Source organism: Zeus faber (assembly GCF_960531495.2).
Source record: "Zeus faber genome assembly, chromosome: 6".
Taxonomy (NCBI): domain Eukaryota; kingdom Metazoa; phylum Chordata; class Actinopteri; order Zeiformes; family Zeidae; genus Zeus; species Zeus faber.
This window is the reverse complement of record NC_137201.1, coordinates 12,284,788-12,356,876: the sequence shown is the minus strand read 5'-3', so window position 1 is coordinate 12,356,876 and position 72,089 is coordinate 12,284,788. Positions and strand designations below refer to the sequence as shown.

Here is a 72,089-nt window from a genome sequence, read left to right as displayed (position 1 = left end):
GTTTCCTGATCCCGGGCTTACTGATCCCATGTTTCTTGATCCCATGTTTCCTGATCCCGTGCTTACTGATCCCGTGTTTTCTGATGCTTTGTTTCCTGATCCTGTGTTTCCTGATTCCGTGTTAATTGTCCTGGCTCTTCCAGTCCGTCCTGCTCCTGGTTGTCAGCCAGGAGCTTCCTCTGCCAGCCTGTCTGCCTGTTACTCCTGGGTTCACCTGAACCTGTACCATTCCCCAGTTTGTCGCAGAAACTCTGAAAACTTCTGTCTGCATCCCGAGTCGACATTTGGCTTCCGTTGCTCGTATACCTCGTGACAGCAATGAGGTATTCGGTGTATCGTGGGCCTTGCGTTGTTGACATTGTTAAAGATGAACTCAGTTTATACCACAATGTCCTTTGAGAGGCTGATCTCAGATGAAGTTCAGAACACCGGAGCATATTCAGTATTCAGTGTGACGATTGAATCACTGAAAAAAGACAAAGCACTTTGCACGGGTACTGTATCTTCCCATCTGATCTGCAGCATCTCTGTGGCAAAGCAGCGATCGTTGGAGGCGACTGTTCCCAGACGACATAATTAGATTCTCCATAAATCTGAAATATATAATGCTGTAATCCATAGATGACCACTTCAGGGCTATTGCTATTCTCTTATGCGTGCCGCCTGACAAGGATGTTATTGCAGTTGCAAAACGGATTAGATTAGTGCTTTAAACGTCATGGTTACGAAACAAAACAATTGATTTGTTTTGCTTAGTTTTTATTTATTTTTTATTTTTTTCTATCCACCGCAATCAGTTAAGCGGTGACAGCGGAAATTGAAGGTTTCCATCTTGCGATGGTCCTTTATCCACTCTGCACCCTCTCAATGACCTTCTACCTCTTCCGTGTCTGTGTTCTCATGCTAGCCGTGCCCCACGTTTGATCTCTCATTGATTAAATGTTTATCTTTTATCTTGTACTCTCCCCGTGCTTGCTACCTTCACTCCAAATGTGCGTCTCCCCCCGCAGAGGCTTGCTCAATTCCTTTGTACCCTTTCACCTATCCCGAGACGTCAAATCGGGGTTCAGAAAGTAAAACCCCACGGAGTCGACCGTGTGGATTAGGTAGTTAGTTCCAAAGTACTGCAAAATCAGCCGGATCAGCTCATGGCTGCAGCAGAAGCGCTGTCGGACTTTTAATTCTGTGTGTGAATTCCATCAAGATGTGCTGAAAGAGCGGAAGCTAATGAAGCGAGGGACGGTCGGTCCCTGCGGTGACCTTGACTTCCAAAAAAAAGCAGCTCAGCACCGACTAATTAAGGCCCTGTTCCTCCTCCCGCCTCTTCTCCTCTTCTGTCTACCTGTGACTATCCACCGATCACCTGGAAACGGCGAAACCCTTCGGACCGATTCCCACCTGGGGCGCTGTTTGCACTGTGCTCTGGCGGGTTATCTCCCAATTAGGGGCCTTTCTGTGTGGAGTTTGCATGTTCTCCCCATGCTCACATGGGTTTTCCGCAATCTAACATCAGTAAGGACCCCCCCCCCAAAAACATGCACACATCATCGCCTGACCAATGATGGACATTTGGAACCAGGTCTCCCGGTGTGTCATCAAATGCTGCCCACTGCTCCTGGCTGATCCCCCAGAGGAAGGACAAGCCTGGATGGGTCAAATGCAGAGGCCACATTTCATCAGCCACCATCCAAAGCGTGTCATGTGATCAGTGAAGTTATTTTTCTTCTAATAGGTCGAGCAGTTTTTCTGGGGAAACTCAAACAGCTCCACATCAAAGTGAAATTGGCCACATCCACATTCATCTCTTCAAATCTTCCATTGTAGTTTCTATGAAGCGTCACAAGATGGCGCCACAAGCTAGTGTTAGCATTTAGCATGTAGGCGACGTGAAGCGAGGGATGTGAAACCACTCTGAGAAGTGGTTGCCCGTGGAGACGGTCATTATTAACAGACAGCGGTCGTTGTTCATCAATAACTGACATTTGATTGCCGCTGTTGGCCAATCAGAGCGCTAGCTTTACGATAACTCCAAAGGATCATTGTGGAAATGCCATATCCTTCCCCCAGTTGGAGCGAGTTGAGCTGGAAAAAACTCTGTCAACGACGCTGCGACGACGTCCCCCGTGACCGAAACTCCATTAATTAGCTCGCTCCGAGGAGATCCCCGCTACGCTGCTTTTTAATGAGTTGAGCTCAGATCATTAATTTCCATGTGACAGGGAGCTTGGGTTGATCCGATGCATGGCTTGGCTCAGATTTTCGGTTTGGGGAAAATCACAAATACATCCGTCCTGAGGAGACGGATCAGCAGAAGTTTGCAGAGACTTCTGTGTTAGTCGGGCATGTTGGCAACAAAACAAGGGTCGTAAATCACGACTGTGTCCTAAAACTCTCTGCTCGTGCTATTTCTACGCCTCGCACACCGTTCCCTCGAGGAGACGAGGAGTAGGAAACCGACAGGGTTGAAATGGGATGGCTGATCTGATAGCGCCTTGATAAATTGATGAACTCAGCCAGTCTCAGATTTTCCCGCAGGTCCAAAAAGTAAAATTCCCGCTGTGTTTTTGCTCCGGCTGTGCACCGTTCCAGCTGATTCCACTCATCACTTGGACCTCGGGGTTGATGCTCATTAGAAAATCCACATGGTTGACTCAAAATCCTGGGAGGAATTTCTCTTTCTGAACCCAGATTTTCCACCTCTGCAGAGACCCATATCATTCTCATTGTCAGTCATGTTTGTTATACATGCACATTTAGAGCAATAGACAACCATGAAAGCAACTATGTGCAGTGAATACTGTGGTATTCATGAATATACTTATATTTCTGGTGGTGTACCTCCTTCTTTAAATTGCAGTATTTCTTTAAATGAGAGTGGGAGCACATGAAAGTAAATTCCCTCTGGTTGTGAACGCACTGGAAAAAACTCCATGTAGGATACGCTTGTACTGTGTACCCTGTACCCTTAAAGCTGCTGTCCAAGCCACTGCTCTTGTCTGCTGCAGAATGAGGACGGTGTTTAAAATGGGGAAGAACATCCAGAGAGGGAACAGCAGCAGTAACGTCTTTGGCATACTGTCCAAAATCGAGATCTAAAAAGGGCTTCAGGTTGGGAAGGATTAGCCCGCCCTTGGACTGTCCTTGTTTGTGCTCTGAAAAGGCTTGTGATTGTCCTTTTTAATCTCGAGAAACGAGAAAACGTATGATATAAAAAATGAGTCCAAAGGCCTGAGTGCTACAGCTGTGGTTTTCAGACCGATCGGCCATGATGGGGACCTCGGGGTGCGAGTGTAGGGGTGTGACTGAGAAGTAATATTATGCGGAGAAAGGCACAGTTAATGAATTCAAGTGAATTTCCAATACTTACAAATACTAAGAAAAAGGACCATGGATCATGTGTGTTTGGCCAGGGGTAGGAGTTTACCCTTTTCATGTGCCAGTTTGATGCAAAATTAGGAAATTCGTTCCAAAACCAGAAACTGGAATACTGCAAAACAAAAAGAGGTAAATACCGTAATTAATATGAAATAAAACGGCACAGTTTATGACAGTTTCACACAAATCTTTATTAAATACTGTATTTTAGAAGTTAGTATTTTCATATAGTAGGCAATTTAAATTTGATTTTGGTAATGGTGATTTCTGTGACAGAAAAAGTATTTTCTTTCGATTTGAAACTGCTTCCTTTATGTTTTGTTCCAGTTTGATTCAACAATCATAAACCGGTATACTGCAAAACAACAAATAAACAAGTAAACCATAAGCAGTTCATGTAAAAAGTTATTTATACCACATTTAATTTTACAAAATTATTAACATTATTTCAAACACAGTATATATATATAATATTTTATTTCATTATTTATTCATTTATTTTATTATTTCGAATTTTATTTTCAAAATTGAGTATTTCATATAAATACAATTTTAGTCATTTACAGGCCAAAAAAAAAAATTAAATCTAGAGATACTTCTTTTACAGCCATTTGCGGTTTCTATCTGAATACAAACATGAACAACTATCACCCCGACAGATGCAGAGAGAAATAGCAGAGAATTCGAAGAGGCCGGGGGAGCAGTGGATGTGGTAATTGCTGAAATAGACGGCAGTAATAGTGAGAATAAAATTCGCTGCATGGACCTGTTATCGTTCCCGATCCCTCAGCGATGGTTAAATTGCTGAGATTTGGTCTATGAAATGATGAACACTATGATGATCCATAGCTGTGCTGCCACCCAACCACAGCGAGGTAACAGCATAATTTTTGGGATCACGGGGGAGAGTGGGAACACCAGACAAACTTTGTGAAGTATCCAAGGTATTCAAAGTGTACTAGACCCTTAAGGACAACTCGGCCTCACGTGTCCTCTGGTATTTTTCGATGTGAGCGGAACTTTTAGGCTGGATCAGAGTTATTCAACCCGGAGGGATAATTTATAGTTACAATCAGCACGAGGACGTATCGGGTTCTTTTGTTCGGTTGTGGGCGAGGGCTGGCGTGGCCGCCGCGTGAACCTGCGCAATCGCTGCCTCGTGCATGGGCGGCCTCCGCTCCGCATCAATACCCCGTCAAGGCCATCTGTCTTTTCTGGGCGGACGCCAGCCAAAGCTCACAGAGGTGGAGCGCAGAACACAGGTTGGATAACAGGGGGTGGAGGAGCAGGAGGGTATCAGAAGGACAGACGGGGCTTCCGTGGTTACTGTTTGTTTTTCGGTCAAAACAGATGGCGGCTGTTTGAAAAGCCATTGAATTTGCGCGCCAATGTTGTTGAAATGATTCAGGAGAGACAGAGCGGTGGACGGAGGGGATAATGTGCGACGGAGGTATTGTATTGATGGTGTAAAAGATAACAAAACTGCTGTGGCGACAGTAACAAGTTATAACAAATACCAGAATCCCCCCTGCACTTGGGCTTGAATGCGAAAAAGTTCTACATCAGACATTGTTCTGTTTCCTTTGTTCGCCATAGTCGTAGAGGATGCTCGTGTGTTGTATTTGTGTGTGTGTGTGTGTGTGTGTGGGGGTTTCGTTCTCGTTCCCCGCCAGAGACCAAAGATCCACGTCCAAAAAGGCCAAACCCCCCTCCCCCCGCTCCCTCGCTGCAGGGCTGAGTTTGCATGTGTCGGCAGAATTTCTCAGACGACGGCTGTCAGCAGCAGCCTCTCTGGAGGGCGACCCCACCCTCTTCTAATCCCCTCCACCGCCGCCGCCACCAACAACACCACCCACCCATCCCTCACCCACCACCCCCCCTTCTCCACCCTCCACCTTCGCTGGAATATTGCAAACTCTCGGTTGCTCTCGTTTGATGGATTGAACTCTTCTCTCGGGCTGAGACAAGCAAGGTCGAAGAGATCTGCAACTTCTTGGTGTGTGTGTGTGTGTGTGTGTGTGTGTATGTGTGTGTGTGTGTGTGTGTGTGTGTGTGTGTGTGTGTGTGTGTGTGTGAGAGAGCGAGAGAGAGAGTGTGTTAGTGGTAGAAAGTAATAGTACTCTATCGCTCTTTTTTGTAAAATCTCTCTCTCTCTCTCTCTCTCTCTCTCTCTCTCTCTCTCTCTCTCTCTCTCTCTCTCTATCTATACATCTCTCTCTATATATATGTCTCTCTCTCTATCTCTCTATCTATCTCTCTCTATCGCTCTCTCTCTATCCATCTATTTATCCATCTAGCCATCCGTCCATCTATCAATCCATCCATCTCTCTATCTATCTATCTGAATGACGTAAATGATCAGTTCTTTAAACTCCCCAGAAGCACTCACAACCTTCAGCACAATTCCATCAAACCAGCAACGCCCAACCAGGTTCAGCCTTGCTGAATAATATGAAACTGTGGAAGGCTTTCTGCAGCACGTTCTGTCTTGTTTTTGTTTTGTTGAGCTGTTTCTGTTTTGGGCTGGAAGGACGGGGTCATCACAAACAGATTAACAAGCACTAACCCTGATTAATAAAGCAGAGGTGCCGCGCCGAGCTAAATCAAGTCAACAAGACTAAGTGTGTGTGTGATTGAGTGTGTGTGTGTGTGTGTGTGTGTGTGTGTGTGTGTGTGTGTGTGTGTGTGTGTGTGTGTGTGTGTGTGTGTGTGTGTGTGTGTGTGTGTGTGTGTGTGGCTGGGTTTTTCTACGCTGTGGTGTTGGTTTTTGATTTGTTTGTGTGTGTGTGTGTGTGTGTGTGTGTGTGTGTGTGTGTGTGTGTCGATAGTTTGTCTACGGGTCTTTGAATGTAGGTGTGTGTTGTGTGGAAACCCTCCAACAATCAAGGATTTTTTTCAAGTAGCAAGGATCAGGACAGTGGTGCACAGAGAAGTCTTCCAAATCTTACTCTAATCCCCGCAGATGTGGTAAATTACCAGAGCTTTTAAGCGTTTCTGCCGCTCTTATCTGAGAGAGGTCAGGCCAAGGCGGTCAATTTTAGTGGATCCTCCCCCCTTGTTATCTGGTCATGACCTTGGCTCCAGTGTTGGGGGTAACGCCTCACTGTAATCACATTACATTTGTCTGTAATGTTACTGTTCCTAAATTCAGTAAAAACATTGCAGTTATGTGGTGGATGGGGTGGCTTGAGCAGCCGCATGTGATGCTCGTTGGTTGGGCTAACGCCCATCTGCTTTAAAAACCCCGTCCACACTCACTCTGCTTTCACACATTTCAGACAATGTCCAGATTATCAGGTCTGGACATTGTCCAAAGCTGCCCTTTCACCCATGCAGTACACAATGGGAGGTTGTCCGTGTCAGAAGTGTTTACACTACCTAGAAATACCCTGTTTGGTTTAGATGAGGGGCATAGTCTGGCAGAGCGTGCAGGAGGCAGGAAATGGTGCTGCAGAGTTTTACATCACACGCAAGATGGTGGACGAGGCTTCCGACTTATCTTTTTCTGGCGTTGATACACCATATATTTATATGGATGTAGTATAAACAAAAGATTGGAAAGGAATATATAGGAAAAGAGAACGTAGCAGCTACGCTCCATGCAAGAAGATCCGCACGAAGGAAAATAACTAGTGCATGATAGAGACATCATCCACACACGACACGCCCACTTGCTCGCTGTGACTGCTCTGTTCACACATACCACTCAATCGGACATTAGGCAGACTTTGTACAAGCTGGCTGGGTAAAGTCCAGGTAATGTCCAAATGATTTGGACATTTGCGTTCACACATACAGCTCATCTGGGTTATGTCCAGATAGTTTGAGAGTTGCAGTGCATGTGTGAAAGCAGCTTATATGACTTCTGTGTTGGGGTTTGAAACCGCGGGAAAAGTGCGTTATGCATTATGACTCTACATCGCTTCCTTGATGTTTGACTTGCTTTTTGTCTGGTCAAATTTATAAAAAAAAACCCAGATAAATTATACACTTGCTGTTCAAAATATCCGGTAATGCTCATACAAAACGTAGCTGCTCCACCTCCCTGATGGTGCGGATGAGACGGACCAACGATGCACCCGACACCCGCACCTTAGCCAGCGCGTGCCGGCCCTCACTTTCATTGTGGCATGGGTTTTTTTTGTTCACCCTCTGACTCACGCGTGCAAGCTCATCTGCCAGGCCAAGCACATCTGGTACCTACACCAGTAGCAGGGGGCCCTGTCCCGCTCTCTCCCCACGGCTCCCCAGAGGCTCGGAGCTGCGGGGAGAGAGGCTCCGTTGAGCCATGGAGTGAGTGCTCGCTGAAGCGGCGAGGACCGTGCAAGGGGCGCTGTAACCTTGGTGTACATTATAGGCTGAGGCTGAGGCTGTTATCGAAACGTGACCGGTAAGGTTCAAAGTTGTCCGCTAAAAGAAATTATTTTCGGACACCAGGCCGGGTTTTACGACAGTGGTGTAAAAGTGCAATTGCACTAAGAAACTGTAGGTGCGCCAAATCCCAAATTCCAAATGTTACATCGTGCTGCTTTAACGCTAATTTGTCTCTTTATTGGCCAACCCAACTGGGAGACAAAGATTAACTCAGCAGAAAATGAACACGCATCAATCCAAACATCACAGTTTCAGTACTTAATTCCCCAAAACACTTACAACATAAACAATCATATTCATAAACACTGAGCAATCATGCATAACACAGCATACAACATTTAGAACGTATTCTTCACAATAAAACTTAATAACATAACTCTCAAAGTCTGAAAGCAGTGCATGGTGGGAAACAGGAAGGCACAATGCTGAAAGTCCACCAACCGACTGGGTCCCGCAGCAGCAAGACTTACTTTACTTACAATAGTTCCACAGGGAGTAATTAGGTCAAGTAATTCATAAAGTAATAAAGTAATTAAAGTAATGAGTAATGTGTAATACATACATTTTATTGCGGACCCACGGAGATGCACGGATTCTAGCCAACACGTTATACATTTCGATTAAATTTGACTTCGAATTTTTAGGTTTTTGTGCAGTGACTATAAAAATTTTAAATTTTTTTCTTAAGAATTTTTTGTTCTCACTGAATCTCAATATTACAATGTGGAAAAGATGATGGTCAATGTAATATATTTTAATCTACCACAAAGTTAATTTTTTCAGTGCGGGCCGAACGCCGGGGACTTTTGGGTGCAGTGCCCCGGGGCTGTCCATGGTCTTATACTATGTGCTTCAATGCCAGCACCAGCATGTCATGACAAGTGTGTCTCTTGTGTGTGTGTGTGTGTGTGTGTGTGTGTGTGTGGGGATGGGGTTTTTACCTGTGTGTCAGGAGCAAGAGGTATACAGTCACACAGATCCTGGGCCCAATTACCTAGACCCAAGACCGGTGTGGCTGCTCAAACCACACCACCCCCACACCACAAAGGGACACAGTTCCCTGTCTTTCTCAATGGCGAAGAGAAGGACCACTAAAATCATGTCATACTCAGTGCATCATTTATTGATAGTGAATGTATAAGACAAGAAAATAAATTCAAGTAACAGTGGCCACAAACAGTGAAGCAACAAACGTATTGGTGGCCACAAATTCTATTAGGTTGCTGAGCAGTGGATGTCTGGCTCTACTGAGGTGATGGATTGGATGTCCTTGTCAAAGTTCTGTGAACGAGGGAAAACCGCAGGCAAGGCTTGTTTATACAGGATCAAATTGGTTTGTATTTAATTAACGTCACCTCAATAAAAGAGAAACAAACTTGACGCATTATCTTGAGCATGGCGCAGAATGCATATACTGTATATACTTTTATTTAAAATTGGATTCATACTACCTTCATATTCCCATTATCCCATTCTCCATATTTCCCAAATACTTTCTCAATGTATATAGTTAGTTTACTTGCCTGCAGTTGAGTCTTTGGAGCCTGCAAATGTGCATTTGACTGCATACTGCGCACAGTGGTGGCGGAAAATCCATGTTCAGAAGGTAAGAATCCACTCCGGGATTTTGACCGTGTAGATTTGTTAGTTACCATTAACCCAGAGGTCCAAGTGAAGAGTGGAATCAGCTTGATCAGTGGAAGACTAGAGCTAAACCATGGGCAGGAATTTGTAATCTCTGACACTGGAATTGTCCGACCTCTGCCCTATGCCTGTACATGTATAATGTTGAATTGAATGAGTCTTGAGCAACCTAATAATGGAGCATTCGAGTGGAGCGGAGCAACAGAGAAAGACTAAAGAGAATTTGAATACTGTTATAAATTCCCTATGGTCATTTAATAAAAAAAAAAGCAAGAAAAACAATCAATGATGAGATTATGTTTATGTCAATAATAAACGAGCTAGGAAGTCAGACTGAACCCCGAAGAAGGAAAAACTATTCTCCAGACTTCCGTCATCTTCCATTTATATTCATATTCATAATTCACAGCTTGTTTCTCTCTCTCCATCTTTAGCGCTCCTCCCTACTGCCGGGGCTTCCCCGCCATTGATATATAATTAAACGCTCCAGCACCTACAGTATAGACACTGCACATTCTTGTTTTTTTTTTTTTATGGCTGCGGAGCGGAAATGTATTATTAAACGCTCGGCCCGGAAGCGAGGCTTTTCCATGAAAGCATAAAATAACCGAAGCGAGCACTTCACAGGCCAAGTGCATGGCCAAAGAACCCTCCGAATGATGTTATGTAATGGGCTGCGGATCTGATGTCTGTAATACATACCCTTACAGAGATCTGCCCTAAATAACCGTCTGGGTGCCGGGCAGCTGCAGAGAAACAAGACTGATCGTACTTGTTTTACCCCTGTTTGTAAGCCTTACTGTAATCTATTTTATTATATTGTCAATTTCTGACTTAACTGTTTTATTGTTTTATTATTAGGGCCAGACCCCTAATAAAGTACCGGACCCCATATTGTTTTGCGCGTATTTTTTCATTTTTAATCTTCTTGGCGTTTTTCGGTCTCATTAGAACTGGGACGTTTCAGGCGTCTTGTCGTTCGAGTTTGATCAATATCGATCTACATTTGGAGCAGAAATTATTATATCATAAATTCTATATATAATTATTCGATTTTTTTTCCAGAAGTAGTAGGACGTTGGCATGATTTGATTAGTTTCAGGAGTGGGCCGCTTTGTAACATCATCATCCGAAGTTGCATAAGCCCAAGCTCCGTCTCTCGAAACTCATTCACATCCAGCCACTTGAGCACTGTGGGCTGCACAGCCTTTGCTACACGTAGACAGACAACCTGAGCCGATGCTGCGTTTAAATTTAACTCGGAAAACTGTAACTCGTTCCACGTTTCACAAAACCCCAAAAACTGTAAACGGTCACAGAAGGCATATTCGCACAGCAGGAATTTCTTAGAACCTTTGGAGGAACCGGCCCTTTCTTTAGTGTCCGCATTGCATGATCCAGGAACGGTCGTAATTGTTAAACCACAGTTATTGAGGGACATTTAAACAAAACGACAAAAGACATTCAGTGATGTAAGTGCAAGGTGATTGGTCCGGACATAAGCCCACAGTGATTGGAAAGAACACATGAAATAGAAGATACTTAATTTAAAGTAAATGTGGCTTTATTTATACGCAATTTATTTCCAAAACCTTAAATCTACGTTAAAAAAAAAAACCAGTGTCGCTCCGCCCGACCGAGTGAAAGAAACTATGCACCGTTCACGGTAAACTCTGAAAATTTTAACTCGTGCTGCGCTTCACAAAACCTGGAAAACTGTGATATGTACCCAACATGACTAATCTGGACCCTGTGTATTGCTGCCTGCAGCTATATTTTTTATTTATTTTTACCTCTTTATGTAATAGTAAATTACTTTATTTTAAGCCCAGTCTCCAGCCAACAGAATAGATTGCAAAAGAATAAAGATAAAGATGTGCCAGTGCTCCTCTTCAATATCCAGCTGGATGTTGTGCTTTTACTTCACCTAACCCTCACCCTAACCTCCCTCATCAGGGCCAAGTTAAAAAAAACCTGCAACTGCAACTGCAGCTGGACAGTCAGCCAAAAATCATGAATTGAGGGACATTTGCATCTCATTGACAGACAGTTGCATCTCATATGTGGTGACACATATCATAACATGCATCAATAACAGTAACAGTTTGCAAAAGTTGTTTGGTTAAATAATAAAGCTTCCACAAACCTACATGTTACTGTGGGGTAGAGATAAGGGAATGCAATACAATGCAATAAAAAGTTGTCAAATAAATGTTTAATTTGACATTGTTACTTTAATCTACTGTTTAATGGTAGAGACCATGAGTTTTGCCATTCTTCCTCCAGTCCAAACATTATTAGTATAAATCACTCATCATATATTAAGTAAATGTCGTGGCGCAGGCGGTGCAGAGACGGAGCTAACAGTATGTCATGACAAGTGTGTCTCTTGTGTGTGTGGGGGGATGGGGATTTTACCTGCTGCTTGTTGATTAGTGTAATGAGCAACAGGTATACAGCCACACAGATCCTGGGCCCAATTACCTGGACAACGTCAACCCATCCCATTTTTGTGTGGATTTTCCTGCATCTTTCCCTTTTTTCCCCGCTGTCCTCTCGGTTTTTTATTTTCCCAGAATTCCATCCTTTAAAAACAAACAAAAATTAAATGACTGGCTGCGCCGTCGACCTCCGCTGTTACGTCTCCACTGGTGATGGAAGAAAAAGACTCACACACACACACACACACACACACACACACACCCCTAACACCGAGATCCCCGCTCCATTGCGCGATCCCCGATTCTCCAAAAAAAAACAACAATAACAGTGTTTTTTATTGTAGATGCATTCATTGTCAGAAAATAAAAAGCCCCGTAGTTCACAATGGAGGTAACTTTTATCAATAGTCACTCTCTTTCCTCATTTTTGGTATTGCTGAAAAGTGTGGAGTCCTGATTCAAGGCACCGTAGGGTGTTCTGAGCTGACGTGACATGCTGAAGGTCATCACTACCCAACTGACGTATGCAAACACATCTCCTCAGTCTTAAGGTTGGAGCTGGAAGCAAACAGTAGGGGTATACATACCATATATACGTGTACATTGGTTTGATTGAATTCACCGTTTTCTTTGCATTGTAGCTTAGATGTTTTTCCGAGAGATCAGCATTGATGTGAGGAGGTGCAGAGCTTATTAATTATGGACTGATTTTTCCAGCCGCTCGTGCCGTTGGCAGCTCTCCATGCTGTGTGCTGATACTGTGCATCTGTCTGTTTGGTTGATCTCCTGCAATTAACCAAAACAAAGAGATGTTGAATGGCGGACTCTTATTTTGCTTTGAATACGATATCCGTTTCACCACTACTTTATCCAAAAAGCTGTTTCGCAATCAGGGATCTATTCGTTTTAAAGTGTGAAGACCCCAAGCTTTGCCCTCATGGCAAAGGCAACTCCCAAATGATGTTTTAAGGAATCCACTTGTTTAAAGATCCAGCATGCAACATCTATTCTCAATCATGCACTCCTCGTAAAGCCTTCTTGATAGTTGTTTGATTTTTTTTCACTGTCTTGCGCTGATTGCACCACTCTGCAGTATCACCTTCTCCAGCTTAATCCCCCAGATGTTTCTGAAAGAGCCGCGTGAAGCCGCTCAATCAAAGGTCTCTTGAATCTTGAATCAATGCTGACATAATGAAGCAGGTGTGAAAGGCATCTTAATGCGAGAAAAAAGCCCTGACCGACATTTGGCATGTTCTCCTTGGCCCCAAAGGTCAGTTTGTCGTCCAAGATTGGACCTGGGTCTCTGCGCTGGTCCACTCTCTACTGTTTTTGGCGATTTGGTGAGAAGTGGCCGTGGCGATGGTTCTCTTCTCACGTCCGTCATTTTTAAGATAGACTTTTGAGCGCACAACTTGAGTCCTGCTTGTAAACCAGAAGGCCGTCCTGATTGGAAACAGCGATTGTGCCAAACGTCGAACGATTCCGATTTTGGAAATCGCAACAATTCTACGCTCTCGCTCCATAGAAAATGAATAGCTCAACGCTGTGATGGGTTTGGCATTCAGGCGGCATTGTAGTGCTTATGAACAAGGTCACGTAACTCACCTTGTTCCCAGGCTTTCTCATCAAGGAAGGAAAAAGGCCTGGAAGGACGTATTTGATGCCTTGGTCAAAGGGAAGGGAGCTAATAAACCCCGCCCCTGGAGCATTCTCATTGGTCTGTCAACAATCAATCAAACTGCCAGGACTTGTAAATGGCCCTGACTAAGCTAGGACGTCCCTGTCTGGCAATATGTGTTTTAGAAAAAATAAGTTGTTGTGGCTGCAAAGACACAACTTGATGAATTATACAAGTTTGTGGCATTGATTTGTTGATCTCTGCCTCTGATAGCTCCATATTACATATTATGATGGTCCTTTGTTTCTCTGTTTTCAGTCCCTTTCCGGGAATGGAATGGAAAGTTAAGCAGCACCGGCAGGTGGGAGGACATTTTTTCTAATCTAGTTCAGGTAAACCAAGAAAATCTGGCGAAGCCTACTGTGTGATTCACCACGTTCTCTCTTCCTCTGTTCCCGCCGTCTCTTCCCGAGAGTATGCACAGTGTGCGCTTACAGTGTGTTCCGCTGCTCTCAGTGTCCCAAATTGACAGCGGTTTTTGTGACCCTTGGACCCTCCTCTTATGATTCAGAGTCACGGTCGCTCTAGAGATGGTGTATTTATCCTTATTCCACAAACTCTTGGAGCTGGAGGGGATGGTACCAGCACTAAATATCACCAGCACGGCACACAGCCACAGAGAAACGATCATCTCCTCCTCCATGCTGTACTGGACTGTACTGAAATGAAAACGTGAAGCTGGACATTCATCAAGGCTTCAGCCTGACACCTACAGGTAGTGTACAAACATACATCGCTGTACAGTAGCTGCTTTGAGGTCTTATTGGTAACCCCATTGGGCTATTGATAGTGGTTGGGATTTTCATAGGTTCAATGAGGCCCAGGTCACCTTTTTAGAAAATTGGGCCTTGACCTGGAAAAATCCAATCAATTTCAAATTCTCAATTCAAATAAATTGAAAGTGTGTTGACCTCCATCCTGTCACGCACAGAAAATCGAATCTGCACATACGGTTATCAAAATACACTACAAATAACTCACTTGGTTCTTTTTACTTGCTGTGATATTTGTTTCTTAGATTAAGCGAAATAATGATCGAAGACAATTATTTATATTTATAAATGTATAATTTTATTCTTTTTACACACTAGCCCTCCAAGAACAAACCCGTGGTGTAAATGATATACCTCAGTTTACAGAAAAGTGAGTAGAAAATAAATAACAGTGGGTGCCTTAAGTTAGAACAGTTTGACTCCACTAATATGAGTCAATTATTCTGTAGGTGTGTTTGTTGTGTATCAAGTAATACAGCAGCAAAAACACACGGATCTCACTGGATGAATCTAAATGTGCAGAATGAATGACTGATTATGGAGATGATCTCGTATGAAGCACGGGCCATGAAATTAACAGTCGATCAAGGTACTTCATTAGAGTGCATGAATGAAGTTAACGTCGAGTAATATAATAACCCTACAGCATGTGAAATTATTCATTGCTTTTGGACATGACCATGGGGTGGTTGAAGATGAGCTCTGGTCAATCATTAAACTGTGACCACGTACATGAGGTTGGAAAATTAGTACCTGCCACTTCAAGATTCTGTCCATGTCTCTTACAGTGCGTAGTTTTTATGCTGCAGTTTTTAAGGTGGGTAATAAAAAAACACCGTGGGCAAACCATATCATGAGCGAGTCTTCAAGACCGAGATCATAAATGTCAAGTCCAACTCAAGTCCAAGGCTTTAATGTGGTGAGTCCAGACACTACATTCATAAGACTACATTCATGTAAAACTAGGAAGCTAATTCTAAAACTTGCCACCAGAACCAACAAAATAAATGTGTCTGGTTTCCTTTTAGTGTTTTCTTTATTTTCAAAAAAATATTAAAAATATTAGACAATAGGGTACTGTTATCTGCAAGTCATGGAATAATATCAGTCGTCTACGCTGTCTGAGGCCAGGGACTCAAATCTGAGTGCTTACTGGAGATCGACCACTTGCACTATGGAGTCCTTTGCTTATCTATGTATACTTGACTCTATGCTGTACTTTATAATATTATTATAATAATAATAAATATAGCTGCAGGCAACAATACACGGGGTCCAGTTTGGTCATGTTTGGTATGTATTACAGATTCCGGAGGTTCCGAGGTTCCCACATCTGCACTCTGTGATTATATGCAGGGACGTTTGGAGCGGACCGGGGGACTCTATCCCACCGATTTACAGTTTGGAGTCTCCAAACGGTTTGAGCAGCCACACCTGTCCTGGGTCTAGGTAATTGGGGCCCAGGATCAGAGTGGCTGCCTACCTGTTTCTCGCTGGTTGGTCTAATGAGCAACAGGTAAAACCCCCATCCCCACACACACTCAGGTGAGGAGCCTTTGTCATGACACATGTCCATCTGCTCCTGGGCTTATTCCACCTAGCCAAATCTCTACAATAAACTTTGTGTCTGAAACCCCATCGTCCGTGTTTCTGTGCTGGAGGGCCCTGAAAATGCCACTTGCCTGGCGTGTGGCAGGCAAAACTGCTACACTGTTATTTCATAAACATAATAAATATATGTTTGTTGTAATAACTACTTCATTGTATTTTTTCTGTTAATAATCTACAATTGAAAAATTCACCTTAATAGATTCCTTGTCTATCTTGCAATGCAGACAACATTTATGGAACATTAACATTAATTTGGCATTAGAATTATAATGGAAGAACTCGTCAATACTTTGTGCCTTTGTGCACTTTGTGCCTTTAATTTAAATCTGCTATGTTTAGCTGTAGGAAACTGTTTATACATGAAGTTTCTTTTAAATAAGTGTAGTTTCCATGAAATACGAAAACCATTGTGGTATTTCTGTGAGTAATTAGAATTGCACGGGTTCTATTTTTCCGACGGCTCGCTGGATCTTGAACGCATCACTCAGTCCTACATTCGAGGGGATTTGACTCAACGTGGTCACAAGTATTTCTGGACTAATTTTTTTTCATATTTTTCATTAATCCGGCAAAGTAATGGGGACCATGGAGATAAAATATCAATAGAACAGATCTACTGACATCTAGCAGGTAAGAAGATACATAAATACACAAGCAAACGCATTGTTTGTAATCTCTAATCACTACTGAGCCTACAGAGTCTACACTGCACACTGGACACGGTCGGAATGTACTGTACATTCGCAATCAGAATCTATACATTCATAGTAAATAGTATGATGACGTAATAAAGCATCCTACTGTAAACCTCATCTTGTTCATTTTGTTTACAAATAGTGGTATGTCAGTCAAGCAGGACAAGCTGAAAATTTGGGTGTCAAATTTGGTCCGTTTTTCACAAATTTCTGCTCCATATGTGAATCAATTTGGATGAAACTTCAACCACAAGATATTTGTGACATACCGGTTCCAACAAGATGTTTACCATGTCCCTAGCTTCTGCCGTTCTACTGTTTCAAATAGTTTTCGATTTCAAAATTCAAAGAATTTTCCTGGAACAATATCAATAGGGAATCCAGCCCTGCGGGCTAATAGCTTGATTAAACTTTAACAACAGTGGTATACAGGGTCTTATGAATAAAGTCATATGAAGTCATATGAAAAATAACTACTCCTATCAAAAATTATACCCCATACAATTTGCAGCCGTGCGTTCACCTAAGAGCAAACTAATTAAAAGTAGGGAGTCATTTATTTGCAATGTTTAATAACTTCGCACCTTCATCCATCTAGTCCTCCATTTTCCCTCGGGGTCGCAGTAGCAACAGGGCAATCAGATCATTCCAAAAATTGCTTACCCATGGCAAATACTTCCAGCGCCTCCTGGGGAATCTTGAGCCCTTCCCAGGTCAGATGAGAGAAGTTATCCCTCCAGTGGCTGGTACTCCTCCCAATGGGGGCGACTGGGGGGCATCCTGACCAAATTCCCAAAAATGGAAGGCTGGAGGTTTGTGGCCTTGTTGTGGCAGAAGGACTTGATAAGTCTAAAGCCTGGTTTATAGTGGCTGCAGTCGTAGTGCCGTTTAGTGCGCACACCAAAAATGACATCATTGCAGCGCACCTGACAGCCGGGCACGCCGATTTGCCTCTCAATTTCTGGAGCTCCGGGCCATGCGCTTCAGGTAATTATAGATGGACGCGATCGATGGAAGGTTGTGCAAAGACCTGTACGATTATCCAAATAGACTGCAAATAGCTTAAAGCACTTTAATCTTTTTACTTACTCTATTATTTTCCCTAACCCCAACCCTTTAATGCCTGTAGCAAATCCAGGTACAGGCATCTGTACGATCGATCCATGCATGACCATAAGAATAACCAGATGGCGTTGAATTTGATTCCTGAAAGGCGATAGATTCTCTGGGAGGTCTCTGTCTAAAGATTTAGACTATTTTTACACCTCAGGACTCCCTTGTAATGTTTACAGCAGCCATTTCAGTTTCCCCTGGTGGTTTTATAGTTGACGCATTGCCGTGTAGATGCCGTGGCGATATTCTCCTCGCTCGATCAGCTATGTCATCGTAACCCTAATCCTGAGCCTTGTCCTCATTGTAGGGTCTCCTAAGGTAAACAGATCTGGGGAAAAGACCCAGACAAACACCATTCACATAGAGTCCCGGGACTGTAAAAGGAAGAGTTTACCCAGTTTACCCTGTCTGGCACAAGGTCACTAAGACCTACCCCTGTCTGTCTGAAGAACCCCAATGTGGGATCATCATGTGTGCTCACCACCTGAATGTTCGGTTAGGTCTGGTTCAATGCCCGGTCTGGTGCAGTTCTACAAGGCCAAAAGCAGAGTGGCTCTAGGCAAAGACAGTTTCCATGAAGGAAAGTAAGTATTTTATTACACATTTTTCATCTTGCCGATTCTCCACAGTGATCCGAGCAGAAAAAGAGAGAAGAACAGATGCCAGGTGTCCATGGATTCTGGCATGACATCTCTAGCAGCCCCAGGTGAAGGCTGCACTTGGTTCATCCTGCGCTCCTGCTTCGTGGCCTTTGGCCTCACCTTTGGGGTCATCAAGTCATTTGGTGTCTTCTTCGTAGAGATACATTGCTACTTTGAGGCCAAGGTGTCGGCGACGTCCTGGATCACCTCTATCGCTGTGGTGACCATTGATAGTGGAGGTATCTTCTGTTGCAGTGTCTGCTTGAATGACTGGCTGACTGACTGACTGACTGACTGACTGACTGAACGCCTGGGTTTGATGATAGTGTTTGACCTATCAGGCTTGTGTTGTACGAATAATCAAATGAAATGCAATGACTATATTTACTGTTTATAATGTGAATTTAAATTCACATTATATACAGTATGTGACATTACTGTACGGTAAACAGTAAAAGACCTTAAACAAAATCCTAACATTTAGCGTGAGCAGTGAGCACTGCATTTAAATGAGTAGAAACACACTGAGAAACACATTGAATTAGTGCTTTAAAGACCACATTTATTAGACGTTGTCTGGTTATGTAATCTTTAATGTTCCGTGCCTTTATTTCGGTGTATTTTCACATTATTTCAATGAATTTGATATCACTGTCGTCACCGCTGCAGTTCACGTACCAGCAGAACAGACCCATGGATGACGCCGTTTCCCAGGTACTACATAACATGCTCATGCACCTGGATGGCCGGAAGGGGGGCTATGTGAGATTGCTGTTCATCGATTATAGTTCAGCTTTCAACCAAATAGTTCCCACCAGACTGACTGTCAAGCTGCGGAAGCTAGGACTGAGCACTCCGCTGTGTGCCTGGATCCTGGACTTCCTCTCAGCCCGGCCCCAGGTGGTTAGGGCGGGGAGCCACAAGTCCACCTCCCTGACCCTGAACACAGGTTCCCCCCAGGGCTGCGTCCTCAGCCCCCTACTGTACTCCCTATACACACATGACTGTGTGGCAAGGTCCAGCTCCAACACCATCAGCATGTTTTCTGACAACACCGTCGTGGTGGGCCTGATCAACGACGACCATGAGAAGGCCGACCATGAGGAGGTGACTGATCTGTCACTCTGGTGCCAGGACAACAGCCTCCTCCTTAACATCAGTAAAACTAAGGAGCTGATTGTGGACTTTAGGAGAGGATTACAACCAAGGACGCACACGCCGTTGGTGATTAATGGGACTTTTGTCGACAGTGTGAGCAGCTTCAATTACCTGGGAGTCCACATCACGAGGACTTAACATGGACTTTACAAACAGGCGAGGCAGCGTCTTCACCACCTCAGGCAGCTAAAGAAATTCCGGTTCTCGGTGAGGATCCTCAAGTCCTTCTCCTCTGGATCTGTGGAGAGCATCCTGACAGGCAACATCAAAGTTATTCTATTTTATTCTATTTATTTACTGCATTACGTTTTGGGAATAAGTTAGTTAGTCAAGTAGAAATTTTTTAGGTAGCTTTTGCTTTCAGTCTAGAACATATTGTGCATAATCACCAGGTGTTGCATTGACATTTCACTGCATATATGTATGGAAGTATGTCTATGTATATAACGAATAAACCTCTTGTTTCTTGAATCTTGAATTACTGTAAACTCAGAGCCAGTTATTGGCCACCAGGTGGCTCTCCACTACAATTTAGAGACCTGTCCTGGGTGTGTTGTACACTCAGAACTTGCAGATAGAATAGAAATAATGTCATTTTAGAGGAAAAGCACAAATAATTACAATGTCAACAGGATCAATAACTATCCTTTTTAATATTGGGCCAAAGATTTGAGAACTCCAATTTGGTAGGCTAAACGGACATGTTCTTTAAGAGCAGTGCACCCACTGTACCTGCAAACAGCATTACTAAAACATATTGTTTGATTTGTTGTGCCACCTCTTAAATGTACACTTCTGTTTGTGACTTTTGAGAGTGGCTTTTTTCTAGTCCCCCTTGCAGCTCCAATCTCATCAGCACTGAGTGTGCGTTACAGCCACCACTTTGTAGTGATAATAGGGGGACTACTGTACAGCCTGGGGACGGTGGTGGGGACTTTTCCTGATTCCCTGATGGAGCTCTACATAAGTGTGGACTTCCTGAATGGTGGGTGATTTCACATGGCACCACTATATGCACTGCATCAAATATACTTTACTTTCCCCCAGCAGGTTTCGGCTTCGCCCTGACCTGGACCCCCATGATGACCATGCTTGGCTAGTACTTTGAACGGCCGTCCAATGCCCTTACCATTGCTGGAGAGTGCAACCTTACCTTTCTACTCACACCCCTTATCCAGCTGCTAATTGACAGCTATTCCTGGAGGGGCGCTATGCTGGCCAGACTGCCGAGGTGCTGATCGGTAGACAGAGTGGAGTGTGTCAGATGAGACTTCAGACAGCACACATCGGGAGGAGGCAAAGTGGAACAGTGAGAACACAACTGATCCTCGGCATCAGGAAGAAGAAGTTCCAGACGTGAAGAAAAAAGGTACGAGCTGAGGCCATAGCCCTGGCGGGACGAGCCAAGCTGACAGAGATCTTGGAGATCCTCATTTTATGATTTACTCAGGATTTGGGGTGTTTGCAGCATTGGGCTTCTTCACCCCGGCTTTATCAATAAAAAAAACGTTGGCAGCAATTCATATTGATTCGCCCTTGCATGTGAGAAAGACCATTTAATAGCAATCGCAATACTGGCCATAGAAATGGAACCCCATTTTCTTCACCAAAAAAACATTCCGTCCTGCGTACAATGCAATTCAACAATGAGCAAATATTATTGCCACTACATAAGATTTTCTCTGGAAGAGCTTCAGAGAAAACAAGTGTACAGTGTCATTCACTGACTGAAGGCGACAATGTCCCTGATTGAGCCTCGTCCTGTTCTTCCATAGTGGTACTAAATCTCACACTATGGATCCTCTTTTTTACACCAATCCTCATTGTAATGCAGATTATTCAGCTGCTGTATGAATTTTATATCTTCCATTCATGGGTGGCTACCCTCCAATTAATCATGGATTTTTACCAACAGTCCACCCCGTGGGAATCATGATTTTTATATTCAGAAGGTGCTGTCCACAAATACCACACTATTTTATGGTTTTGTTAATTTCATGGGCTATCGGTTCCTAATGTCTTTTCTTTTTACCCCTAAAAATAGTTTCTCGTTCACTGGTTTCCTGTTCTCATACAGTATTTTTTCCCCCTGCGTTTCTTTTTACAGAAGTGTGTTCTGCAAAGGGAAAGGACAAATGGCAAACAACCTGATACACAGTGCAACAGTATAAGGTCCTTCATAGAAGCCACTTACAATCAGACAGAAAAATGGCCTATTAGACATAAAGTCAGACCAATGAAACACAGGCACCTTTAATCAACCAAGTGAGAAACCGACACCGGGAATATTTGCCAAAACACTTTGGCAATTGCATTAGTGTTGGAAGCATTTTCCATTCTAAGAAATTGCTTTGGAACAAATTAAACTAAATTGGCTTCCAACGCTCTAAATCCATCTTACATGGTTGATGGACAAAGAGTAAACAAGTTTCCAGCCTTGCGCACAAAAGAGAAATCTGCCCCATCACAAACGAGTTGGCCTGATAGCCGGGTAAGCGTTTGAACTCGACCACTTTGGTTCTCAAACTTTACTCTCCAACAACGACGAAACAACAGCTTTAAATACAGCCTGCCAAACAAGCAGCCCGGCTTGGCACCCGAGCCCCGCAATTCCAGCCAGAGAATGTCCGAGAGACCGCCTCGCAGTAAATCAGCTGGAGAATCCTTTCGTGTGAAACGCTGGCCGCCTTGAAGAGAACGTTAAAAAACAGATCTAATTGGAGTTTGGATCACTCTGCCAGACACATCTTTATCAGAACGGACAACGATCCATCCAGTGAGCCGTTTTAATTGTTGGCGCGTAAGGGGCCCGTGCCTTTTTTCATTTCATGGATTTCATGTGTTGAAAATATTAAATTGAACCCCTCGGGATTTTATTCCAAGTCTACTTCTAGGAATTCAATCAGAGCCTTCCTAATAGTTGCTGAAAACCGAACCAAAAACCCACATCCCAGAATATCACTGCATCGAATTGTGTAGTTCCACATAATTCTGAAAAGGCTGAAGTTGACCTTCAGTGAAGTTATACAGTAATTATGTTGAAGAAGATGAGGCCTGTGGCGTCCTATTAATAACCAATAAATAGGGCTTCAGAGACTTACACAACAATCTTCAATATTTGCCATGTTTAAAAAAAAAGCTTTAAAGACCAGAGTGTTCATTTCATGAGCTAATATAATTCGAGTATTCCAGTTATTTTAGCTCAACAGGAACAGTTGTCATTGGACCACCAAAGGTCCCACCACACCTCATAGTGACCCACACCTCTCATCCCTGGTTAGGGTTCTTCATCGACAAGGTGGGCGACTACAGTATGGCCTCAGTCATGGCAGGCGTGACTCTCGTCTCAGCGCTCTTCCTGCTCCTGCTTTTCCAGATGAACCGCGGAAGGGGTCAGGGGTGAACCCACAAGGGGCGAGAAGTTCTCCATGGAGTGTGGAGAGCATGCACATGTATCCCAGCATCAGAGACCAGGAGCCGGACACTGTGGCTGATTGGTCAATAACACGGACGACTGTCCTCCGTAAATGCTGTGAAGAAAGTCGGCGGATTTTCATAGTTTTTGATTCAATAGGCATGGATGGAAATAGACCTGGTGCTGGGGAGAACTGTCTATCCTAATAGACAGTGTGTGCCATGGCAACTCGGGCTGCTCAGGGTTTTTTCCTGCACGAGCTAAGGCTAAGGCGAGGCTAAGTTGACAGATAAGTCTAAAAGATCATTATAAAGACATCCTTTGACCTTGTATTTAGAGCCAAGCGGCCGTGGTCGCCTGCATCAATGGGGGAATATCATTGAAAGACTCGATACTGGCCCAAAGGAAAGCATACAGGCTGCAACTCGAAAACGATACGGAGTGTCTTGTGAACGGTTTTCTACAAGATTTGTAGATCCCACCTGGACATTCCCTATTCCATATTATTTCCATCTTCCCTATCCTAATATCCAAATTCATCAAAAAATGAAACCATTTATTTTCAATGGATTTGGATTTACTTTATTTCCTTACATTAAAAGTTGATTTTGGGAGGAAGAAAAAAAAGATATGCCTTTCACTAAAGGAAACTTTCTGTCATAGAATCCTCTTCTTCAGAGGACGGCAGTGGAACTTCATCAGGTTTGTATAGAGCGCCCCCTGGCGTGGTTCTGCCAACATTGCACTCACCACACACTGGAGCCGAGCACTGAAAACCAATTCAAATATTCGCATTAACAGTGATATGACGAAAGAGATAGATGTAAGAATTCATAGTGAGTACCGTGAGCTCTGCGATTAAGAAACCCCAGTGGATGAGGTGATCTGTAGAGCTGCAATGTTGAGTCAGAGGCAGATTTTAAACAAAGAGATATTCCAATCGCTTAAAGGGAGATTGTACAGGTCTGCTTAAAAAAAAAAAAAAAAAATGGAAAAAAAGAGAAGGTAAAACAACGAACAAAATATGTTGTTCACAGTTTAATTCCTGCCAGGAAAATCCCAGATAGCAGGGCTTCTGCTATGGAATGCCCCCCCCCACCCTTATATACAACAAGCAGCCAAGAAAAGTAGATTTCCTACATCCTGGAATAACAAGAGACATCAGATATGGATCTTAATTCCAAGATAACCCAAACAAACGTCAATAAACATGTCACCTTTCATAAATCAGCAACAACAAACGCCGCACAGAGGTTTAGCCAAGAGAAACTTGCTCCATAAACACACTGGCCCACACTGGAATCCTCCCCACTGGAATGACAGACAAACATGCAGACAACAGCTGCCGAACCACACACACACACACACACACACACACACACACACACACACACACACACACACACACACACACACACACACACACACACACACACACACACAGAAAAAAGGATGCAGATTTGGATTTCAAAAACACTAGAGAGCATTGGTTAGTCAAAAGCATTATGTGTGTTTTATATGTACACACACACACACACACACACACACACACACAGAAAAAAGGATGCAGATTTGGATTTCAAAAACACTAGAGAGCGTTGGTTAGTCAAAAGCATTTTGTGTGTTTTTAATATGTACACACACACACACACACACACACACACACACACACACACACACACACACACACACACACACTGCGATGGTCTGCTGCAAAGGAAAGAGGCCAGCGATTAGGGAGAGGAAGACTTCCAGATCAAACGGCCAAATTACCGCAGCATTTCCGTTCCAACGGGGACCAGAGCTCCATGCGGTGTACGGAAACGGAAGTCTCATCTTTGATGGCGTCCTTGTCTCCTTGAACTCTCTCAACCCAGATTTACCATCCAGATTATATACTGTTCACGGCATAAGACATGCACTCACATTCATAATATTATAACGGCAGGTCTGGGCCAGCAAGTAAGAGCGTAAAAGCGGTGACGGTTCCATATGACTGTTATGTAACCATACAGACGTAACTTACACTTAATTCACACAAACACAAATGAGTGCAGCTTGGACTTATTATGCCACGGGAAGAGAGTGGCATAAAAAATATTTTATAAGCATATTATGCTATATTTATGCCAAATGCCGATCTCACGATTCAAACATTTAGTGCTGTTTTAGGTCGGCAAAACAACTAATCTCGCTTTTAAAGGTATTTCTAGACGGCTCTTTAAATCAACTTTACCAGGATGTGTGTGTGTGCATGCATGTGTGTGTGTGCAGACGGAAGCAGAGGTGACAAGGTCTTTCCTCATGTGACCCTTTAGACATCCACTCAATCAAACCAAGAGACACAGGAGCCTCTTTGAAGTCTGAATCTCTCACTTTCTAAACCCCTCTCTCTCCCTCTCTCTCTCTCTCTCTCTCTCTATACGTCTGTCTGTCTTTTAGACCCTGGAGCTGGTCCCTTTGGCCCCACAGCAGGAGCCCCCATGGTCACTATAAAAACAGTGAGTTTTTTTTTTTTTTTTACGTCCTCCTGGGGCTGGTGTTGTGGAATGCAGCACAGCTACCTGAGTTCAAACAGTTCCGACTGGGAACTCAGAGCCAGGGGAAGCACATTTCAATTGAGGAGAAGAAAGAAAAACCAAAAGACAGAGAGAGATAAATCACATTTTAGCTTATCTATTATTATACTGTATATCTACATATTTTCAACTGCCATGTCAAAACAGTTGGTTTGACTTATATGTATATACATTTTTTTAAGGCCAATGTTTATATTTTTTAATTTTCTTTTATCACCTATATTTGTCTATCTTCAACAATATATATAGCAGTTCACACGCCACCCAAGTGGCGTTTTCAGGGCCATCCAACACAGGTCATTTTAGAGAGTGGGCAAGATGTAACAAGCCGGGAGCAGATGGACACGTGTCATGACAGAGGCTCTCTTCGTGTGTGTGGGGATTGGTGATTTACACTGTACCCGTTGCTTGTTGATTGCTCCGACGAGCAACAGGTGTACAGCCATCCAGATCCCCGGCCCAATTACCTAGACCCAAGACAGGTGTCGGTGCTTAAACCACCCCCATACCACTTAACCCCAACACCAAACTGAGGCCAGGGAGAATCCCTGGCCTAAGTCTACCCCCCCATGAAGAACCGAAAAAATATACCTAAACATAATAAAAAAACGGACTATGAAACAGGGTTCCCATACCTTAAACAACCAAAAATTTAACAGTCCCCTTTCCTGGAGACCTGGCCCCCTGAACAGCACGGTCCATGGGCGACCGTCCCCCAGGGTGACAATAGACTTCCCTCCTCCCTTCCGGAGCGTGGGGCATCAGGCTGCTCTGCTGTTGTGCTGGCTAGTGGAGGTGTAGCCGGGCTTGGCTGTTGCAGAGGCTGTTTGGAAGGGTGGCCCAGCTGCCGGGCTGCTGGATGGTCCCGGCAGTGGCTGTTGGGGAGAGCAGCTAGCTGCAGGTGGTTACCCATGGTGGTTGCTAAGGCTGCTTTTCCCCGAAGTTGAAGTTGATGTGTTGTAATCAGGACAAATGGGCAAGCATAAGAACAACTTTGACAAGGGCCAAATTGTGATGGCTAGACGACTGTGTCAGGGCATCTCCAAAATGGCAGGACTTGTGGGGTTTTCCCAGTATGCAATAGTAGTTGGTAGTACCTACCAAAAGTGGTCTAAGGAAGGACAACTGGTGAACCCGCAACAGGGTCATGGGCTCATTGATGTGCGTGGGGAGTGAAGGTAAACCCGTCTGGTTCAGTCCCACAGAAGAGCTACTGCAGCACAAATTGATGAAAAGGTTAATTCTGCTATGATAGAAAGGTGTCAGAACACACAGAGCATCACAGCTTGCTGTGTATGGGGTTGTGTAGCCGCAGACCGGTCAGAGTGCCCATGCTGACCCCTCTCTGCCGCCGAAAGCACCACCAAAAGGCACGTGAGTGTTAGAACTCGTTTACCTGGGGAAGAGATGGCACCAGGATGGACTATGGAAAGAAGCCGACGAAGGCAGTGTGATGCTCTGGGCAATATTCTGCTGGGAAACCTGGGGTCCCGGCATTCATGTGGATGTTACTTTGACACGTACCACCTACCTAAACATTGTTGCAGAACAAGTACACCCCTTCATGCCATCAGTATTTTCTGATGGCAGTGGCCTCTTTCAGCAGGATAATGCGCCCTGCCACACTGACAATGATTGTTCAGGAATGGTTTGAGGAACATGTCAAAATGTTCAAGGTGTTGACTTGGCCTCCAAATTCCCCAGATCTCAATCCGATCGAGCATCTGTGGGAGGAGCTGGAACAACAAGCCCGATACATGGAGGCCCCACCTTGCAACCTACAGGACTTATGGGATCTGCTGCTAACGTCTTGGTACCAGATACCACAGGACACCTTCAGAGGTCTTGTGGAGTCCATGTCTCAACGAGTCAGAGCTGTTTTGGCCGCACAAGGGGGAGCTACACAATATACGTATGTGGTTCTTAGTGGTGGTTTTAATGTTGTGGCTGATCAGGGTATAGTATATGTGTGTGTTTACATAATGGGATGGGGGAATATGATATTAGTTCTACCACTACAATGTATGGAATAGTCCAAGGAAATGCACTGTATTTCTCATGTATATATATATGTATGGACAACATTGTGCAATGCATGTGAACATAGTGCAACGTTTACACATTTCTGAATTGATTTAGGAGACAGGGAGAAAGAGAGCGAGAGAGAGATAGAAAGAGAGAGAGAGAGAGAGAGAGAGAGAGGGTAGTGGAAAGAGCAGGGGACAAAGAGAGAAGCGACAGGAGTGGGAGGTCGGAGCAATACAGAAAGATGATATAGCGGCAAGAGACTCAAATCTGAGGAGGAGCAAAAAAGGGGGGGAAAGCATCAGGCAGAGGGCCAGCTGTGGGAAACGGAGAGAGAGAGAGAGAGAGAGAGAGAGAGAAGTAGATTGGAGGCAAACAGCAAAGGAGAAGGGAGCCAAGGAATGTGAGAGAAAAATCTGACATGGGCAGTAGAGGCGAAGGCAATGGTAGATGTTGAGACGGTCTGAAGTGTTTCACATAACGTTCGGCTGACATTTGGGGTCAGGTTCAGGCTCCCAGGAGATCGGCCAGAAGAGAAGGGCAGATAGAGCTTGTCCTGCTTATTAGAGGAGTAGAGACATAAGCAACCACACCTACACAGTGCTTGGTGAAATTTAAAAAATGAAGGAATTTTAGTCAATATCCATATATATGTCATTATGTCAATATATCTGCTTATGACTATCATATCAGACTCAAACTCTAGTCATTCCCCCTCAAGATGTTTTTGACCCTTCGTCTTATCTTAATATCAATTTACAGTGTGAGAATAATTTGACTTCATAACAGTATGAAGCCTCTCAAAAACCACAAACTATAAGTGAATAAATTAAAACTTAATTTAAGTTGAATAAAGTGCTTCTTAAATAGACACAAAAACGATAGAACTTTGATAGAAGATACAACTTTATAAAAGCCTTATCTTGAAAAAATATATATGCAGGGGAAATTCTTTTTAAAAAGTCTACAAATTGAAACAAAATAAACACAAAACGAAGCTTCATAAAAAGGCTAACCTGAAAAAAACGACTTCTCAGGTGCTCGCGCGTAAAACACTCAGATTTGGCCAATCTAATAAATTGTATATTATGAAGTTATCACAGGGTCCACATTACCCCAATAAACAGGTTACATCAATAAAAAGACGCACATATTTGTGTGTACAAAATGCATTCCAGCCAAGACTCAAGCGATAACTTGATGGAGGGAATCTCCTAACGGAAAACATTTGTCGGTCACGTAACGGCTTTTTCCGCGGATGTTTCCGCGGACGTTCTCCCGGGGGAAACGAGCGACACGCACGCAGGCCCATTTGCGCGAACAGGCGCACGCGGCCAAACAGCGCTGGCGGCCATGACGTGCGCCGCCCCAGACATCCAGGAGAACTCCAGGCAGGAATGCTGGAGCTGGGCCGCGTCCAAGCCCAACAAGTCGGAGCCCTTTCAGTTCCCCGGGACCAAAGAACGAGCTCTGCTTTCAAGGTTTACAGTGACATTCAACTTCAAGGAAGAGAGAGGTAGAGAGAGAGGGGGAGAGGGGGAGAGAGAGGGGGGTGGCAGGGTGGAAGGAGAATGAAAGGGAGAGGGAAGGGTAGTTTGGTGTAAATCACGCTTTGTCCGTAGCCTTTCATTTCCTGCTGCGGCTCAGAGTTTTCCCCCTCCGTCTCCCCACATTCACCTATCGTCTGTGTTTTATTTGCTTCACTCCTTTAATCATCTCTACCCTTTTCATCCTTCTTTTTTTTTGTCTCTCCCATGAGCACCTGCAGTTTCCAACGGCCACCGCCCGCCGGCTCATCAGGGCCATTGTGCTGCTTCAAAGTCCAGGTTTTTTTCTTTCCCAACGTGTTCCTGCTCCAGCCACGCACTGATCCTTCCGATTTCACTCGGTAGTTGGAACTCGGGGCGAATACTTCCTAGAAGATCCACATGGCTGACTGGGAAGAAAACCTGGAAGCGCCACCTCTGAATAAAGCGATCGCTTTCAAAGTGCTCCGACCATATTTAAGAGGCAGAGTCAAGTTCCCACTTGATAGTCTGGTGGATGGTGCCACTCCCCGTCTCTCACGGTGACTTTTTGGGTTGAACAGATCACATGTTTTGTGCACAACGCATAATGTTTTTGTGTGTGTTTCTGTGGGATGCTTCTCTCAACGCCCCTCTTCTCCACAACGCCAACTGTACAGTGCGAACAAGACGAATGAGCCGTTAGTCTGTCTGATGAATCAATGATTGAGGTGCTCTGGGTTTACGTTCTGTCGCGCTCACACACGGCGTTTTTAAGCTCTGGGATGCGCCGCGCAGCCGGCGCGAACTGACCCTGCCGCCAACAAAACTAAACGGACTAATGGAAGAAATTTATTGGCCAAGCCTGGGCCGAGCGAGACTTTTATTCTGCTCTGATGATTGAGTGATTCAAAACACTCCGTTTATAGTTCAGTGGAGCGTGTAAAACAAAGTGCTGCAACGGCGAACCATCCCTTACAGCACCGGGTTTGTTTTTTAACTTCAACGGGGACTTTGAGTGCGTTGAGCTTTTAGATACTGGCGACGTTGACAAGGTTGACATTCTTTCTGGTCCGCACTTTTTGGGTGAGGAGGAGTTGCCTCGCCCATTGACTTGAATCCATCTGAGGACAATTAGCAAATCCTAGCCATCATAGATGGGAACTGGGAAGCATGTGATATGAACACACACACACACACACACACACACACACACACTCACACACTCCATCCTGAAGTACCTCAGATGGAAGGAATGTCTCTCTTACATCTCTGAACAATCAGCCCAACATCATGCCTTATCTCTTGTGGTGCCTCCAAATCTCTTTTTGCTCTCTGCATTGTCTTCAAGTGATGTAACTGTCTGGTCCGCCGCACGTCCACCCAAACATCTGCCCAGGCTCACCTGCACTTCACTCACTCTCTCACGGCGGCTTTTGGGTAAGACCCAGCGTGTGCACACAGGTCTGCATAACGATAAAAATGACTTGTTGATGCTCATGGTTTTGTGCATGCCGGTGTGTGTATTTACATGTGCGTATGTGCCTGTGTTTAAAGGAATTGATTCTTTGAAGCATATCCATGTTTTATACTCACCCCTCGTGCAGTCCGTAGGTAGGTTCCAGCCATTTCTCCAAACTGAACACACGGCTTTACATTCCCATCAGGAGTTTTATGCAAGTAATCTGCGTTTGGCACAATAGCACCAGCAAAGAGGTAATTTGACACATTTATTTTTCTAAATAACTCCTCAAATTTGCAAATTCAGACTGCTGTGGCAACATGTTGGCTTTGCCTGAAATATGGAGTGAGTTCAGCACTGAATACAGATCGTTATTTGTCCCCCATTACTTGCATTGAACCCCTGATGGGAGCGTCCAGTTTGGAGAAAAGGGCTGGAACCTACGTGCTAAACAAGGGCTGAGATAAAACACAGCTAAACTCCAGAAAATCCTGTCACACAAACAAATCCTTTTAATATTCATTGTCTGATAGTGTGAATATGGTCCCGGAACCATCCCCCTGATCAGTTTCACCTCATGGTTTGGACACCTCCATCTTATGAGCAGCAACACTACAGATATCATCAAATGTCTTCTGTTCTCACACTATCGCTCATCTATTCACATTGTTCCGCAAAATTCTGTCTCTCTCTCTCTCGCTCTCTCTCTCTCTCTCTCTCTCTCTCTCTCTCTCTCTCTCTCTCTCTCTCTCTCTCTCCCTCTCTCTCTTTACTCTGCCTTTTGTGTAACCGAAGCCCGGGCCTCCCAGTGACATGAGCGCTGCTCCTGTAAAACTAATAATGACGGAGATTTGTGCGGGCTTAGCATTCTTTCTCCCTTTCAGCACAGGACTGTGTGTACAGAGGGAGCAGGGTTTCGGTGGCAAGGTGGGGGTGTGAGAGAGAGAGAGAGAGAGAGAGAGAGAGAGAGAGAGAGAGAGGGAGAGAGAGGGAGAGGGAGAGAGAGAGAGATAGAGAGATTTGAGATGGAAACAAGTTCTGAGATACATTTACACTGGAGAGAGAGAGTGAGAGAGAAAGAGAGAGAGAGGGAGAGAGAGAGAGAGAGAGAAAGATAGAGAGAGAGAGAGAGAGAGAGAGGGAGGGGGGGGGGCTTTCCCTGAAACACACCAAATGCCTTCAGTCTTCATGGGTCACTGCCATCGAAGTCACACAGCATCCTATCTAAACATGCTATTTAGACACACACTCACACACCCATTCACACACACACACACACACACACACACACACACACACACACACACACATACACACACACACACAAACACACACACACACACACACACACACACACACACATACACGCAAATTCATATAGAACTTTTTTGGTTTCCAAAACTGGCTCTTCCGAAAAAAAATATTCATAAATATCCCAGGATCATGATCTTGGCGTGGATATATCAGGGAACCAGGTGCACCAGCCTTTCCAGTCGAAATTTTCCCATGTTGCGTGAGTTCAGGCATGCATGTAAATGTCACGCCGCGAAGCGGAAGAATGCAAGGTCCCATAGTGGCCCCTGATGCCCTCCCACCCCCGCCCCACGCCTTCCCTCCCCATCCGCAAGCATGTGGACTAAAGCACCCCGCACCCCCCACCACCACCACCGATCCCCGATGCCCTTCCGACCGACCGCGCAGACACAACTCTGTCGCAGAGATTCGCCGAAACACTGCCAGATGTGCTGTGCGGTGCAGCGCTACAGGGGGTGGTGTTGGCGGTGTCGGGGGGGGGGCGGGGGGGTGGGGGGTTAAAGGGCTAAAGAGGGAGGTCCCAAACACATTGCCCTTTCCCTTTCCTCAACCTCCCACCCCTCCGTGTCTCCCAGAGACATGTGCGTTGGACTCTCTCTCTCTCTCTCTCTCTCCCTTCTCTCTCTCTCTCTCTCTCTCACTTACTCTTGCGCGACTGATGCGTGGACAGCTGCTGCTGTTCCTTTCTCCAGATTTTCCTCACTCGGCTGCATACTCACCCCCCACCTCTTCCTCCTCCTCCTCCTCCTACTCCACCTCCTCCTCCTCCTCCTCTGCTCTACAAACACAGCCTCCATTCATTCTCGCTCTCCTCGCGCTGCTCCGTCGCTCTGTCCTGTCACTGGCTTTCTCCCTCTCCAGCAGCCACAGTCCAAGGGAGGGCAGCTTCTCCTGCCGTACGGAGAGGAAGCTTGCGTAGGCTCCCCCCGGGGCCCCCCCTACCCCCGCCTCCCCTCCCCTCCTCTCCCCAACCTCCCGCCACTGCCGAAGCACCGGGAGAAAGGGCACGGCACTGGATTTATAGAGGACAGCGACAGGAACGGAGCGAGAGAGAGAGAGAGAGAGAGAGAGAGAGAGAGAGAGAGAGAGAGAGAGGGGGGACGCGGTGAGACAGTTTGGGACCAAGATCATTTGCAGGCGGGGAGTACTTTGTTGGCGCGAGAGATTAGAGGAGGAGGAAGAGGAGGAGGAGGAGGAGGGAAGCGCTGGAAGACTGAAGGAGCTGCAGCAGGAGGAGGAGGAAGAGGAGGAGGAGGAGGAGGAGGAGGAGGAGGAGGAGGAGTGAGATCGGCGGACGACAGCAGGACCATGCCGGCTCCGCGGGCGCTGCTGCTGCTGCTCAGCCTGCTGGCACTGCCCGCAGGAAGTGATGCCCGCCGCATCAGGAAGAGGGGACTCAACCAGAAGGTGGGGCCCGCCACACCTGACCTCGCTGCATGTGCATGTGTGTTTACTGGAACTGCTGTGTGGGGGAAAAGATTTTCAACTTTCTCGTCAGTATAGGGTTCCTGCAAATCAACATGATATTTTTTGGCTGTTGAAACAAAACAATGAACTAGAAAATGCCGAAACACCCAAAGTGTGAAACATATAACTGTATTTTTGGATATTAACCTCTCATATTGTTTTATCGTGCCTCTGCATAGTCATGTTTCCAATATATGCGTTGTTTTTAATGCCTTTCAGCCCCCAGGTTGAATTTAACTATGAGCCGGAAACATTTTGCCAACTTTGCCAACTTATCAATATGTGTTTTCTAACTTGGTACTGTGCTAGCACATGTTCAATATGCCAGACTTTAGAAATTGTACAGTAGTTTAACACAATGTGAGTGAGAAAAATGGGGATTGGATGAGACACCAATGGATGGGGAAAGTTTTTATTGGACATTTGGAGGACATTTAGTCATGTTTAAGGTGCGGGTTTTTTCTTTAGTTGTAGTTGCAAACTTATCTTATTCAAAGGGCCAACCTACTTTGATGTGCGGGCTACATTTGGCCCCGGTGCCGCCGGTTGAACAGCCCTGCAGTGCACCATAGCAAGCAAATAAGAAGAAGCTCCGATAGAGGCGACAGAGGGGGCTGCCGCGGGCTAAGCTTTCACACAGCGAGAAGAGTTTTGTGGCTGAAGTTAGAGGTGGAGAGGTTGACCCCGAACGCCAACCCCTCCCTTGGACGTCCCTGAAAAAACAGGGTGGAGAATGAAATAGCAGTAGAATGCGGTCGGGAGGCAAAAGTTGATAGTAAAACTTGTAATTTATGAGGGCAGGTGTGGTGTTGTGCCACATGCACTCCACAAGTTTCTGTGTGAGTAGATAAAGGTTGCAGCTGTAATTTGAGTACGATTTCGTGGGAGGTATGTGTGACTGAGTTTTGGAGTTTGTGAGATTGTTTGTGTGTGTGTGTGTGTGCGTGCGTGCGTGCGTGTGTGCGTGCGTGCGTGCGTGCGTGCGTGTGTGTGTGTGTGTGTTTCTCTAGCGGATTATCAGAACAGGAACTGCGGCAGTGGCAGACCGGGGCCCCGGCTTGTTAATTCAGCTCACTGGGGCTCTGATTGATCAGATCTAACGAGGGCTCAATGTAGCATGTGGGACCCCCACCCTCCCCACGCCTCCAACCCCCGACCCCCGACCCCCGACCCTCCCTCCACAATATAGCATTCTCTCCCTCCCGCTCTCTCCCTCCCTCCATATAGCTCACCCACTGCAATGAGTCTTCCTGGTTCTTTCCCTTCCCTTTCCCTCGCCTGGCCTCCTTTTCTCCGAAGGAGCCAAGAAGGGAGGTTTGGCTTGAGCCTGCTTCAAAGCGGCTCTAATTGGAACATGCTGAGGACAGCCGTGTGATGGAGTTCGCTTCCCGCTCCCTCCCGCTCCCTCCCTCTGAAAACTTTTCAATCCCTACGTATCGCAATCGATCGCTCTTTTTTTCTAAAATCTCTCTCTCTCTCTCTCTCTCTCTCTCTCCTTCCACGTTTTTTCGCCTCACCCCTCGAAGGAGGAGAGAACTTCGTTGTGACCCCGGCATCGAAACATAACCCCACCCTTCTTCGATTCAGGACCACTATGAATATTATGTGTCAGTGGACTGACAACTTCAATGGCTGCCACCTGACGTGGCTTCCTATCCGTGTCTCCTTATTGAGAGAAAGTAAGACAAAGCAACTACTAGAGAACAGTTGATTTGGTATGAATTGAAGAACGTCAGCTGTATTGCTCGAATCTGATGCCAACAGATATGGGAAGGTGCACACTAATACACTTTAAAGCAACAACAAAAAAAACTTGGATAAATGCAACGGTTACGAAACGCAGGATCCAACACTTTCCTTCTACATAAGAGTCGTTGATTCCTGTAATAATATGAGATCTTCCTTTCTCTATTTTGTTTATTTCCTCGCGGCTGATCCAACTCTGAGGGATTTTAAACAATTTGAATTTACTTTATTTAATTATGTTTCAAAAAAATAAACAAACGCGAAGCCCCGTAAAGCCACATTTGGGATATTATCAGGTAGTTAAATAAAAACCAGAGACGCTCATCAAGTAACAAACACTGTTTGCCAAGAACAATCTCTCTCTCTCTCTCTCTCTCTCTCTATCTCTCTCTCTCTCTCTCTCTCTCTCTCTCTGTCTCTCTCACACGCAGGGTTCATAGGTCATCTCCGGCACCTTCTTAATTTTCCCTCGCTGTTAGGCAGAAAAAATGTCACGAAAAGAGTTCATAAGTTAATTAGGGACAAAGGTTCTCAGCTTTTTTTTTGGGCAGGTGAGGGAGGAGGAGGAGAGGAAGAGGATTTAGCCATTAACACACACAAATACATGCATACATACAAGTATAGGTGGATATTATATATATATATATATATATATATATATATATATATATATATATATATATATATATATATATATATATATTTATTTATTTTTTTGGTCAGGCCCCCCTTTAAAACTAGGAAATCTGTGGTTGGATCCCCCATCGTAATCCATGGGGGTGCAATTGAGTAAAAGTCAAAAAAGTCTCTACTTTTAAATGTACTTAATCATTAAGGTCAACTTTTTTATTCATTTCAAATTGGATATGAAACCCTTTTCAAATACAGAAATGTCATAAAATCAGGCGAGGCAAAGGAGACACTGCATTCAGTAAGAATCGCTGTTGACGATGAAAAAGAACATTTCATGGAGATTGAATCGATTTGCCTTCATCACTCGCTTGTGTAATGTTAGCCATCTTCTGCAGATTTTGTCATCGTCTGATGATGTCTAATCTCAATCTGTCCAAAATCCACTCTGGCCTAATGGGCGATCCTTGCACAATGACCAGTCAGCATGGGTATTGGTGGGTTCATTTCCCATTGATAGGGATTTTAGTTGAATGCATTCTTTGCCTGAGAACAATGTACAACTTGCCATCTGTTGCAAATTTCTAATTCTACATAAAGCCTAGAGTTTACATTTCCAAACATGAAATCAGTGTCAAATGTGAGTGTCTTCAGCAGGCTTGACACTAACAGTATTATATATTTGGTATACTTGCACACTTGGAGGAGCGTACTTCACATTATTGCATTATCCATCAAAATTATTACATCATCAGTTTTGAAAAGAACAGGACCGACCTGAAAATGTAATAAATTCCCAATAATATTATAAGGTATTACGTTATTGCAGTCAGGACATTTTTATTACATTACTGATTATTACATTAAGTTACAAGTTACAAGTTGAGTGCCAATTGTATTACATTTTCAGGCGTTATTACATTTTCCGGAAATTATTACATTATGGGGTGCAACAAGGTGTGTTGTCCTTTTAAAGCACATATGCCATACATATAAAGCATATAGGCACACACCTGGTTGTGGAGGCCCACAGCCATAAGAGTCTTGTTGGGACGTGTGCCTTGGCACGTCTGCGTGTGTGTTGAACGGCTTCCAGGATAATAGTCTAGAGCACTATCTTTACAGTTCCATTTATTAGACGCGATGTGGACAGGGTTTTGACAGGGCCGGGAATTAGGAGAGGGCGTCTGCAGATGCTCACACGCACGCTGGCTCTTCCTGTCCCGAGCCAGACCGGCTGTTTGCCTCTGGCCCGGGGCCCGGGGAGGCTCGGCAGGTAGCGCTGAAGCTGATTTAATGCTGCACTGGCTTTGAAGATCCGAGAAGCAATGCTTTATAATGACAGCCACCGGGAGGTACAGTGTGGTGCCCAAGCTACTCCCTCGGCAAGAGCAACGTGACTCGAAACAACAAAAGAAAGCTTTGAAGAGCTCGTAGAATTGCACGGAAGGGAATAGAATAGGATGGAATGATATAGAAAATGTCCCCGGTAACGTCAGCGAAGTGATGCAAGCCTCGCAAACGTTCGTACCGTACCGAGTCGCTGCCAAAAGAGTTGAAAAAGAGTTGTTGTTGGTTTCCTTCACAACTCGGTGCCTTTGTAAAAAGGTCAAGGCATTTGGCATCATTCATATTGAATGTGACTAATTTCCACTTTGCACTCCACCAAAATTTATCATTTTGACAGAATTCCATTATTCACGTGAGAATTCCATCTATCCACCCGTTCCTCCCTCAAAGGACGTCCTCCTTTGTTCACCGTGCGTTACACCAACTCAACGAACAGTGCAAGAGTCGATTCTTTTCACTGAGTGACTCTGCAGGAACCGAGTCCCAAAAAGGAGCCGAGTCGTCCTTTATTACCCCCTATTGCTTTCATTCATCTTCCTCCATTCTCTCTCTCTCTCTCTCTCTCTCTCTCTCTCTTTCTCCCTCTCTCTCTCTCACTCTCTCTCTCCCCCCCTCTCTCTCCCTCTCTCTCCCCCCCCTCTCTCTCTCTCTCTCTCACTCCCTCCCTCTCTCTCTCTCTCTCTCTCTCTCTCTCTCTCTCCCTCTCTTTCTCTCTCTGTCCATCTATCTCGCTCCAAGTCGAGTTGAATGAGAATTGAGTCCCATGAGAAAGTAATTGCTTGTCTGGTGAATTATCCAATTGAGGCAGAGTGAAAGCAGCAGCTGTATTTCAGCACAGACCTCCGCTAAGCCCGCCAAGTTCACAGAGTCCATATTGCAGAATTTTCGAAAAGACTAAATAAAGGGGCGGCGTTTTCACCTATGAGATAATTATAACCAGTCTTCCAAGAATGACGGAAGAAAAGCATTCATGACAAATACAGTCCATAATAAAATACAGCCACACAGTGTCCATTATTCCATATGATCCAATTCACATGTGATCCAGTGTGTGTGTGTGTGTGTGCGTGTGTGTGTGTGTGTGTGTGTGTGTGTGTGTGTGTGTGTGTGTGTGTGTGTGTGTGTGCGCACGCGTTTACTTTCATTGTGGTTGTAATGTTGGGCTAATCCAAGTCAGATGATGTGAGCCCTGCTGGTCAACAAGGCATCGCTTGGGTTCATACTGGATTAGTCTGGCCAAAATCGACAGTCAAAGTAGATGAAGCTGCATGCAAACACTCAGCGCAGATGAGACACAGCACCGTACGTCTCTCTCCTGTTGGGGAGCTGCAGATTTGAAGCCGAAATGAAACCGTTAAAATCGACAGGTTGCACGATCGCCTTCTAGCCCTGGCTCAGCAATTCTGTAGAATGACATTTTGTCCATTATGCCGATCAGTCATTTCCAGAGGGGCTTGACACTTCACTTGCTTATGTTTTCACGCTAAATAGTATTCAAAAAGAAGGAGGTTGTCGTCAGTGGCTCCAGTGCATAGCGATGGATGCCAGATGCATGATCGGGGAAGGGCAAAGCGCCGCTACAACTGGTCCGAAGTGATTGACAGGAAAGCAGATCCGATTCTCAACGGTCTTCCAAACTCGAATCACTCGTGTTCACGACTGCTCCACCTCAGTTGAAGTACATAAAACAGACTTCCTGTGGATCCAGTCCTTTTCTCTGCACAAGGTCTTCCATCAGATTTTTTTTTTGTTTTTTTTCTACATCTGTCACAAAAGACTCAATCAGTCAGTTTTTTTTTTAAACATTATGTATACCTTTCCCAACTTACTGTCTGACTGCCTGTCCATCTGGTGGTCGGTGGTTAGAACTATCGAATTTCTGGAGTTTGCATGTTCTCCCCATGTTCATGTGGGTTTTCTCCCATCCTAAAGACGTGGATGTTAGGGTTAGACACTCAGGCCGATGACCCTGAACAAGGCATTGGCAACGCAGCTGTTGTTGGTCTCCAGGCGCTGTGCTGTGGCAGAACCACCACTCCGAGTTAGGGTGGCTGAAATGCAGAGGACAACTTTCCCCATTGGGATCAATGAAGTGATTCCTCTTCCTCTTCAATATTATAGTGAGTATATGCGTCAGATCAGTCACTTGGACAGGGCTGTCCGTCCGTCTGTCTGTCTGGAGACCGGAAATGAATCCCGCCTACCCAGAAGCAAAACAGATGGGATTTTAGTAGGCACAAGGGATAGGAATAGACTTAGGACTTGGTTTGAGAAGAGAGGACGGGTCAAATGAAGTTTGCAAACGTGTGTTCAGAAGCTGGACGTGTGTGTGTGTGTGTGTGTGTGTGTGTGCGTGCGTGCGTGCGTGCGTGCGTGCATGTGTGCGTGCGTGTGTGTGTGTGTGTGTTTGCATACAGGAAGCCAAAACTCTTTCTGAATATCTCTCAGGGATCGCCAGACAAAATGCTCAATGGTCTGATCTCAGAGCAGTCACAGAGCAGGACCAGGTCTCCGGTGGCTTCTCACCCCTACCACACGCCACAGACTCACTAGAGCAGTTGTTCTAAGTGCGGGGTCTAGGGGCCCCCGGGGGTCCCTTCAATAGGTTCCAGGGGGTCCCCAACAGTTAACATTAAACTTTGAGGGTCCTTAATATGAAAAAGGTTGAAAGCACCGATAGAGAAGGTGGAGAAGGTATCAATGACATGTCCTCCTATTAGGAAGCGTCACTTTCCACTGGCAGGAAAAAAAGGGCAATACGGACAGGGCAAGATCTCCAGGAAAGTGAGCATGGTTGGACGTACAGGCGGACAGATAGACGGATAGATAGGCTAAATTGTGCAGGAAATCTGCAATAAAACAAACAAACAAACAAACAAACAAAAAAACAGTCAGGCAGAAGAGGAGAGTGAGGGAGAGAAAATAGAGGTGGGCACAGACGTCACGCACATGGCTGCTTGCGGCGGGCTGGGTTGCAGCGGGCTGGAAAATGTTCAGACAGAAGTGTAAATAAACACGGCTTCAGAGAGACGTGTGCAGGGTTCCGTGATAGAACACGGCTCGCAGCGCCTGGCAGCCCTGTCGGGCATCCAGAGACATACCAAGGCAGACCACCACACACAGGACCCTGACGGACAGACAGACAGACAGACAGACAGACAAGTGGGATTGTGGAACAACTGACCCACACACCAAGTAGACTCATACACGTCAACAATGCCACGGGACCCAAAAGGCTGGATCATTTGGATTGTTTCCTCCAGCGATTGCATGGCTGACTATTTTAAATTGTCTCTGGTCCCCATGAATGACAAACTGGTTGCTGAAATGACAAGGCTTTGTGGAACACTCTATTCCCATTGCTCAATAGCGGCCCGTTATTTCCGAATAATGATCTCTGTAGGTTAATGATGACAGATCACGAATGGCAACCACTTGTCCACCTGGATTCTCATCCCTCGCATCACTCTGCCGACACACTAATGCTAACACTACCTAGTGGCGCCATCTTGTGATGCCACATAGAAACTACAGTGGAAGAATTCAAGACATCAATGCCAATAATATGTCCAATTTGACATTTCACAAACGGTAAATGGCTTTGGCATATGAAGGGTGAAGGCTTTTCTTCACAAGGTAAATCATTTTTGGTCTGTTGTTTTAAGGTCACACGTCAACCCTCACATCTTGACCGGCGTTTGTAAATGTGTGTAACTTTTAAGATTTAACCTTTTGCAAAAAATAGTCTGATTTGTGGTGGTAAGTGGTTGATAACGGGGGCAAGCCCACTGCAGGAGATGATTGGCAATAGCCCAACTCTGGTTGCCTGGGGCAACTGGGCAACTGTTATCGTCGAGCCCTGATAAAGATACACAAATTACACTCGCATGTGCACACTGTGCAAACGCGCGCACGCACACACACACACACACACGCGCGCACCCACACACGCGCACACACACAAGCACACACGCGCACACACACACACACACACACACACACACACACACACACACACACACAAGCAAAAAAGTGCAGATAAAGGCAAACCAAACAAGAAGGGTATGCTTGACCTACTCTGACTTTGAGACTTTCGGGAAGTCATTTGATATGAGATAAGGAAGCAGTTCTCATTATCTGGCCACAGGAAACTCCAGTTTTCATTCATAGATGTGGGACGGTGGAAGGATTGAGAATGTGTTACTCCACCCTAATAACCTCTCTTAAAGTCAAATATGTCTTGGTGTATATGTGTGTACTGTACCGGGGATTACGGCTAGGGCGGTTTATATGTTAATATCTAAACCTGAGTAAACTTTGGTCAAACTTTTATCCCCTCAACATTTTGACCACAGAAACGTTCACGTCTTAAAAAGCTGAGCCTGTTTAACGACGGGATCTGCATGAAACTCAATGACTTTATTTTGATTTTTTTTTACGGCGCTCTGACCGTAATAACCTCACATTGCTAACATTGGCGTTAACTCAAGTCACCCCGAGCCACCCAGGAAAACTGGCAGCCAACAGAGCAAGTCTGTGTGTGTGTGTGTGTGTGTGTGTGTGTGTGTGTGTGTGTGTGTGTGTGTGTGTGTGTGTGCGTGCGTGTGAGTGCGTGTGTGTGTGTGTTTACAACAAACACACAAGAGGAGTGTGTGATATCCATATCGGCGCCAAACATTTGCTTTCACTTTTAGGGTTGTTTCGGGGGAGAGCTTGCTCAGCCTGCCAAATAAACAGCACTGCTTTAATGATCGCATGCAGCCCACAGGCCCATTATCTAATTAGTAATCTAGAGAGAGAGAGAAATAACCACCATAACGTTCCCTCTCTCGCTTTGTCTCTGGGACACTGATGAGCACTTCCCACAAAACAGCACTCGCTCGCCTCCGAAGACTTCTTAGCAAATCGTCCACACTTCTAAGAAATCTCATTTGGATGTTGGAAAAGAAACGAGAAAAGCCTTTGAGCTCTCAGCAGAGGCAGTTCTCGTGAGAAATTCGGAGAAACAAATCGGAAGGCCGAGGCGCAGGAAAATACTGCAAGGTACTTCAGGAATAAACAGAGCGCACCAAGGCATAGTGATCATAGAAGAATCCCAGACAACTAAATTGTTCGTTTTCCTGCAATAAGTTCCACTCTGGGTTTATCTCCTAGGTCGCAGTTTCGCCGGCCACACGCCACCCAAGTGACGTTTTCAGGGCCCTCCGGGACAGAGACACAGACAATAGGGGGTGGGAAGATACCAATTTATTGTAGAGAATGGGCTAGGTCGAACAAGCCCTGGTGCAGATGGAGTGTGTCATGACAGGGCTCCTCTCTCCTGAGTGTGTGTGGGGATGGGGGTTTTACCTGTTGCTCCTTAGATCAACCAAGGAGCAACAGGTATGCAGCCACTCTGATCGTGGGCCCCCAGTTTCCTAGACCCAGGACAGGTGTGGCTGCTCCAACCACACCATCCCCACACCACACTCCTGTTTTAGGTGGAAACAGATTTGTGTGTTTTTGTTTTTGACAGATTTGTGATGCTTTTTGCCAGGGTGCCTTCATTTCACACCAATACATTCATGACGATTTTAGTAAGAAAAGGCAGCTGTAGGGCAAGGAGAGAAACGCAAGTACAAGGGTGAACACTGGGATTGACTTTCCCCCACTGGCGACAACGTAGAGACGGGAATGAAAAGCATGACTCGACAGGTTTACAGGGGGATGAAGTTAATTTCTAGGTAAACACAGACCAACGCTTTCAAGTAAACACGCCATTTGGAAATCTTAAAACTTCAATCCCATTGCCAACATGCCAAACTGGAGACTTGGCAGACTCAACAACGTCTGTGCTGTGGGGTAGAAACATAACACAACAATGCCTTTCTACACTATCAATATTTCTGTATTTCGTCCTCCGTTTCTATTTCACACTTTTCAACTGGAATCGCCTGGATTGGATTGCACGTGTTGCAGGAAAACTTAATCGGAGCGCAACTAAAAACAAAAGGGGATTCATAAAGGAGCAATGGGGAAAGGACATGGGCAGATTGTACACTGATTTCCCTCTCACATGATTCCTATAAATATTGGAACATTTAGCCTGCATGCCCAAAGGATGCATTCGCAATGCAATGCAATGTCCAAACCTAGCTGTGGCTATGAATAAATAGTTGCAAAGTGTGTGTGTGTGTGTGTGTGTGTGTGTGTGTGTGTGTGTGTGTGCGTGCGTGCGTGCGTGCGTGCGTGTGTGTGTGTGTGTGTGTGTGTGGTTGCTTGGCTTGCACATTTGGTCCTACTTTTTCCTCTGCCGAATCACCTTCCCAATCCAGTTTAAGCAGACATCCAAAGCTTGCACACCACACATGGGTCTGCTGCAACTGCACTGCAATCAAAGCCGAATGGTGCTGCTGCCCTCTGCAGGTGAAAAGAGGGTGCAAAGAGGGTGCACAGCATTAAAGGGATTCTTAAAATGCTCCTGTATGGCCTGTTGAAAATATTATGAGGTACTTGGTAGAGGACTTGGGTGTCGACGGTCTATTTTCGTATCTTGTTGCCATCTCAGCAAACATACTTAGCCCCTGTCGTAGCCTTTTCATTTAGCTTATGCATAGAGCATATTTGGTGAGGGAGGACATGCAGGCGGTTGGTGTAAGGGAGGAAGATGCCCAGAACAGAAGGCAGATGATACGCTGTGGCGACCCCTAACGGGAGCAGCCGAAAGATGAAGAAGAAGAAGAAGAAGAAGAAGATGAAGAAGAAAAAGATAGAGCATATTCTGTATATTCTGTATATTTTGAAAAGATTGTCTTTTAGGTTTTAAAGCTCTTCTACAGTATGTTAGTCGTCTGTTGATGGTATAAAACAATGCACCAACCAATACCAAGTCAAAGGCCTTGTACATGGAAACGCACCTCGGCAAATTAAACAGATTCTCATTCTTCTTTTTCCATCTGTCTGTCTGTGTTTGTCTCTCCCTCTCTCCCCCTCTCTCTCTCCCTCTCTCTCTCAGGACTATGAGTACCCCAACCAGTCTCAATTGGCTCAGCACCAGAAGAATGACCGGTGTCCCCCACCGCCCCAGATGCTGCCCGAGCGTGCCTGCGAGGTCCCGGGCTGCCGCTCAGACTCGGAGTGCGAACGCCATAAGCGCTGCTGCTACAACGGCTGCATCTACGCCTGCCTGGAGTCTGTCCAGCCCCCGCCCGGTGGGTACGGCACACCGCTGTGTGTCTGGACACACGACGCCGTGTTTCGCTGAAACGCAGTCTCCTATTATTTGGAATAGACCAGACAACACATCTACTATTATTACTACTAGTTCTGTCTTGAAATGACCATCACCATCAACCATCACGCCGGCGCTGTAATCCACAAAGTGCATTTGTTAGTCGTGGTCAAACTGACTGAAACTACAATAAGTAAGCTCAGCAGAATTACTGAATTTGATAAGTGTTATTTGAACTGAGTGTTATTTGAAACAAGTGTGTATGTGTGTGGCTAGTGCTGGACTGGCTGGTGCAGCCCAAACCTCGATGGCTGGGGGGGAACGGCTGGCTGCTAGACGGACCTGAAGAGGTCCTGCAAGGTGAGTGGACACACTTCATCTCGAGCCGTTGGTCCATGGATGTATTGATTCTCTAACGGTCGGCTTGGGTAGCTTCCCGTTGCCCCCAACAACCCAAGAGCGACGCCTCTCCACAAAATCCGGTTTTGCGATCCGATACCAAGTAATACCAGGGCCAGAATCACTGAAACCGATACCTTTTGTTATTAAAAGCGCTAATGCACTTTGATTTAGGGGAGAGCAACGCATCATTAGTAGGTTACTTCTGAACACACTTTCATTAACACCAAATGCTTTGCATTTCTTTTTACTTTTCTCTCTTAATTACTTATTAGGACATGCATGTTAAAACACAGGACAGTTTCTAATGGTAAAAAAAAACAAAAAACAAACAAACAAACATTATTGTTAGTGTACATTGAGTGTGCAGTTACAAAGTGTGTGTGTGTGTGTGTGTGTGTGTGTGTGTGTGTATGTGTGTGTGTGTGTGTGTGTGTGTGTGTGTGCGCGCGTGTATGTGTGTGTGTGCGTGCGCGTGTGTGTGTGTTTACAACAAACACACAAGAGGAGTGTGTGATATCCATACCGGCGCCAAACATTTGCTTGGCGACTGAAGGCGCATGGATCACACTACATGAAGACCTCCAGGGAGCCGCGATTAACAGGCTCATTATGCGAAAACATGCCATTTCCCATTCTTAATGTTTGATTTTCCAAGTACTGTTTTAAAAGAATTTGAGCCCCTTTTTGGATGGAGTAGATTCTTACCTCTTACCTCAGGTATCTTATTTTATTTTATTTTTTTCACATATAATCAACATGCATGTGTGTGTTTCATCAACCCTGTTATACTATGAAAGATAAAATCCCCCTTGCTACACTAACTGTGCTTGTAAAGTGAGAATATTGAGGAGTTTTGAGACTTTTGAGACTTTTTTTTTTATCGTAGATGAATATGCTCATTTACAATTGACACTTTTGTAAAATGAGCATCTTCTGTTTTAAGAAAAGGTTATGGAAACAAAATAATAATACCCCAATTTCTTTCAGTGGATTACTGGTCTCTTTTACTTAGCATATAAAATGAGCTGATTTTACATTTGTCTTTTCATTTTTTAAATTATATTAGAATATTATACAAGTAACAGGGCTGGCACCTCAGTCACAGGGTTGACAACAGTGACCGTATTATATATATTATATTATATTATTCTGCTTGTTTGGGTTACAGTTATGGGTGTATTGGAGTTATAATGGGACATTCATAAACCTTTAATTCAATATCACTAATCATAATATTTTGGAGGCAGATTTATTGGGAGGTTTTAGCAAAAAAGATGATGAAAAATGATGATGATGACTGCGGATGTAAATGAAAAACCAGTTGTTTTATTTAAAAACATGAAGGATATTGAAACGACATCACGATTAAATTATCTATTGAACATGTTTGGCATTAACGGAACAAACAAAAGCCTAATATTGCATCTGCTGTGCCCCCTCAAACACAACCAGTGGTTGACGGGCGGCCATCGTCAACACTCTCGGAAGCGAACGGTAGCAGAGCGCGGTGACAAACGGCGGCGGAACGCATCAAATTAAGTCATATAAGTATCGCAGAAACTAAATTATGAAATGTTTCATTTGTTTCTATTGTTAACTCAGATTTACAGAGCGGTTTTGTTCGAGGGGCACAAAATGGCACGTTTTCATATAACGACCCGACAAGCGGCGACTCCAACCGCGAGGGCTCCTCCACGTTCAACCACAAACACTGCATCCATGACCTCACCGCAGTCAAGTCTGCACAATTGGCCGCTTTAGCCAGATCAAGCCCGTTCAAACCATCGCCATCATACTCAACCCCAAGTGACTGATGATTGTGAGTGTGTGTGTGTGCGTGCGTGCGTGCGTGCGTCTGTGTGTGTGTGTGTGTGTGTTGGTTTGCGCATGTTTTGTGACACCGGCCTCCGTATTGTGCTCCTCAGCCGAGGCCTGCAGCACGACTGAAGACGGGGACGAGCCCCTGCACTGTCCCACGGGATACGAATGCCACATCATCAACCTGGGTAACCCTGCCGCTGGAATTCCCAACCGGGGCCAGTGCATCAAGCAGCGCGGAAACTCTGGTACGGTCAAAAAGGATTGGGCTCGGTGAACAGGGACGTGCACTACGATATCATGGACATGGGTTACAATCATGGCAGCAACAGGTTGCCGGTTCAATCCCTGGCTCCTCTTACTAGCATGCTGAAGTGACCTCGAGCAAGACAACTGAATGACTCCATTGGTGTGCGAAAAATTGTCACTTTGGACAAAAGCATCTGCTAAATGATAATGTAGGTTAAGTTCCCTGGTAGATGCTATATACAGTATGCTCATCACATGCTATTTTGCTCTATTTTAGATGGACGAAGCTTGAGACACAAATACTTCAAGGATTACAAGGATTACTTAGGTAAGTAAGGTCAAAGGCTGTCTTTGGGGAAAACCCAGATTGGTAATAATCTTCAACGAGTGTTTTATTTATTTAATTATGTATTTATTTATTTCAGGAAGCAACACAAACAATGCAGTGGGCTATGAGAAAAATCACCACAAGCACCTTGGATGAAGCACGTTTCAGGGATAACAGGCCTCGGCTCGACAACCGCAAAACAACCTCAGCTGTCAACTTTGGACAAACCCGTCCAAGGGTCTGGTCCTGAGACGTACCGAAGCCAGGATCAGAGCCTTTTCTGAGCTACTAAACCATGAGTTCTATACCTATACTGGACCTGTCTTTAAGATCCAAGGATGTCCTCCGGATTCACAGTCATGGACATTGTTGCACACACCCAAAGTATAGTTGATCTTTTGTATTTCAAACAAGCAGTCCTCGCAATTTCCGTGCAATTTCCCCTTGTTTTTCTTCTCTTCAATGCTAGAAATTCCATGTTCCCTCTCTCTTCCTCTCTACCGGTGCTTCAAAAACACACACCAAAACACCACGTCTCACCTATAATCGGGTAAACAGAGTGAATCAAGGCCACGTCTAATATAACCCTCCTCCATCGAGAGGCCTTTGTTATCGAGTTCAATCATGTTTTTCTTTCACCTTTTTTGCTGCGACTCGTTCACTTGCATACCGCTGTACCCCAGCTGTAGAAGTTTTAATCATAACCAAGTGTATCCGTGGATTTCCATCACGTCATGTTAATCTTCATATATCAATATTATAGGACAAATAGCTTGAATCATGCAATATACTGTACCTGACTGACTATGAGATTTTCTGGAAATGGGTTTTTTGAATTCCACAAGGTGTCCGCACAAAGACGTCTTGGCTGCATACAACGGATACTTGGGCCATATGACATTCCTGTTGAGAATAAGTTTTTTGGAAAACGGGGGTTTTCCTGTACTGTCACATCCGTGTTCTGTGCATCCATGTCATGTATCATTACTTTGCGCTTTCCAAACAAGCGGTGCTCGGTGCCGGGGCGGCCTCTCCTAACAGAACAATAAGCTGACGACTAACTGCAGATAGAGGTAGCAAGCGTAGGCTGCTCGACCTGAACTGAAAGGTTCCATTTCACCTGGTGCTATGTAAACTGTCTCGTCAATTCCAAATAAACCATCATCGAGGCATCATGTTTCTCACGAGTGCGAGTCATTTTTCATGAGCACACTGCGCTCTGGTCGTCAACAGGCTTGTTGCTGTTCTTGCGAAAGCTCAAACTCTGTTTCTTCGAAACAGATAGAGGTGGTCATGCTTTACATGGATTAAAATAAATGAGAAATTTCATCATCATCAATCATTAAATGTAAGTGCTTTTATGGAAAACCTCCAAATATCCGTATCGGTAAGGCGCACTGGGTGGCGACACTGATTTCAAATCGTTGACAGCCACGCTCTGCTGGCCTTTGAAGGTCACAGTCAAAGTTATCTCTCCATCCTCTCATTTTCAGTCGTAATGACGCTGTCGACAACATGCCAAATGACCAGAAAGGCCCCGGGGAGATGAATTAGTCACTCATTTTTAGTTGAACGTGGCCTCGCCCGAAAGCATGCGGCATCTCTGCCTGGCCAAACTGGACTGAACCCAAAGCAGAATACATAGTCTACTCCTAGCTATTTAAAAATGAACAAAGAAATGTCAAAATACCAGGCCTATAATTACAAATGCGATTCTATGTCATTATTATTATATGTACTTTTTGCAATATGATGGGTATTTGTAGGGGAAATTTTTCCTCGATTTTCTATGTTTCAACGTAATTATAATCGCTTCAGGGATATTGTATTGGAAAGGGCGGCCCTCCCACTAAAATGCAAAGGGTTTCGTTTAACCTTCCGTTACAGTTCATTGAAGGTTCTACAAGCCATGCAGTGTAAGAACAACCTTGTAGTTCCTCCTGTACCTCGTTCGGTCAGTGATCCTACGGGGCCCGGGGCCCTTCCTCCTTCGATCCAAGGTTATGTATAAATAACCCACCCACTCACAAAATTTCCCTCACTCCTGTTAAGCTCCCGAGTGTATTTGTGTTGCTGAGAGGAAGACCATTTGAAGAAATCGCTCGCTGATCAATTGGGGATTGACTTGGAGGTGGTGGGAGTCCGCCTTGAATCGCCAAGCCGAGATTAGGGAAGAACTCTTGGAAAATCCGTTCTAAAAAAAAATAAAAAAAAAAGCCACAATCGAGTCCTAATGGATTTTTCCATCGACGGCAACGGTATTCACCTGACCTCCTGCAAAAATCAACTTCCGCTGTCGGGTTATCAGCCTCACGCTGAGGGGAAAGGTTCGGCGCCCCGCGGCTCAGACGGCCCGTCGGGCTACGACACGTTGGACGCCCCGCCGCACCACGACTTCTACGCCAACACGGAGGTGTGGGGCCGACGACGACGCTTCAGGCCCTCGCTCTTCCAGCTGCACGCCAATCCAGAGGTAATCCGCCTGGCACACAGGGGCTCTGGGTTATCTTGGATTTTCCATCAGCGCACGTTAACATCAATATTAACATGACATTTGAAGTTCAGCTACAACACTCGCTAAGTCCATCCATCGGGTGGGTCTCACTACACTCCGACGCTGAGGTTAATAATTCTGGAAAGCCATGAAGGAAACCCTGCGTTTATTAGAAATTCAGGGGGAGCAGGGGATCTCGACATTGTGTGCCGGTTTAAATGGTACGTTTGCAGTTCGTTCATGCATTGAGTCAATTCTTACTCGATATCTTAACTTGAGATAGCCACCTTGACAATGTAAATCAAATTACGCAGTTCTACAGACACAAGGTACTGGTACACAATTTACACTCTACATCCATTGATTTCACAAAGTTTCAGAGAAAGGGATAAATTCTTTAACACAAACTACAAAACAACATACGTAACTACTTAAATAATACCCTCCCCACAAAAAGAAGAAGGATGACACTACTTTTGAATTACTTTTTGATTACTTCCTCCCCAATTGAAAGCAAAGACAAAACACAAAAGAATTGGAACTCAAAATCCTCCCAAAGCCAAGCAAAAACCAGGTGTAAACAATTTTCAACATTCACAATGGACCCTAGGATAAATAGTACACATTTCTGTATACAAAACGTTTTTGTAAACAAACAAATAAATAGATATTTGTTATTTACATTTAGAAATTATTATTATTATAATATAAATATTATTATATATTATTATGATATTAATTATGGTATCTATATAATAAAATATTAATACTATATTAATGTTTTTGTTGTTATCATTATTATTATATAAAATATACGAATGAAAATATATAATTATAAAACTAATTATGTGTAATAAGATACTAGCTTAGTACTCAGCTTCAATCAACAAACTAACTTCAAGTTATAGTCTGATGAAGCTCATCATGGAGATGTATCCTCTTCCCGTTGCATAATGTCACATTAATGAACCGTGTAAAGCATGATCAAAATTCTCTATTTTTCAGGATGACTCCTACCCTCCACCGCTGTACGAGGAGACGGACGGAGGAGACAGCGTGGTTGAAGGCGAGGAGGACAAGGAGGGGAAGGGGCCTCCAACCGAGCCTACACGCTTTGGCTGGGTGCAGGGAGTGATGGTAGGATGGAAGGATGGTAGGATGGAAGGATGGAAGGATGGTAGGATGGTAGGGTGGGTCCAGGGAGTGATGGTAGGATGGAAGGATGGGTGCAGAGGGAGGAAGAGTGACATACAGTAGACTGTCTGACCTGTCTGTCTGTCTGCTTGTCTCTTTAGATCCGTTGTATGCTGAACATTTGGGGGGTGATCTTGTACCTGAGACTGCCCTGGATCACCGGCCAAGCCGGTATAGGTTCGTACACAAATACTGATACTTTATCAACATGGTGGGTCATCCCACAGACTTTATAACCAAACTTCATTAACGCATAGGTCTATGACATGTCTAACATGTCTATGACTATGTCTAACAATGTGTGTCTCAATGTCCTCCCTCACGCCCCTGTTGCTTTCTACTGCCGTATCTCCATGTTAGGTCTGACGTGGGTGATCATCCTCCTCTCCTCTTGTATAACGGGCATCACTGGTCTTTCCACGTCAGCCATCGCAACAAACGGCAAGGTCAAAGGAGGTCCGTCCGTTCCCTCAGTCGCTCACTTTCAAGCCCTTTCAGATTCAGTCGCTTTGAGAATAAAATGTATCTTGGAATTTGATAACGTCTTCCCGTCTCCAGGGGGAACTTACTTTCTGATCAGCCGCAGCCTCGGCCCAGAGCTCGGCGGCTCCATCGGCCTCATATTTGCCTTTGCGAACGCTGTGGCCGTGGCCATGCACACCGTGGGCTTTGCCGAGACTGTTCAAGCCCTTATGCAGGTGGGTGGTAGGGTGTGGCCCGGATTCAACACAGAGGCCCTGGCATTAATGAAGGCATGAGTCAATGCAGGCTGGTTGGTGGGCATTGGACGGCCCTTCTTTTTTTTTTTATTGTGATGTGGAGTAACTTAAAGCAGGTGATTTCATTTAGTTTTATTCAACGTGAATGTTGAGCGTAACGGGTGTTTTCTTGATGAGCAGCATCAAAGCTCAAAACCATTTTTATGGGCTTTTGTGTCTTTCATCAGGAGAGTGGAGCCTCCATGGTGAACCCCATCAATGACATTCGCATCGTTGGCGTCATCACCGTCACCTTCCTGCTGGCCATCTCACTCGCCGGCATGGAGTGGGAGACGAAGGTGTGATGCGCCAATCAAATGCCGCCAAATGTCACGATGGGAATTATGAGATCAGACAAAAACTATGAGTCTTTCAAGGACCTTCACATCGCCGATGGGCTCTTTAGCAGTTCTGGACATTTAGGTGAGGTGCGTCTGTCTATCGTTCTCCCAGGCCCAGATTCTGTTTTTCCTGGTCATCATGGTGTCCTTTGCAAACTACATTGTCGGAACCATCATTCCTGCCTCACCCCAAAAACAAGCCAAAGGGTTCTTCAGCTATAAAGGTGAAACCATGTTCCAAGCACTCAAAGTATGATTACAGGGATGTGTGAAATGCGAATACTCAGTGGACGAATAATAGAAAATTGCCATCTCCATCTACTCCACAGCGGACATTTTTGCTACCAATTTTGTGCCTGAATGGCGTGGGCCAGAGGGCTCCTTTTTTGGGATGTTTTCCATTTTCTTCCCCTCGGCCACAGGCATTCTAGCTGGAGCTAACATTTCTGGAGATCTGAAGGTAAACTAATCATTTCTCTCCCTCTCTCTCTTTAGCATTTGCCTTTAATTCCATTGTCTCTCTTTCAGCTCTTTCTCAACATCACGCCCTATCATTTTGGATTTGTGACTCTTTCTATTCAACTCGAAATGTAATTGTAAATGTGTCATCTAAATGAAAGCAAATTATGGCAACGTTGGAATGGCGGTCTTGTTCATCGATGCCGTGGCCTCTCACGCCATTTATCTCTCTTTCTCTTCCCTCTCCTCTCTGCTTCAGGACCCTACTGTTGCCATCCCCAAGGGAACACTGTTTGCCATATTTTGGACAACAGTGTCTTATATCATCATCAGCGCGACCATCGGTACAGTATGCCCTATGGACTCAGTCAATTAACAATAATGCAGCATAGCGGTTTTGATAGCAATCTTTAAAATCCCATTTTCACAGCGGTGCTCTCCATACAATTGCAGCTACAATGCAGAAATGTGTATGCCCACCCTGTAAATACCCCAAAAAACCTTTCTCGCTTATCTTTCGACAGTACCAGAGTAGGCAATTTCAATTTTTAAGGTTACACATCATAAACTGCATGTCCTTTAATTTTCTTGCAATCTTGAATTTGTGATAATTGGCATAAAGGGCCGAAGAAAAGTAAGAAACCCACTTGCACACACACTCCTGCAATTGTTTGTAATTACCATTATGCTGTAGAATTAGCTCTGTACTGTATAATATACAGTACAGAACCACATATTATGTGTTTCTGTGTCTTGGAACCAGGTGGGTGTGTGTTGCGTGACGCGTCTGGCCTGCTGAACGACACTCTTTCTCCCTCCGCCGGCAACAACTCCTGTGATGGTTTGGCCTGCAACCATGGATGGGACTTCTCTGAGTGTATGAGGAACCACACATGCACCTTCGGCCTCAACAACTACTATCAGGTCCATGCTCACACGGAAAAACACACGGGAAATACACAAATATATAAAGCCATTTATTAACTCCAAAGCTAACAGTGCATTTTTATGTCCAGACGATGAGCATGGTGTCAGGCTTCGCCCCCTTGGTCACCGCCGGCATATTTGGAGCAACCCTCTCGTCTGCTTTGGCCTGTTTGGTGTCGGCCCCCAAGGTGTTTCAGGTACATGCACTCACACACACAAACTCATCCACATGTCATTTGCACCTACACCACAGCGATAAGGATTCAGAGTTCTAAACTTTGAAGTTTTGTCCAATATAGGACATAAGTTCCCGTCGCGCTGTGACATATTGGACCAGACCATCAGCCTTTTATTTATTTTTTTCCCTTGGTTGATTATTCTCTTTTCTCTTTCATTCAGTGCCTGTGTAAGGACCAGCTCTACCCCCTCATTGGCTTCTTTGGGAAAGGTCGAGGAAAGAACGACGAACCGCTCAGAGGATACCTTCTGACCTACATCATCGCTGTCTGTTTCATCCTTATTGGTGAGGTCATAAATGCGCCGCCCACAATTCTTCACGTTCTTCCTGATTCCCTGCGGCGCCTCCGATCTGCAGCTGGTTTTTAATTTCCTTGTTTTCGCTGAGAAAGGATGTAAAAAAAACAATGGAACATTGGTCCCCCACATTTCTTACTTTGGGCCTCTGGCTAGCTCCGGTCAAATTAGGGATTATCGCTGTGCCTGCCGGATTGATGGTCAAAAATTGTTCCAAATGTATTCTGATGCAATCCCTCCTCCTTGTGGTTCGATTTAACGCTCTACTCTGCTTTTCTCCTTCCAGCGGAGCTGAACACCATCGCCCCCATCATCTCAAACTTCTTCCTCTGTTCCTACGCTCTCATCAACTTCAGCTGCTTCCATGCCTCCATCACCAACTCTCCAGGTGGTATATGGTTTAATGATGGGTGCGTGGGTGGGTGGAGGGATGGAAGAATGGATGGATGGAATAGATAGAAAGATCTAGCAGTCAAGGGACAAATGTGATTCACAATGAACACAGATTGGAAGTATTGACTTTCTGGTGGGCTAAAGCAGTTTGTGTGTTTGTGTGCGAACACGCACGTTTCTCTCTCCCCTCAGGTTGGCGTCCATCTTTCAGGTTCTACAACAAGTGGGTTTCACTGTTAGGGGCTTTGGTTTCCATCGTAATCATGTTCCTGTTGACCTGGTGGGCGGCCCTCATCGCCGCTGGCATTGTCATCTTCCTCTTGGGATACACACTGTATAAGAGACCTGGTACAGATATAAAAAACACACACACGCGCACACACACACACACACACACACACACACACACACACTTTGAATTACCAATGATGTCCTTGATAATAATGTCCATCTTCCTGTCGTTAGCGGTGAACTGGGGCTCCTCGGTGCAGGCGAGCTCCTACAACCTGGCGCTCTCCCACTGTGTAGGCCTCAACCACATAGAGAACCACGTGAAGAACTACAGGTGATGGCTACAAATCGTTTTGCGGCAAAGAAGCACGTGTGGTTCTCACATTATCCACATGAAAGCATCCTATTTAAAGAGACAAATTATTCTCCTCACAAAGAAGAAAAGGTTACGCAGAGAATGGACATGCTTGAATATAAACCTTTGACTATGGGACCCTGAAGTAGAACCGCAGTAATAAGGGCCACTTTCTACTTTTGCCGCCCTGTGCCCACGCTCAAACATACATCACTAACAATTCCCCTACTAACACTACGACACTAATACTTGAATTTGCAAAGTCAGACGGCTGTGGAATGATGTTGGCTTCACCTGAAATGTGGAGGGAGTGTTTGCACTGAACGCAGATTGTGGATTTGTCACTTGCACTGAACGGCTGAGGGGAGGGTGGAACCCCGCGTCCACCTTGGAAGAAAGGCCAGAAGTAAATCGGGCCTCAGCTTCATAACTGAACCTGACTCTACAATCTTCCCGCTCCTCCTCGTCTCTATGTCCAGACCTCAGTGCCTGGTGCTCACAGGGCCCCCCTGCAGTCGACCGGCCCTGGTGGATTTTGTCAGCACCTTCACCAAGGGCCTCAGTCTGATGGTGTGTGGCAATGTGGTCACTGTGAGTACACACACACACAAACACTCAAGGTAGTTGGAGTCAATTACTTTGAAATGAAATGTGTATTGATACAGGCATGAATGTGGTATAAGAACTACAATATAGAGTCGATGAGCCCCTAGAAGCCATCGCACTGCTGTAATTTTCAGGGAGAGCTCTCCCCATCCTCGGTGGAGAGGGCGAGGGGCGACAGACACAGGGCCTGGCTGAACCAACGCAAGGTCAAAGCCTTTTATCAGGGTGTGGTGGCTACGGACCTACGGGCTGGAGTTCACATGCTGCAACAGGTGAGAACAGAATCCGATTTACTCGAATAGCGCCAAGTTGAATGTTCTGCCACACTGACAGACCTCTACTCTCCACCAGGGGGCGGGGTTGGGTCGTATTAGGCCAAATGTTCTGCTCCTGGGCTTCAAGACAGACTGGCGTGAGGATGCGCCTCAGGCCGCACATAACTACGTAGGAATGCTGCAGTAAGTACACGCATTCAGTCCCGTAAGTGCACAGGCGTAGATTTGCTCCGTTCTGGTGGATTTCACACTGTTATTTTATACTTCTATCTGGAAAATGGCGATGGGAAAATAACGCTTAAATGTAGTTGTTTAATCCAGATAGTCCAGATAATCCGTTTCAAGGAGAGGAAAAGTTAGCCATCCTTTCAAAATGAATCTGTGTTTTTACCTAAATGCCGCATGATGATTTCTAGAGAGTTTTTTTCTTCAACCAGTCGTAAAGATGCCGGCACCACCGAGAACGACCTCGCACTGTAGTATACCTTAATAACTGACTATTGCAATATAATCAAGAAATGCCAGACAGCAAAGTGAACTCATGTACATGTTTGTATGTATGTGCGTGTGCGTGCGTGCGTGCGTGTGTGTGTGTGTGTGTGTGTGCGTGCGTGTGTGTGCGTGTGTGTGTGCGTGTGCGTGTTTTAGCGACGCGTTTGACCTGCAGTATGGCGTGTGTGTGCTGAGGATGAAGGAAGGACTGGATCGCTCCCGTTCGCCTCCGTGTCACGGTGAGAACCTCCGCGCTGCAACTCCTCAAACGTAATCACACGGGTGAAGCGCGTCCTCGTCTTACGAAAGGCGTCTCTCGTTGTCCCAGTCAACCCAGGCTTCGATGGAGGACCGGGAAACATCGACGCGGTTCAGACCGTTACGACGCGTACGTAACAGCAACTTTGGAGAAGCTTTTTTTTTTTAGATCACACGCAAAACGGACAGCAAAGAGCGGATGTGTTGAAAAGGCTGTGTCGCAGCGGATGACGAAACCATGTGAACCGTTTCCTGTGACTTGCTCCTAGCCCACGGGGCCGCGGTGACCGGCGAGCCTCAGCCTTCGACGGTGTTCCGAAACAAACAAGGGAAGAGGACCATCGATGTGTACTGGCTGTCTGACGACGGAGGTCCGTTTATTCCTCCTTCAATCCGTCTGTCAGTGTGTGTGTTGTTAAGACTGTCCGTTATTTAAGTCTGTCTGTCTGTCTGTCTGCATTGGTGCCCTATACCTACGTTGTTTCCTCGAAGTGTGTCCGGTGCTCCTTTCAATTGTTTGTTTGTGTGCGGTAACAGGTCTAACCCTGCTGCTGCCGTACCTGCTGACTCGGCGAAAGCGCTGGGCCCGGTGTACGGTCCGTGTGTTTGTGGGCGGAGACGCGGACGTGAAGGCGCAGCAGAGGGAGGAGTGAGGGCTCCCTCCTTTTGTTCCTTCCTTCCTTTCCTTTCGTCTGCTTTTGGCTGAAATGTGTTTTAAATTGTACTGTCAGCCCTAGGCTCATTGCCAACTCCTCTCTACCTATTTTCTTTTTTTTTTAATACCTGTGCTGTCAGCATGCTGGGCATACAACACAAGAGTATTTGTACGCCATTGCATCTAGGACAGAGTTAGTCTGCACGTGGAGTTCAAGTTCTCAACCTGCAATGCAACTCTTTCTTCATTCTTTAATCATCAACAACTGCTGCAATGACTCTGTCCTGTGGACGAGCTGTAGGATGACAAACGCACACTATTTTACCATGTTTGGGTCTCTACCTCTACCTCAATAAGGATCCTTATTCCCCTTTACGCCACTCTACTGTACCTCTATCTCATTAGGATCTCGACCCCTGTTTACTCCTCTCAACCTCTCTCATAAGGATCTCTAGCCCGCCCCCCCCCCTCCTTTACAGGGCCTTGAACAGCATATTTAAACATTCTTTTCCAGGGTGCTGGCACTCATCAAGAAGTTCCGTCTGGGCTTCCATGGCGTCAGCGTCCTCCCCGATGTTTACGGAAAACCCCAGCCCGAACAGTGAGGACATTTTTGGAACTCGTATCGACATTGAACTTCGTCCGTTGTGTATCTTTGGGAAAGCGGGAAAGGTTGCACATGTAATATAACCCCCCTCCCCCCCTGCTGTGTGCTCAGTGTTGAGCGGTTTGAGAATATGCTGGGCCCATTCCGAGCATACACCAACCTGAAGGAAGGCTCTGACTGTGGGACACAGGGAGCGCAGGAGTGGCCCTGGATGATCACGGAGCGCGATCATGAGAGGAATTGGGCTAAGGTCAGTTACGCAGGATTTGCACTCGCGCCTGGATGTACGCAAGATCACGGCCAGCGTTGTGCGCGTACGCTTGTACTGAATAGTTTGCCGTGTGAGAGCTTACGCTTGACACTTTCTCCGCCAATCAGTCTCTCCGCCAGATCCGTCTGAACGAGGTGGTGCAGGAACACTCCCGGGAGGCTGCCTTGATTGTCATGTAGGTGTTTCTCTCTCTTCCGACTACGGTCGCCAAAGGTCCTGTTGACCAAATAGAAGTGAGAGGAGAGGAATGGGAAAGGGAAAGTTTGGCCCATACACACATTTCGCTCAGTAAGGAGGCGTAAAATAAAAACACACTGTTCTGGCGCCGATCGAAGGCACCCCATCACCGGCTCGTGCATCGTCTGCACCATCAGAGAGGGAGACAGGTCCGAATCCGATTCGACTGACAAAATTCTGAGTTGGGTACAGCCCTAAAGAATAACAATCTAAAAACACACTATTTCTATTTGTTTTGTTTGGAGAAACGCAAAACTCCCAGCTCGAGCCAGAGCTCCGCAGCTAGTGCGGATGTGCCGGATCCAATGAAACAGGTGCCGGTCCTACTCTGGGAGGTCCTGGTGTCATGCCAAAAAGTGATCGTTTGCCAAAAAGTGATTTCCATCCACAGGAGCGCGCGGAGCCTGTTGAAGCTGTATCTCCCTGTTTCTATCAGTCTACAGCTGCTTTTATCTGGATCAAACTGTCATAACCTGTAAATACACGGATATAAACCGGGAGATACAGCTCATCACTTTTTGGCAAATTATCACTTTTTGGCAGGACACTGGAACATGTGCCGGCAGGATCCGCCCTGCTCCTCTGTAGACAGTGCTATTATTTGTTAGCTCGTTTGCCTGGAAAAACTCAAAACGAGCGGAAATTTCATCTTCAAGTCACACTGTTTCCAATGGAGTTGAGATCCTCCATTCATCTCTATGGGGCTCTCTGGGGGCCGTGGCCAAAAAGCCTCTCAAACAACACAAAACAAAACAACAATACAGAGAAGTGGATGACTTGGTTCTATGGACCACCCAACTCTGGGATCATATAGTTGTGACCATGTTCATGCTGAAAATGGGTGGCATTCTACATAAATAGTATGTCAGGCTCTGTAGGTCAATGGTTGTTGGTGTGAATCGCCGTGTATGGTAAATTGTATGAACGTGTCTTCTTGGCAGCACCATGCCGGTTGGGAGAAGGGGCGTGTGCCCCAGCGCTCTCTACCTGGCCTGGCTGGACTCCCTGTCCCAGGACCTGACACCACCAGTGCTCTTGGTCAGGGGGAACCATGAAAATGTCCTCACATTCTACTGCCAATGAGTTCCAGCTCTGACTTTAAGAGAGCGTCTTTTGCACTCAAATCTTTCACACATTGCCTAAATATGGATAATGCGTGCCTCTATAAAATACATTCTAATATCTTGAAAAGAGTTCAGGTCTTTGTAATGCAATTGATGTAGACGTTGTTTGCTTAACTAATTATTATATTATTCATCTTTATATAATCAAAATCCTTATATTATCGATCAAGAGTTTGATTTGAGATACTGTACTTAGACTATGAGTGTGTTGAAACACCTTTGTCTCCCCATTTAAATATACACTTGCTGAACTCATCACCTGATAAAACAGATGCAATTGTCTCGTGATACGCCACACATTTTGAGAGCTGCTTCATTTCCTCTTTCGCAATGGTACATTAAACACGTTTGAAGCTGAGTTTTTCAAATTATTTCCAGCTCACTTACGCACGGTAGTGTGCGTGCGTGTCTGTGTGTGGGTGTGTGTGTGGGTGTGTGTGTGGGGGTGTGTGTGGGTGTGTGTGTGTGTGTGTGTGTGTGGGTGTGTGTGTGTGTGTGTGTGTGTGTGGGTGTGGGTGTGGGTGTGGGTGTCAGGAGAACACCGCTGTCTTTTATTTATATATATAAAAGTTTAGGTGTGTTTGAATCCCTGCTCAACGTTTCCCTCCGGGGCGAACGCGGCTGTCGGACACAATACGGGATATGGAAAGGTGAAGGCTCAGCGTTCCCGTTGTAATCACATCTCGTACTTTCTCTGATGCCGTCATTTCCTTTTATTCCTGCACAATTTGCCTTGGCAATGTCATATCTATTTCCGGTCATGGAAAATGTAATGAAATGAAAAGACCCCTCCTCGGGAGACGTGGGTGTGATGTGGGTTTTACGTGCAACACACCTGCGGCGACGAAGCCGCGCGGGGGCGCTCCTCCCAGCAGGTGACGTCAGAATATAATCGATAACTGACGCGGTTAAACGCCTGACGTCGAGCGTCTGTTTGAGAGCGTCCGCTGAAGCGGACCGCAATGGCTCGGTCTGATCCACGTTAAATGAGCGGGAGCGGGGTTTGTTATTTTCTACATTTCTCTCCGCCAAAGTGATATCGACCACCCTCCTCCAGAGTACATCAGGCTTCTAGAAATGACAGAGGGACACGTGTATGTACCGCATCATTACAACGTTGACGTAAGATGTGGTTATGGGCCTGGCTCCTTTGGGCGAGATCTTTATTTCCACACGCAATCAAATTTTTTTTTTTTATTGGTTATTATTGTGAATTAAACAATCGTCATTTATCATCATATAGTAGTATATAATTTCCACTTGCAAGTGAATTGTGACGTTTTAAGTCTTTGTTGTTGTTTGGGGACAGGGGGGGGTCAAGACACTTTGAAATCACTAAATTCACTACGTAGAAGTCCCCCCCCCCCCCCCCCCCACAATCTTTTTTGAAAAAAACAAAAAAACAAAAACGTAAAATGTACAAATATCGCAGACGTGCTCAACAGAATGGTATACAAAGAAACAAGAACGAAAGAAGGAATGAAAGAGAGTTAGGATAAATAAACTCCCCTAATATAAATCGTGTTTAAAAAAAAAAAAAAATTATACCTCTTTAAAGAGTTCACCACACAGTTTGACATATCTATTTTACATATGCGTTCCACCTTCTTTTCTGTGCCCTGAAAGTGTTCCTTTTTTTAGGGGGGGTCATCGTTATTTTCCCAAGCAGAATTAGTAAGTATGTTGATGATTTATTTAGATGTTGAGTCTTGGACAAACATTTATAACAAGTCTTGAAATACCTTCAGCCTTGCTTAGGAGAATTCTACCAAAAGATAGATCAAGTTGAAGCCACATTTTCAAAATATTCTTCTGTGTTTGAAAGCCTAGGAAAAAAAAAAATAATGAACATGTTTAGTTACATCAATGCCTAGATATTTGACCGTTTTTTTCCACCGGAATGTTGTGCTTTCCTCATCTGTATGGCTTAAGATTTCGCATTTTCCTATGTTAAGATGCAACCCCCAAGCCTTCGAGAAATGCATTAATCAATTGTATAGTTGGGTCGATTTGGTGTTTTATCTTTCAGAAACAAAACTGTGTCATCTGCTAGTTGTGTAAATCGAATTTCCCACTGGAATATAGATACACTACTTTTATTGGTACTGTTCAAAACCTTTGACGAAAGTAACTCTGAAACAATTAGAAATAAAAAGGGAGAAATTGGACAGTCTTGACACACTGCTCTATTAACAGAAAACCTTTTGGAGGTATTGGGAGCTTATACTACTAGTCAAGTCCTTGTATGACATTTTTACTCCTGAAATAAAGTTTTCCCAAATCCAAACAAGTCTAAAACCTTAAATATAAATGGGTGTTCCACCGTATCAAACACTTTATAAGAGTCCAGAAAAAACATGACTGCCTCTGACTCCATACTATGAATAGTCAAGTAAATGTAAAACAAATCTAATATTGTTACTTACTGTATATGTTGATTGGCCATGAAGCAGGATTGGATTCCATTTATAATTTCCTCTAGATTTATTTTTAAACATCTAGCAAATACATCATAATCTACATTTAGAAGTCTGACCAATCTCCAGTTTTCTATTGACAGATAATCTTTGTTCCGTTTTGCGTATTTAACGAATTCATCCTTGTCTCATCGTTCTTCTTCGTTTCTTTCTTCAACTTCAACTTCCTTTCTCTGTACATTTCCATGATCGGGGCTTCGATAGCATCCCACAGGCACAAGTCAAATTCAGTAGATGAACAGTCAATCCCGGAAAAATGTCCCAGTTTCCAGTCAAATGTGAACGAGCACACGAGAGGGACAGCTCAGGTTGGGACGGTTGGGTGGAAAAGTGAGAGGCGAGATGGTTTGGACGCGTGTGTAGGAGAGATGAGAGTTACATTGAGAGAAGGACGCTGAGGATGGAGCTGCCTGGCAAGAGGAAAAGAGGAAGGCCGAAGAGAAGGTTTATGGATGTGGTGAGGGAGGACACGCAGGCGGTTGGTGTAAGGGAGGAAGATACGCAGAACAGAAGCTTATTGGAGGCGGATGATCCGCTGTGGCGACCCCTAAGATTCAAGATTCAAGATTTTTATTTGTCACATACATATACATACTTCCATACATATATGCAGTGAAATGTAATGCAACGCACCCGGTGATAGCACACAATAAGTCCTAGGAAAAAGTACAAAAACGGGAGCAGCAAGGAAGATTCTTCGAAGTTCAAATTGAACGTCTCGTTTTTTTAGTCACGTTTTGGAAATTCGTCCCTGCAGAATTACAATTTACTGTATTGTCGTTTAATCTGAAGAAGAGTGGGCTAAGACCCCCCCTCTACCCGAATGAGTTAATAAAAGCGGTTGGCTGCAGTTATTGCTGCTAAAGCAGTTACGTTTTCCACATTTCACATCAATGTGTTTCGTGTTTGCAGGTTTGCTTTGTCTAAAAATACAGATTGTCGAAAGATCTGGAACCGTCCAGTGTTTTAAATCTGCAATAATTGAGTTCATCAAGAATGGGTAAATACTTTTCCACGGCACCATGGATCCTTAGATGAGGCAGCTGGTAAAATAAATCAGATAATATAATAGTATGTCATAATCTCATAAAATAATTAAAAAATATATAATAGTAATAATACAAACTAATGGTCATATCTTATTACATCAATATGTAAAGCAACAATATCCTAAAATATGATAATAGTGATCAATGTTATTGAATATGTAATGTAATCATTTTATAATGTATCATTACAATGTCATAGGAATTTAATTCATATATATTTTATAATCTGACAATACAATGATTAAATGTAATCCAACCGCTTTTTGTACCTTTCCACCAATGCTTTGAAATCCAGTCACGTTCACACATGTAATCCTCCCCACCCCCATGACCTATGATGAGGGGACTTCATCATATGCTTTGTGACGTCAGAAATGGACCCTCTAAAACTGCGCATTCCAACGGTCATTAATCAACAATAAGAAGACAGGAGAAGCGAACCAAGACACTTTAATGACATTTTAATGTACAGATAACATAAGATTTTTATTATAATCATCATTTGGCACAAAACAAAATGCCCCCCAAAAAGCGTCAACGACGGTCCATCGAGGTGGAGGAAGCTTGTGCTCCATCTTTACAAGCGGAGACCACGCTCCTTGATGTCCCCCGGGATCCAGACCTCCATCCTGGACCAGGTAGGAACGAGCTGGGTCAGGGTCTCTGAATGCATGTTAAATTGCCCCCAACATTTGTTAAAAAGGGAGGGAGGTAACCTAAACTACAGGCAGTGTTTTGAAAATGAATGAATCCTCGTTCAGCTGTAAAAAAGACACCACGGAAGAAACGAGAAAGTAAGGTGAAGATCAAGAGGCCGATGAACGCCTTCATGGTGTGGGCCCGCCTGCAAAGGCCGCTCCTGTCCAAGGCCAAGCCGCAGGCCAGCATGAGAGAGATCAACGTTCAGCTGGGCCACGAGTGGGGCCTGCTGACCGAGGTGCAGAAGAGCCCGTTCTTCGAGGAGGCCCGCCGCCTCAAGATGCTGCACGAACAGAAGTATCCAGGTGAGACCCCAGCGCGTCCTCGCCTCAACGAGCGCAAATTAGAACTTGTCCACATTGACTGGATTCCGATGCGGCTGGATCCCCACAACTCCAACAAGCCATTTGTAAAATGCACCTCGCTGTTATTGTTATTACATTAATTCACGGCGAGCGATTTATCAAATATTCAAAATTCACATTTCTAAAAATGCCACTTTCAAAATTATTTTTATTATTTTATACCTTAATTCACGGTTTCTTAATATATCTTCATGAATATTTTTATTTGTATCCATGAATACAGACTTTGGGTCAATTGGGTTATGTTGGTATTGGTATTGTTTTGTCTCGAATCTTCATATTAACGTCTGCGCTCTCCACGGAAATTTCTCGGGCTGTCGTTAAACAGGTAAGTGTCTCTCTCGACGCGCTGTGACGACACTGTTCAAACGTAACGGGCGAAAAAAAAAAATCCTAAAATGATCTCATCTCCAAACTGTATGCTTGAAGTTAAATACGTTGTAACTTAAACTACATGAGATGTGTTGTTGTAGATTTACGTAATTTTAACAAATGTTTATTTTTGTACATTCGGCGGTTTATTGCTATATATACGGTATATTATAATTGCCTATTTTGATGCGCATCCATCCATCCAGATGGAACCTGAGCCTTCAACACATCTTCTACTCCTTTCAGATTGGATTTATCTGCCCCCAAAGAAGGACCAGAAGACCTCCGGGGCCCCAAGACTGAAAACAAAGACGGTGGCCCTGCGCGAGGCTCCGTGCACCACTAGGTCCCCCGAAGAAAGAACCTCCACGGCCCCGATGCTCGCCACGGTGAACAGCCCAACACTCACCATGCGAGTACCAACACGGCCCCTACGTTCCCACCTCGGGGGGAAATAAACGTTAACTCTTCGGTGGATACACTTTCCCCCCTCGGCAGGTGCCTGGATCCCGGCTACAATAACCTGCACCGGATAGCCCAGCAGGGCGAGAGCCAGCCGTGGAGACCAGACATGCTTCAAGGCTTCCATGAACTCGAGTTTAAAATCGTTTTTTTCACGATCAATTTTAAAATGTTCTGAAATGGAAGGAATGTTATTTAAGAATTCTTCAATATTCTGGTTCAAACCTAGATTTATTTAACTGGCTATTTAAAAAAAAAAAAACATGTTCTGCGATGTCTTTGGGATAAGTACAAATGCTTATTTTCAATGTCTAAATATTTATATTACAATTACGTTTTTCCAATGCAAAAAAACAGCTGGTGTCTTATTCGCCATCCAACCATCTTGCCCTGGAACGTACAAACGCTCCTTTAGCAGCAGCAACATATAGTTTATCAATTTCTCATTTTCTCAAAGATGCTCTTTACTCAATAAAACCTTAAAATGTTCCACATTTGTCTTTGCGTTACTAGCTTTTTTTAATGTCCTTGCAGCGTTTAATAGCTGTTTCTCTCAAATTAAAATTTGAAGTATTCCAACTGAGTATTCATTTCTTCCAAAAACCATTGTATGCCATTTGTTTAACCGAATCTTGAAAGGTTTTGTCTCCAAGTGATTGTTTAGCTTCCAATACGACACGTCGTTCATTACTTTTTTTTTGGAACCAACTTAAATGTATAGAATTCATCGTATGACCCGATAAAGGCGCATAGCAGGGTGAAGCTTCAGATATGCATGGCAGGCTGGCGCGGGTCCCCGCGGTGAAGCGTCCCAAACGCGTAGGTGGTGTCATAGAAGGGAGGAGTGTAGGAAACGGCGATTCATTTTTATTTATTTTATTTTTACTGTGACGAGTGGCGGGGTCGACCAGACAGACACAATGAGCGAGACGTAGACAGAACCTCCGAAGAAGCGAAGCGGCTATTGCCAGTTTCGAAGCTTACAACTACCCCGGGGTTTGAGGTGACCAGTTGGACAATAGGAGAAGAGCGGGTGGATTAACGTGGCGCGTCCGGTGGATTTCTACTGGGGCTTTAAATTGTGAGTTTTTGCGAGATTAATTCTGGAATTCTATCAATCAAATCATTGGGAGCATCATTAAAGTCCCCCCCCTATAATCAAATATGCCTCATTATATTTTACATGTAAATCCTTAATCTTGGAATAAACCTGAGCGGAACATTTTTTGCTTGGGCAACCCTACTGCAATATGGGCACAGTGGGGTTGCCCAAGCAAAAAATATGTTCGCTCCAAATCTAGATAACTTATTTTTCCATAATCGGAGAAAAGCTATACTTTTACAACAGCCGTGATCCACCTGCCATGCTAAGAATTGACATTTTTAGAAATAACTCCTGTAAATTAGTTAAGCGACACCTGCAGAGTCATGCACGAGAAAATTGGGCTTGCTCCCCCATATTGAGCTTTTCAAAGTATACTGTCTATATCACAAGTGGCTTACTTGTAAAAAAGTAAAAATAAAAAATGTTGGCATCAATTTTTATAATAAAGTGGAATATGGCTTTCATTTTAACACGGTCCCGACATTTTTTTTGTTCAACGAGTTGATCTTAAAAATCAGTCATCTTGAATAAAAAAAAGAAAAGAAGAGCACGGTGTCTGGAGACCCAACACACATTTAAGCCTTGAAACAGAATAGGCCTCCTCAGTGAATATCTTATTAACTAGTGTCAAATTTTCCACCTGAACCAAGCCGTCGTTAGTCCACCCTTGGAGACGGTGGAAGGTAAGGTAGGGCCACAGTCGCCCTCACGGGCAACTCTTCTTCCGTTGACGATCACATCAGGGCCATGTCGTTTTCTTCCCCAAAGCCCCCCCCCCCCCCCCCCCCCCAGTAATGCCTACGTTTCTTCTCCGTCATCGCTGCGACGGAGGGTCGAAGCCTTCCGGACGCTCGGCCCGAACGTGGGATCCTATCCCCCCCGGGGGGGGGGCGCGTCCGGTGTCGTGTCAAGAAGCGATTGCCGTCGGCTGCGTGGGCTATAACCTGCCAGATACAACCCCCACGATTGAAACCAGGCCATTTAGAGTCATAAACAGCCTTCCAGTCACAAGGTAGAAGCTGCGATCACTTTTGGACAAGTGCAGAAGTGCATTTTATGAGTTGCATTGGGCCGTTACATGTATTTCAACTGGTAAAAATGACCGGGTGGGTTATAATCTGTCAAATACAACCGTCAAGGGCGAAATCAATGCAATTTGAGGCGGAAACAACCTTTCGGTCAGGAGGTGGGAGCTGCGATCACTTTTCGGCGAGGGGGGAAACTACATGTCACTGGTTTTGAACCAGTGACATGTAGTTTGTGAAACCAAACAAACAAAGGGATCGTGTGGGCAATACTCTTTTAAAATACCACCCTCGCGATTGAAACCAAGTCATTACGAGGCATTAAAAAAAAACAAAAAACGTTTCGGTGACACGGTAGCTGCTGTCATCACCTTTGGGCGCACGACACCTGCCCCGCCGTACGGTTTCGACGGCAGCTTCGGGGCGGTTGAACGGCTTCAGATTCAACACCGACTGCAGCGTTCCGCCTTTGTTTTTTGTTTTTTTTTACCTCCGTCTCCGGTTCAGAGACCCGCTGTCGCTGCGTGCACCTTCTCATTTAGGTATCTCCGTCGGGCGATCCATCCCTTCGACATTTTCTCGTATAGCTACGGTGCCCGCTGTGTTGTTGTTTTTTTTGTCACTTTTTTTGTTCCGTGGGATCTGCTCGTCGACTCCTGGGCGGCTTTTAATATGCCCGCCATGGACACGTTCTCTCCTCTTGGCTGCTTGAACACACCTTTTTTTGGGGGGGGGGGGGTTAGTTAGAAGTTAGGGCACAAAGGGAGCGTGCTGTCATCTTGGAAATCCATCGGGAGGCTCTCCCTGCTGTCCTCCCCTCGTTCCGGCATGTTTGATACTCGGTAGGCAAGTTAGCTTGGGTCGGGTCGGTTCGCTTAGCTAAACTCTGACGCCGCCATCAAAGTTTGTATCTCTTCCGAAAACAACAACTCCGTATTACACTGGTGCCTTTGTCTCGCTTTCCTCACCGACGCCAGCCCTTTCGGTTGACACCCCGGAGCTCGTTTCCGTCGTTAATGCCATCGGTACTCAGAACCCTTTTCGGAGGTCGATGCGGGACATGCGCACTGGCCGCCATCTTTCACGGACACTTGATAGGCAGGCGAGATAAAGAATGACGTCATCAACGCGTGTAGATTTACAATATGGTATTTTATTAAACACTACTGACTAACTGCTTTTGCTCATGCATTATAATTCAAATAAAACAAGCCCCGCCAATACACTCACGTGCATAACGCTATTTTAAAAATGAATAAGTAAATACATATCACACTAGCCTACGTTTGTTGGGGCAACACGTTAAAACAGAGTTTCCTTCAGCTTTAGGCTACATATTCCCAGATAAAAGAAAACTGAATAAAAACCATTTGTAAACAAACAAAAAAAATGACATGTAGGCCTGTCTGGCTCATGACGTTTTAATTACGGCGTGCTGCTGCCCACTTGAAATCAAATCATTTCCGTTCGCTATGCGCCTTTTTTTTTACCAGATGAAATAAAATGAAAATAAACAAAAAATGACTTGTAGGCCAGTCGTAATGTAAGTAAGAAGTGAACAAGGAGTAACAAGTGCAGCTGCTTTAATTAGCATTTCACTTAAATCACATTTAGATAAAACCCCAAACAAAATAAATATGGCAAGTAAAATAAATCAAAATAAACAATAAAGGTTGCGGTGTTGCATGTCTGCTTTGGGCCGGAACTTAAATCATTTAAAAAAAAGGCCAAGCTAACGATGCATGTGTCCCTGTTTGTCAACCACAGCTAAGATACCAGATATCATCACATATCATGAGACAGGGCATCTTCTTTGTCCTTCTCCGAGTTGCTCACTTTGGACGCTGCCGCTGTCTCCACTGTCGGTGTGTTTACCAGCGCAACCTGCCCACGAGGGAGGGGGCGGGGCTTATTTCTATATCGACAAACCTAATTGGCCAGAGGTGGAAGGTCAGTTTGAAATCGTCCAAATTGATTGGCTATCGTTGCCATTTGTCTAACGCTTCTATGAATGAACAAACCTGCGGAACGTTTCCTTCCGACGTGAAGTAACAAAAAAAAACAAAAAACAATGGCGGTGATCGTCCTTGTCGGTTCATCTTCCAGCACTAACTGTGCTGAGAGAGAATTGTTTTCACTGGACATTATGAGAGATTCAAATATGTCGGACTTCAACAGATTTTCCCCCGGTCAAAAACGGCAATTACCGGATAGCGGAAACCCTGAAATAAAGTTCAAACGTTAACACCTCGTGTTTTATGGACATGCTTGCTTTGTTGTGGATATAAAATGACAGACGTTGAAGTGAACACCCGTTTTAGTTCAACGCAGTTGTGATATTTAATTCTTTTCGCAGAAAACGATGCTTCAGTGATACGTTAGAGCCATACGACGTTGCAGTACTAGGACCACGCCAATAAATCAATACCCCTGTGTTTCCAGAATAACTCGGAACTTCGAGATTTGAGTCGCAACACATTGTGAGAATTTAGCCACGACGGGTTCTGCCGTCCTGGCGTTCAGCCCGACGCCGGCCCTGTCCCTCGCCCACGGAGTGCTGGTGCCGTCGGACCCAGGCGCGAGTGTGGAGCTGGTTCGGAAGGCCGTCGCCCCGAACCTGTCACTCGCACGAGTGCCCGGGGCGGTGGCGGTGTTCCTCGACGAAGAGCGCGACGTCGGCCTCTTGGTGGGCGGCCATGTCTGTGTGGGTGTCGCCGCCGGCGCTGCCCTCCACCGGGGTGATATCAGGGGTTCCCCCGTTCATTTCTAAAATAGTCAGCCTGTTGAAGAGCCAGAGCGAGGAGCTGAGAGACGTGCAGTCGTTACGGGGACAGGGTTGGGGTCAGCTCCCCGGAGCCGGACATGGAAATGTCTTTAGGGGCTGGGGACGTAGGGCATTTGAAGTCCGGGCGCCCGGCTCCCCAGCAGCACGCACCGTCCCGGACGGGGACTCTATCCCCTCAGGCTGCGTCCGGGAGCGGGGGCTCTGTCCCGGCTCCATCAGCCGAGGGAAGGGAACCGAGTCCGCCCGGGAGCGGTGGGGGGCGGGGGACGGTGGTGGTGGAAACCGAAACACTCACTTGATTCTCGAAATTTCCGAGTTGATTAACCAAACACAGCGGTGTTTTTTGATTGGCCCTAGTACCCGTGTTTTTTATTATTCTATTTTAGTCATGTTTTGGAAATTCGTCCCTGCAGAATTACAATTTACTGTATTGTCGTTTAATCTGAAGAAGAGTGGGCTAAGACCCCCCCTCTACCCGAATGAGTTAATAAAAAGCGGTTGGCTGCAGTTGTTGCTGCTAAAGCAGTTACGTTTCCACACTTCACATTAATGTGTTTCGTGTTTGCAGGTTCACTTTGTCTAAAAATACAAATTGTCGAAAGACCTGGAACCCTCCAGTGTATATGTAATAATTGAGGCCATCAAGAATGGGCAAATACTTTTCCAGGGCACCATGGATCACTAGATGAGGCAGCACCATGGATCACTAGATAAGGCAGTTGGTAAAATAAATTAGATAATATAATAGTATGTTATCTCGTAAAATAATTGAAAAAAATATATATATAATAGTAATAATATAAACGAATGGTCATATATCTTATTACATCAATGATATGCAAAGCAACAATATCATAAAATATGATAATAGTGATAGGAACTTAATTGTAATATATTTTATAAGTCTGACAACAATAAAATTATGAAATGTAATCCAACCACTTTTTGTACCTTTTAGATTTTTTTTGTCACGTTCACACATGTAATCCTCCCCACCCCCATGACCTATGATGAGGGGACCTCATCATATGCTTTGTGACGTCAGAAATGGACCCTATAAAACTGCGCATTCCAACGGTCATTAATCAACAATAAGAAGACAGGAGAAGCGAACCAGGACACTTAAGTCCTTTCTCGCACTTTAAGTCTATAAGCCAAGGATTTTTGTAGTTTTTAATGTACAGATAACATAAGATATTCATCATTTGGCATTAAACAAAATGCCCCCCAAAAAGCGTCAACGACGGTCCATCGAGGTGGAGGAAGCTTGTGCTCCATCTTTACAAGCGGAGACCACGCTCCTTGACGTCCCCGGGGATCCAGACCTCCATCCTGGACCAGGTAGGAACGAGCTGGGTCAGGGTCTCTTAATGCATGTTAAATTGCCCCCAACATTTGTTAAAAAGGGAGGGAGGTAACCTAAACTACAGGCAGTGTTTTGAAAATGAATGAATCCTCGTTCAGCTGTAAAAAAGACACCACGGAAGAAACGAGAAAGTAAGGTGAAGATCAAGAGGCCGATGAACGCCTTCATGGTGTGGGCCCGCCTGCAAAGGCCGCTCCTGTCCAAGGCCAAGCCGCAGGCCAGCATGAGAGAGATCAACGTTCAGCTGGGCCACGAGTGGGGCCTGCTGACCGAGGTGCAGAAGAGCCCGTTCTTCGAGGAGGCCCGCCGCCTCAAGATGCTGCACGAACAGAAGTATCCAGGTGAGACCCCAGCGCGTCCTCGCCTCAACGAGCGCAAATTAGAACTTGTCCACTTTGACTGGATTCCGATGCGGCTGGACCCCCACAACTCCAACAAGCCATTTGTAAAATGCACCTCGCTGTTACTGTTATTACATTAATTCACGGCGAGCGATTTATCTAAAATTATAAATTGAAATTTGTAAAATTGTTACTATTTAAATTATTTTAGATATTTGTTTTACCTTAATTCACGGTTTCTTAATATATCTTCATGAATATTTTTATTTGTATCCATGAATACAGACTTTGGGTCAATTGGGTTATGTTGGTATTGGTATTGTTTTGTCTCGAATCTTCATATTAACGTCTGCGCTCTCAACGGAAATTTCTCGGGCTGTCGTTAAACAGGTAAGTGTCTCTCTCGACGCGCTGTGACGACACTGTTCAAACGTAACGGCCGAAAAAAATTGTAAAATGATCTAATCTCCAAACTGTATGCTTGAAGTTAAATACGTTGTAACTTAAACTTCATGAGATGTGAAAATTACCTAAATCTACCCCAAAACATTTTTATTTTGGCTTATTTGTGTACATTTGGCGGTTTATTGCAATGTATATTATAATTGCCTATTTTGATGCGCATCCATCCATCCAGATGGAACCTGAGCCTTCAACACATCTTCTACTCCTTTCAGATTGGATTTATCTGCCCCCAAAGAAGGACCAGAAGACCTCCGGGGCCCCAAGACTGAAAACAAAGACGGTGGCCCTGCGCGAGGCTCCGTGCACCACTAGGTCCCCCGAAGAAAGAACCTCCACGGCCCCGATGCTCGCCACGGTGAACAGC

The 72,089-nt window shown here is 44.9% G+C and overlaps 3 protein-coding genes across 3 annotated transcripts; all 3 read left to right on the top strand.

The window, feature by feature from the left end:
* Positions 1-18,214: 18,214 nt before the first annotated feature.
* On the top strand, positions 18,215-22,906 carry LOC307231914 (monocarboxylate transporter 13; the record flags this gene model as incomplete). Its single annotated transcript, XM_080002789.1, is given in 8 exon segments — positions 18,215-18,288; positions 18,334-18,584; positions 20,345-20,488; positions 20,554-20,600; positions 20,604-20,734; positions 20,892-21,011; positions 21,611-21,660; positions 22,785-22,906. Coding segments are annotated over 8 exon segments (939 nt in total).
* Positions 22,907-33,002: 10,096 nt separating this feature from the next.
* wfdc1 (WAP four-disulfide core domain 1) lies at positions 33,003-48,183 on the top strand. Its single transcript, XM_080002316.1, has 6 exons — positions 33,003-33,210; positions 43,991-44,186; positions 44,483-44,566; positions 46,534-46,674; positions 46,953-47,003; positions 47,101-48,183. The coding sequence occupies exons 1-6, from the start codon at positions 33,112-33,114 to the stop codon at positions 47,157-47,159; spliced, it is 630 nt and encodes a 209-aa protein (XP_079858442.1). The 5' UTR covers positions 33,003-33,111; the 3' UTR covers positions 47,160-48,183.
* A 1,053-nt stretch (positions 48,184-49,236) lies between these two features.
* slc12a3 (solute carrier family 12 member 3) lies at positions 49,237-59,173 on the top strand (the record flags this gene model as incomplete). Its single annotated transcript, XM_080002788.1, has 26 exons — positions 49,237-49,476; positions 50,503-50,634; positions 50,793-50,868; positions 51,052-51,147; positions 51,250-51,389; positions 51,638-51,748; positions 51,903-52,014; positions 52,120-52,250; positions 52,509-52,593; positions 53,013-53,173; positions 53,266-53,373; positions 53,576-53,699; positions 53,997-54,098; positions 54,296-54,451; positions 54,569-54,668; positions 55,169-55,280; positions 55,430-55,567; positions 55,647-55,753; positions 56,219-56,301; positions 56,391-56,450; positions 56,590-56,691; positions 56,858-56,969; positions 57,490-57,576; positions 57,694-57,832; positions 57,961-58,028; positions 59,032-59,173. The coding sequence occupies 26 exons, from the start codon at positions 49,237-49,239 to the stop codon at positions 59,171-59,173; spliced, it is 3,024 nt and encodes a 1,007-aa protein (XP_079858914.1).
* Between the last annotated feature and the right edge of the window lie 12,916 nt (positions 59,174-72,089).

What these genes read in the sequence shown, in the direction of transcription:
- wfdc1 (XM_080002316.1), top strand. Translation starts at nt 33,112, where the DNA reads ATGCCGGCTCCGCGGGCGCTGCTGCTGCTGCTCAGCCTGCTGGCACTG. An exon ending in AGAGGGGACTCAACCAGAAG is followed by an intron (nt 33,211 to 43,990) that starts GTGGGGCCCGCC and finishes TCTCTCTCTCAG; the next exon opens with GACTATGAGTACCCCAACCA. An exon ending in ACCTGAAGAGGTCCTGCAAG is followed by an intron (nt 44,567 to 46,533) that starts GTGAGTGGACAC and finishes TGTGCTCCTCAG; the next exon opens with CCGAGGCCTGCAGCACGACT.